General features: G+C 42.6%; 5 protein-coding genes and 1 long non-coding RNA gene across 8 annotated transcripts in view; 2 read left to right on the top strand and 4 right to left on the bottom strand.

Annotated features, from left to right (window-relative positions):
• The window catches only part of LOC121550986, an 8,670-nt gene extending 4,044 nt beyond the window's left edge, over positions 1-4,626 (top strand). Inside the window, exons 2-11 of the mRNA XM_041863474.1 lie at positions 2,387-2,414; positions 2,526-2,602; positions 2,743-2,824; positions 3,014-3,236; positions 3,401-3,468; positions 3,570-3,625; positions 3,822-3,910; positions 4,018-4,091; positions 4,244-4,349; positions 4,512-4,626. Coding sequence (XP_041719408.1) covers positions 2,387-2,414; positions 2,526-2,602; positions 2,743-2,824; positions 3,014-3,236; positions 3,401-3,468; positions 3,570-3,625; positions 3,822-3,910; positions 4,018-4,091; positions 4,244-4,349; positions 4,512-4,521 — 813 coding nt within the window. The 3' untranslated portion in view covers positions 4,522-4,626. The remainder of the gene's footprint in view (positions 1-2,386; positions 2,415-2,525; positions 2,603-2,742; positions 2,825-3,013; positions 3,237-3,400; positions 3,469-3,569; positions 3,626-3,821; positions 3,911-4,017; positions 4,092-4,243; positions 4,350-4,511) is intronic.
• On the bottom strand, positions 375-2,122 carry LOC121550988 (transmembrane protein 205). Of its 2 annotated transcripts, none has more exons than XM_041863477.2 (4): positions 1,950-2,122; positions 1,323-1,457; positions 994-1,157; positions 375-816 (listed from the first exon to the last, which is right to left on the bottom strand). In XM_041863477.2, exons 2-4 carry the CDS (start codon positions 1,420-1,422, stop codon positions 514-516), a joined length of 567 nt encoding a protein of 188 aa, XP_041719411.1. In that variant the 5' UTR covers positions 1,423-1,457; positions 1,950-2,122; the 3' UTR covers positions 375-513. The 2 variants fall into 2 exon arrangements, with proteins under 2 accessions (XP_041719411.1, XP_041719410.1); XM_041863476.2 differs by having other exon boundaries at positions 1,323-1,431; positions 1,950-2,099.
• A 1,776-nt stretch (positions 4,627-6,402) lies between the features above and the next one.
• On the top strand, positions 6,403-8,698 carry LOC121550990 (transcription elongation factor 1 homolog). The gene is made up of 4 exons (XM_041863480.1): positions 6,403-6,501; positions 7,671-7,800; positions 7,921-7,991; positions 8,143-8,698. The coding sequence occupies exons 2-4, from the start codon at positions 7,685-7,687 to the stop codon at positions 8,205-8,207; spliced, it is 252 nt and encodes an 83-aa protein (XP_041719414.1). The 5' UTR covers positions 6,403-6,501; positions 7,671-7,684; the 3' UTR covers positions 8,208-8,698.
• A 119-nt stretch (positions 8,699-8,817) lies between these two features.
• On the bottom strand, positions 8,818-18,712 carry LOC121550989 (calponin-1). Its single transcript, XM_041863479.1, has 8 exons — positions 18,465-18,712; positions 13,269-13,390; positions 13,001-13,067; positions 12,245-12,382; positions 11,763-11,879; positions 11,439-11,585; positions 11,032-11,251; positions 8,818-10,614 (listed from the first exon to the last, which is right to left on the bottom strand). Exons 1-8 carry the CDS (start codon positions 18,522-18,524, stop codon positions 10,550-10,552), a joined length of 936 nt encoding a protein of 311 aa, XP_041719413.1. The 5' UTR covers positions 18,525-18,712; the 3' UTR covers positions 8,818-10,549.
• Positions 18,713-26,857: 8,145 nt separating this feature from the next.
• Positions 26,858-43,581, bottom strand: LOC121550991 (TLC domain-containing protein 4-B). Of its 2 annotated transcripts, none has more exons than XM_041863481.2 (7): positions 42,073-43,581; positions 38,016-38,168; positions 34,338-34,427; positions 31,044-31,102; positions 30,827-30,921; positions 30,575-30,648; positions 26,858-30,470 (listed from the first exon to the last, which is right to left on the bottom strand). In XM_041863481.2, the coding sequence occupies exons 2-7, from the start codon at positions 38,159-38,161 to the stop codon at positions 30,134-30,136; spliced, it is 801 nt and encodes a 266-aa protein (XP_041719415.1). In that variant the 5' UTR covers positions 38,162-38,168; positions 42,073-43,581; the 3' UTR covers positions 26,858-30,133. The 2 variants fall into 2 exon arrangements, with proteins under 2 accessions (XP_041719415.1, XP_041719416.1); XM_041863482.2 differs by having other exon boundaries at positions 42,428-43,581.
• A 3,161-nt stretch (positions 43,582-46,742) lies between these two features.
• On the bottom strand, positions 46,743-70,467 carry LOC121551160. The gene is made up of 3 exons (XR_005997037.1): positions 70,231-70,467; positions 56,519-56,969; positions 46,743-48,073 (listed from the first exon to the last, which is right to left on the bottom strand). It is a non-coding gene; the product is annotated as an uncharacterized LOC121551160 (long non-coding RNA).
• Between the last annotated feature and the right edge of the window lie 552 nt (positions 70,468-71,019).

Below are 71,019 nucleotides of genomic sequence, written 5' to 3'. Positions count from 1 at the left end.
CCACAACTTTGTCCCTGACCTGTTTGGAGAGCTCCTTGGTCTTCATGGTGCCGCTTGCTTGGTGGTGCCCCTTGCTTAGTGGTGTTGCATACTCTGGGGCCTTTCAGAACAGGTGTATATATACTGAGATCATGTGACACTTAGATTGCACACAGGTGGACGTTATTTAACTAATTATGTGACTTCTGAAGGTAATTGGTTGCACCAGATCTTATTTGGGGGCTTCATAGCAAAGTGGGTGAATACATATGCACGCACCACTTTTCCGTTATTTATTTGTTTGAATTTTTTGAAACAAGTTGTTTTTTTCACTTCACCAATTTTGACTATTTTGTGTATGTCCATTACATGAAATCCAAATAAAAATCAATTTAAATTACAGGTTGTAATGCAACAAAATAGGAAAAACGCCAAGGGGGATAAATACTTTTGCAAGGCACTGTACATCCCCTTGTTGACAGACAATTTGGAAACCTGCAACCAAGTACAACACCACATATACACAAATAATCTCTAAATGGTGTGTAAATTGAGAGCTGTGTACACTATGTTGGTGGTTGTGCAGATAAACCCAATCAGGTTGCATAGGTTGGACAGACCATGATAGCGGCCAAAGGTGCTCTTGTAGGCCTTGTACTTGGGGTCCTGCTCCCTGAGTTTGGCGAAGGCTTCCCTCTGGCTCCCTCTCCCTATCTGGTTCCCCAGGCCATGCTCCTGCTCCACCTCCCGCAGCTTGAACATGACCTCTGTGGCTGACGGGCCGAACCACTGTGCATTTAGACCTGCCATGATGACTGCCACAAAGTACAGGGCCATCTATAGGGGAAGAACAATTTTTATTCAGAATTGTCAATGACATAGATGACGTCTATAATGTAGATACAATCATTATCTAAATCGGAAATAATTATTACATTTTGATCGCGCAATCTTAACGCTTCAGCGTTACAGATTGAATCCAGCCCTAAATTACAATATAGAATGTGATATGACCTGCAGGCTTTCGTGCCAATCCAGCAGCTCTCTGGGGTGGTAGACTGCATACACGGCAAGGCTGACAGAGTTGCTGCCCAGTAGGCAATAGAAATAGACAGGGAACAGCTTGCTTTGCACCAGCCCAAAGGTGTGCAGTGTTACCTGCTTCACCAGTGCAAAACCTGTGGGTGGGAAAAGGGATAATGTAAGTGAATAAAATGGGGAGACATACTGTGCCTCAAGTTCTTCATCTTGGCTTTTTTTTATATGCCACTTAGATTGTAGGGTTTTGCTAACACTCAAACTGATTTCCTCTGCTCATCCCCTATCGATCCCAGTGTCATCACCTGCTATAAAGGAGACCCACAACTGCATTCCCCATGCGAAGGACAGCACCAGCAGGTGCAGCACTTTCACCAAGTCTGTGGGCTCCCCTTCTGTGACCATGGTACTGATCTGGGGGACAAAAAGAGAAAACAAAACTAGATAAATGTTAGCAAGCAAACCAGATGACTCATTAAGTTTCATTACAGCATTGGGGACACAAAACAAATACACTTAATCCCCACTCAAAAGCCCTCTAATTCAACAGAGACATTTGAAGCCCCTTGAACCAGCATCATTTGAGGACTGGAAAGTGACTGGAAAGCTTGATTAGCATGCACGTGATAGTGGCTTCGAGAGATAAGAGTTCTGACCTGTTTTCTAAGACTAATACTTCAAAGTTGGATAGCTAGCTAACTAAAATTCTAAAAATGATATACTGTTAATTGAGGATTACATACTTAATTCAATGCAATATCACATTTTGGGAATTGGAAACCATGACAGTGGAATGGCATTTGTCAGAAACTACATATTTTGCTAGCACAACTGACGTTAGCTAGCTAGGTGAGTTACACAAGTTTGCTTCTAAATGCGCGCATGCATGTAGTGTTGCAGTGCATTCCAAAGAGAGGAAAATGGCTTCTTACCTGTTTTCCTTATTTTTCTCAACTGAAAAATAACTATCTGGATGTGGTATGTTGACAGAAGGGAAACACTCTTTTCTCAACTCCCGTTGATTGAACACTAGAACAACACTTCCTATGTCAAACGCCAATTTCCGTTAACCACGCCCCCTAAGCAATATCTACAAATCACATTATTACAGAATGAATATTACGTGAAAGTTATAACCCACAAACCAATCATCACTGAGATAGACCATATCGATTTTTACGGCCCTGCCTTGTCATTGTGACATACCCTTTATATCCACCCACTTACAATTTAGTTGGCTCAGGTCAGTTGACATGGACGACCAGAGGGCCTTAGTGAGTTGAAAACACATTTGGCACTCAATGTCATACAGTAGTACCAAAATAGTTTGTTAGAATGATTTTTAATACAATGTCGATTGTTGTTTCAGTTTGAACCACTGCCCCCTCCTGCTGAAGGTGTGTATGTGTTATTGTGTCAATGTGATTATCAGAAACAACATAACTTGAGAATGCCTGGTGTAATACTGTATGTTCATTGTTCACTGACTTTCTTGTGTTGTCATCTAGTAGCAGTAGGTGAATCTCAGGAGTCTCTCCGAGATGTTGTGGAAAGAATGAGGTCAGAGATTGAAACACAAGCCAAGGTGACTGACTGCTTCCTTCTGTAGAATGTAGTATGCATTTTTGCCATATTCACGATTGTCTACTGTTTTCTTTGATGGCTTGTATTGGTTACTGTTTTATTCAGGGGATATTGTTTCAATAAATATTTCCCGTTTTGTAGACTATTGATTCCCTGTGCAAAACTCTGTTCAAGCATGAGGCAGAGAGGACCCAGAATCTTAATACCATGGCAGTCCTTCAATGTAAGGGAGGACACAACACAATCACGCCTGAACCACACCTGACTCTTGATTCCCTGATTTATTTAATTTTTTTGAATGCATGGGTTACTCTTTACTTGAGTTGAACCCTCTGTCATAAGGGCTAAATAGCACTGTCATAACAATTACTTAACGATGACATAAACTGTACTCCTGTCCTTGTTCCTCCAGCCGAGGTGCACCATTTGGCTGCGCATGTAGCCACCCAGCACCTTGAGGAGCGTTTTGAGGGCCTGCGCTATGAGGTCTCCACTGAGCTCCACTACCTGCGCAGTCTCCTGTCCCACTCTCCCTGCTCCTGTCCTACTCTCCAAGCCTCCTGCTCCAGCACTCACCCCTCAGACATCCAGAGGCAGGCTGCCATAAACCACATCTCTCAGGAACTCTACCACAGGTAGATCTGGATAAGGCAGTCTGAAATTGTGACAGGTGTAGTGGGGATAGTTTGGTGAACTACACTTGTTTGATGATAAGTTGACTTTAGTTCAGTGGGATAAGGCAGTAATAACAAGTAATTCCCTCTCCATTTTTTTCTGTGTATGTTGTCTGTTTCTTCAGTCGAAGAGTCCTGTGGGAGCAGATTGCTGAGCTAAGGGAGGAAGTCCACAACATTCATGGCCTGCTTAGCAAGTTTGATTTTATGTTTTTCAGAACAAGACCTTCTTCCATGATGTTGTTCTAATGGAGGCTTTTTTAAAACCTTACTCAGTTTTCCTTTCCTTTTTAGAAAAACAAAGAGATGAAACTATGCGCAGATTGACAGAAAAATACTGCAAAGATATGGTATTTCAGAGCTCACATTTCTCTCCCCCAAATCACTTTGACCTGAATGATTTCACTCATCAAACAAATGATACAAACTTTACACTTGAAACAATCTTCTGAACTGTACTTGGGCTATAATGATGTGGACTGCTGAAGCTTATCTAATGTTATGTGACATGTTCTGGAATATGTGTATATCTGTCTCCATTTTCAGTGCTTGGAGAGGATGATTGACAGCTGTCAGATGAAGGACGACACTCTCAGACTGCAGAGGCCTCAGGACATGCTCAGGTCAAATGCAAGGTGAAAGCTCTGTGGTTAGACTAGACAAGCATGGGAAGCAATCTGACAGACTGCTATTACTAAAGGAATTATGATGATGCATCCCTATAACAAGTGTTCTCCCCTAGGTCCGATGTTTTTGAGTTACAGAATAAGCTTCAGACTATAACAATATCGAAAGGCAAGGCTCCCAAGAAAACGGGTAAGATATATGGTAATTGACTTTCCATTGATTTACAAAAGATGCAGCATTTGCATTGAAATACAAAGTGTATTTTTCTGTTTGTTGAGATCAGTTTTTATTGCTGTGTGCATGGTCTCTTGCATTGCATATTGGCCGAACTGAGAGAATAGGACAGAGGGTTATGCCAGCCAATTCAGATTCAGATGAAGGGCAAAGTGGAACATGTTCCAAAGGAATGACACCAAAGATCAAAGCAGAAATCAATGTGTCTGCCAGGTAAATCAAAGCACACTAATAACATGCTTTGCTGTTTTTCATCTATTACTGACAACAGTAATTCATGTTATATCATCAAATTAATAAGCACACGTGTTGTTATGTGTATGTTAGAAGGGTAACCACATTAGAACTGAATTCTTAATTTTGTCTCCGTTGCAGAAGGAAATAAAATTCATCGCTGGAATCCTCTATCTACCTTTTGCCCTACCTTGTCTCACACTGTCTTCTTAATGACAGTCAAATAAAAATAAAATTAGGCCTACACGGACAATTATGTTTGAGCTTTGTACATTCAACACATTTATTTATGAATTATTCAGGTAAAAGGCAGATCTTTTGTCAATAATTATATATTGTAGAATAACACAGGAGGTTGGTGGCACCTTCATTGGGGAAGATGGGCTCATAGTAATGGCTGGAACAGAATCAATGGAATGGTAATCAAACACATTATTTCCATGTGTTTGATACCATATCGTTCACACCATTCCATTTATATAGCCCTATTTGGTAAAAGACCAAGTCCAAGAACAGCTCAAATAAGCAAAGAGAAACGACAGTCCATCACTACTTTAAGACAAGAAGGTCAGTCAATACGGAAAATGTCAAGAACTTTGAAAGTTTCTTCATTCTTCAAGGAATGGAAGACCCAGAGTTACTTCTGCTGCAGAGGATACGTTCATTAGTTACCAGCCTCAGAAATTGCAGCCCAAATAAATGCTTCACAGAGTTGAAGTAACAGACACATCTCAACATCAACTGTTCAGAGGAGACTGTGTGAATCAGGCATTGATGGTCGAATTGCATCAAAGAAACCACTACTAAAGGACACGAATAAGAAGAAGAGACTTGCTTGGGCCAAGAAACACGAGCAATGGACATTAGACCGGTGGAAATGTGTCCTTTGGTCTTGAGTCCAAATTGGAGATTTTTGGTTCCAACTGCCGTGTCTTTGTGAGAAGCGGTGTGGGTGAACGGATGATCTCTGCATGTGTATTTCCCACCGTAAAGCATGGAGGAGGAGGTGTTATGGTGTAGGGGTGCTTTACCAGTGACACTGTCTGTGATTTATTTAGAATTCAAGGCACACTTAACCAGCATGGCTATCACAGCATTCTGCAGCAATACGCCATCCCATCTGGTTTGGGCTTAATGGGACTATCATTTGTTTTTCAACAGGACAATGACCCAACACACCTCCAGGCTGTGTAAGGACTATTTTACCAAGAAGGAGAGTGATGGAGTGCTGCATCAGATGATCTGGCCTCCACAATCCCCCGACCTCAACCCAATTGAGATGTTTTGGGATGAGTCGGACCGCAGAGTGAAGGAAAAGCAGCTAGTCTCCTGAGTGGCGCAGTGGTCTAAGGCACTGCATCGCAGTGCTAGCTGTGCCACTAGAGATCCTGGTTCGAATCCAGGCTCTGTCGCAGCCGGCCGCGACCGGGAGACTCATGGGCAGCGCACAATTGGCCTAGCGTTGTCCAGGGTAGGGGAGGGAATGGCCGGCAGGGATGTAGCTCAGTTGATAGAGCATGGCGTTTGCAACGCCAGGGTTGTGGGTTCAATTCCCACGGGGGACCAGTATGAAAAAAATATATATATGTATTCACTAACTGTAAGTCGCTCTGGATAAGAGCGTCTGCTAAATGACTAAAATGTAAATGTCTAACAAGTGCTCAGCATATGTGGTAAGTCCTTCAAGACTGTTGGAAAAGCATTCCAGGTGAAGCTGGTTGAGAGAGTGCCAAGAGTGTGCGAAGCTGTCATCAAAGCAAAGGGTGGCTATTTGAAGAATCTCAAATGTAAAATATATTTTGATTTGTTTAACACTTTTATGGTTACTACATGATTCCACATGTGTTATTTCATAGTTTTGATGTCTTCACTATTATTCTACAATGTAGAAAATAGTCAAAATAAAGAAAAACCCTTGAATGAGTAGCTGTGTCAAACGTTTGACTGGTACTGTGTTTGTAATTATTTGGGGATTGTATCAGCGGTTTATAAATTCTAAAAGGCGGGTTGATATATTTGACCAATGACAACCCGAAAAAACTCCTTACTCTTCCAATCAGATGAAAGAACTCAAAATAATTTCCGGATACAACTTCACATTGTTAGCGTCATTACTTGGGTCACTTATCTGGTAAGAAAATGCTTAATCCAGCGTGTTTTATTATATGGCTAACATGCAAACAACTAAATTATACATCTGGCACGATTTTAAATTACGTGTGTGATTCTCCTATTTGTTGATTGTGCATAGCTAGCATATTACAAAGCCAGTGTTAGGTAGCTAGCTAACACAAGCTAACTTTATTTTCCTCGCGCTCTATTAGCTAATACTATCTAACGTTAGCTGTCTCTTCAGAAATCATCCCAAAATAAACGGTTCATGCAATTAACAATATTGTTGGAAATGGACTTGTAGAATTTGCAGGACGTTTTGATAGAATGCAGTATTGTTGAGCTCATATATTATAGCTGCAAGCTAAAAAAAAAAGTCCATGCGAGGGGGGGAAACTAGCTACTACACACTTGTGCAGTGTGAACATGGCTCCAACAAAAGAAGAGTAACGTTAATCATCGTCAACATCTGACTTTTTTTAATTATCGAAAATAAAATGTAATTTGCATTTATGTGGAAAATACGTTCCAAAAACGTGTTTGTTTACACAAGCGTCATGTATTAGCTCGCACATGCGTACTAGCAGATGGTCTATAGTGGCAGAATATTGCTGCGTTTATAACATCTCGTAAATTTGCAAATACGAGCATACGACTGGGAAAAATAAATGTAAACGCCCCTCCAACTCGTCATTACTAATGGGAAACTGTCTATCATCCCTGTGCTCCAATTTGCTGGACTGCCCATATGATGAACTCTGACGTCACCTAAGAGAAATACCTCGATAACAGCAATTAAATTAAAAAACAAAACATGATTTATAAAAGTTTTTTAACACTAATATGTCTATGAGATTGAAATCTGTACATTTTCGTTCATGGTTGACGCAGCTTGTTTGCCATTAACCAGCAATCGTCATTCTCAACGAGTTCAAAGCACATGAACACACACATCTCATTGTTCCCAGTTTACAAGTAGTATTTTCCGAGTTTACGAGATGTTAAAAACGCAGCATATGACTCTTTGCCCAAACTCATTTGATTATCAGCACCATACACTTGATATAATAATGTATGGTAGCTAACATGATGAACCTAATTCTTTTGTATATAAAATTTGACCGTCAACGGAGAACTTGTATTGTAAACTCAGAAAAATGTAGCCAATGTTGCTATTGTATTTTACAGATTATACATCGAGAATGGGACGTCGAAAATCAAAGAGGAAGCCACCTCCCAAAAAGAAACTGACGGGTAACTTGGACACCCAATTCACCTGTCCTTTTTGTAACCACGAGAAGTCCTGTGATGTCAAAATGTAAGTTCACTTGGTTGTGTTGAACAGTATATTGTCTGGCTGTAAGATGTGATCACTGATTACATGTTGACACATATCCTAACACCCTATCCAAATGCACTTTTTATTTTATATTTTCAGGGAACGCACTCGAAACACAGGAATAATATCGTGCACCGTCTGCTTGGAAGAATTCCAGACTCCCATTACTTGTATCTTTTTGATTCTTTTTTATCACTATATTCACTTATCTACACACCACATAGCTCACAGAATGGGTTGTGCATTTGTTATAAACATTTTCAAATGCTCTCTTTACAACTCTCCCTCCCAAATGAACTTTTCCTTGACATTTGTCTCCAGATCTTTCAGAACCAGTGGATGTTTACAGTGATTGGATAGATGCTTGTGAAGCAGCCAATCAGTAGAAGTGGTCCCCCTGACTCTAATTCCTGTCTGACCTCACCCCTCAGTCCCTATGATGGGTCACATATCTCTGGCTGGGCCAGGGCTTTGTCAAGTAGTGATTGTGGAGAACAAAAGAAGATGGATAACACCTGTGAAATCTTCAGTGTCTACACACTAACGGATTTGATATGAAGAAAGATACACTTCCTGTCCTCCCTCTCTGTGACAGGGTGGGATGGGGGTAGGGCAATGAAATGTCCCAATGGTCCTGATCTTTGAGAATCCCACTAAGTTTCAACCCACCTCATCATTTGTTATATTTTATTGTTGGTAGATATTTCTTTAGACTTTCCCAAGCTGCCATGTCCCCCTTTAGTGGAGCAAGTAGAGTTCATTAATACAAATTTAAAAAAGGGGTGATCCTGTAGTTCTTTTTAGTTTTGTCATGATTTTTATTTCTTTTTTTTTTGTACGGGAATGACTTGATCAATAAACACAACAATGTAATTCACACCTAACTGCATCTGTCAAATACTGCTGAAATGGTTAATATATCTAGAACAAATATGAATGAAAAATAATCTGATATGGCCTGGTGGCAACAGTTTTTCACTCACAACCCAAATGAAATAATTGTAATTTTGATGTGTTTTATTGTATTGCAGCTAATTTCATTTTAAGTGAAAGCCAAATAAATACAAGATTTTCAGAAGACTGAACAATTGATAGTCAACAACATTGACACACATTTTAGACCAGAGGGTAATATTGCCAATTATATTTTGGCTAGGCACTGTTGGCTCTCATTCTAAACTAAAAATATTTTCTTAATGTACAATTGACTTTGCATATAGCTATTGGACATGTTACTATACAGAATAAGTTAGGTGTTTTAATAAAAGACGCCTCTTGTGGTACATAAGACTTTTACCTTAAGTCTGGAATGTAGTCTTTGTTTTTTTCCAAATGTTAAAGAGATTTCAAAACACTAGATGGCACACTAATGTAGGGAAAAAAATGCAACATGGATACTTCTGCCTTCAGATTATTATGGGCTCAGCATCAAACAACGTTCCCTTTAAAGTATTAAGCCTTCAAAAGTTTGACAAATCATCACTATAAATTCCTGAGATCGGAACCTCAGGAGGGACACTCATGTAGCTTTATCTCCAATACCTCCTATTTAAAAACATATCACAATACTGCCCAGTAACAGATATCAGGACCTATCATATTTAACTTAAAGGGATAGTTCACCCAAACTAAAAAATAACATTGGTTTCCTTCCTGTAAGCAGTCTATGGACAAGGTATAACAGCAATCCATGCTTTGGACATGAGCATGCAAGGCATAGAGATGGGAGTTCTGTGGAATGTTCCAGGTGCAACACAGGAAGTGTCTGATCTTGAACAAGCCCCTTTTAGCAAGCAAACAAGCCTGCTTTTCAAAGGTTTGTTCAAGTTTGCACAGTTTAATGTTTAAACCATTAGCGGCTGTGTTAGGCTACATTATCCCGAGCATAAATATGTTGCTGACTTATGTTATTCATTTGCGACTGCTGGTACAAGGTGATTACTTAATGAATCCACAGAATGACCGTCACATCTTGCAGTGCTCAAAATCACATTACATTCAAGATCTGCGGTGGGTACACCATATCATGTAGTAGTTAGTGATACAGGGTCTGCTGCATTGTGCTTTGACTAAGTGGATGTTAATTAGACCGTTATCTCGTGTATAACAGCGTGCAGATGTTATGGCTCTCTGACCTGGCTTGTCCTACCTTTCTTCTAGTCATTAGCAATTCTATCCATGTGCATATTCTAGCAAGGTGATGCAAATAGCGCAACAATATATTAAAGCTGTGTGCCTTGGAGACTTTATAGGGGGATTATAATTTGTCTCATGCAAACTGGCCTACATGACATCCACATTAACATAGCTGGCACAATGGCTAAAATTGAATCTGCACTGTTTACCACTAATGAAGTATGTGAGATGGGTTGAATACTGCTGATAATACTATAAATATTCGAATCTATTTGCTTTTCACGATGCCTTTGGGGACTCACATTAATTAAAGTATCAGGTTTGAGAACCCTACTGATCTTCCAATGATTTAAAGAATACTATAAAAATGGCTGGTTGGCAGGCCTGTGAGCTAGAGCAGGGATGTCAGCGCAGCGCAGAGGTGCAAACACAGGCAAAGTCATAAGGAATACATCTGCTCAAAGCTACTAATCCATGTCCCTGTGTCCTGGAAGACTCAGTCTGATTCTGTGGGCCCGTGTCATCCAGAGGGATTGAATCCCAGAGTGGTCTCTGGTTCCTCAGGGGTTAGAGGTTAACAGCAACACGTCGGTCATTTCTTCTTTCCATTCAAGGAACTTTTTCCTGTATTCTCAATGTTTAAGCTGGATGGGGGATCTACAACAGAAAATCTCAAATGTAATAAACTATAAAATATCTATAACTAAAATATGACATAACCTTAAGATTGATTAAGGAATAGGTCTCTTGATATTTTTAGTATTTCATAGTACTTATTTTCACCATATTTGAATAGAAAAATCTCCATTGCAAAGTTGGATACTGCTCAAGGGGGAGAGGGGTGTGGCCCACTACATTAAAGTGATTTAAAATAACAAGGTCAAAGCCATTGAACCAGGCATAAATCCCCTCAAAGGATGAAATGATTTGAATGGTTGATCACAAAAACCACTGCCAGGGATGAGGATAATGAAAACAGTAAATAACAGTTTGGGTGGTCTTGCTGGTGGAGAGGGGTTCTTGGGAGGAGGGGACTGGGGTTATCCTGTTCTCTTTAGTCATAGTACATAGTACCGTCATACTCAGCCCTCTCCCCGTTGTTGACGAATTCATCGGGGTTGGAGCAGTACTTGTTGTCGTAGACCTGCCGAGGGAGGCCGTATGTGGTCATGCCCTGTTGGGACGCCATCTTGTTGGTGCCCATCTGCAGTGAAACGGTGGAGGTGTCGCAGTCCTCCAAGCCCAGACTCTTGTCATAGATGTGTCTCCTGGTGCCAGGGGCCGTCATGCCAGACTGAGCGAGGGAGAGAGGAAGAAAAGCAGGGGAGGATTAGATATAGGCTACAAAGTGTCATATTTTATATAATATTAATTGCTTTCATGATAGGCAGAGAGAGGGAACACTCCCAAGGTGTGCAGGATGTTAGTCCATTCTATCTCTACCAGAGAATATTTATTTGTGAAATCAAATGGCGCCCCACCTGATTGGCACCCTTATTGGTGCCCATCTGGAGGCTGATGGTAGACTGGTCCAGAGGGTTCTCCATTCCCCCCCTTGGGTCGTACAGGTGACGCCGCGTGCCATAAGATGTCATGCCCTTCTGGCTAGCAAGTTTGTTGGTACCCATCTGGACAGACAGCCAAAGGTAGTGCATTGGTTATGCCTGAACTATAATACCATTAAACCAATCCTATCGGCCAAACTCAAAACAAATGAATGTATGTTTTAACATGTTACTACTACATATATTCCACCTGTAATAACAGTGATATCTTAGTGTATATGATACAAAGACTGCTCTGACCTGCAGGCCGATGACATTGCGCCCTTCCTTCAGCATGTCTGGGGCGAAACGCCGCTGGTGTGCTGTTGCATACTTCACTCCCATATCATACTTGGAGTGGAAACCTTTGGACTGGGCCTGGGGAAAGAGGGGAAGGTTAGAAAAACTGATTATGATTTTAAAAAATATATATATATATATACACATGTGATTAAAAAAAAAATATACATATATAAAACAAATGAACATTAAAAATATACTCTAGAAAAAAAAAAATGAAAAAATTAGAAGAAAAAAAAAGTGGTTGTCCCACTGGCTATCATAAGGTGAATATGCACCAATTTGTAAGTCGCTCTGGATAAAAGCGTCTGCTAAATGACATAAATGTAGAAATTATGGATCCTCACGTGAAGTAGAAGTAGGTTTCTTACAAGCCACTGACAATACTTTCTGAATACCGTACTGTACAATGCACTGAGATTACTCTATGGGTTTCCACTCACAATTCCAGCCAGGGTGATGAGCGTGCTCTGGACCTGGGTGTAGTTGGTATTCTCAAACAGGTCGTTGGCCTCAAACAGATCGTATGGCTTCATTCCATAATCTGTGATGGCTCGGACAAAATTGCCAATGTTTTCCAGCTGGGCAATGAAAATGAAGAAAATAGAATTAGCCAAGAGTAAATGATCCACTGAGGTAAAAGCAAGAGTACACACAAAGAGGACACCAGTTACTGTGTTATTTGTTATTTCTTTAAACAGTCATTGTACTTGAGACTCAGGACTTCAGAATTATCAGCTGTCTGGGGTTTTCTTCAAAGCATTACCAACCTACTAGTTGGATAATCTTTTTCTCTTTTATTCCTGACAAAGGGACCACCACATGTGAGTGCATTTATTCTTAGTAACATTGTATGTCATGGATGATTCTTTGGAAGTGCCTCAAACCCTTAAAAGTGCTGTTTTCTTTTTGAGTCTCATACAAAGAGAGTTGAAGACGCACGCTGAGATGAGCCTCATTTAACAACGCAGCTGCAGTTTGGAATGTAAATAAATAAACACTATGCCAAGCAAAAGACTACCGATCTGGCTATATATTTTAGCGAGATCAGTGGCTGAAAGGTATGGAGTGGAAAAAACTACGGACTCTTGGCATGCTTATGCTGCTCAATATAATAACTATAGCCTACTGCACATCAGGATGGGCATGATGTTATATAATAATACAAAAACAATTCCTCTGTCTCAGAACAAGCTTACCTGATGCCAGTTTTGAGGGGAAGTGTTAATCTTTCTCACAGATCCTGGCTGAAGTGTGTTGATAAGTCTACACACAAGGAAAGAGAAAGCACAGAACAACAGTCAAAATACTGTTCTAACAGTCATCATTAACAGTGGGGAAATTAATGAGGCTGAACGATATTAGAAGCCACAGAAAGTAATATGGTCATATGACACACAATATGCTCTGCCATTCTGCATGACATTCTGTACGGCCACAGTACTGAGGAGAGTATCGCTCACTCACTCGCACAAGATGACCCCATCCTTCAGGTTCTCCATGAAAGGATCAGCGATCTTCTTGCCTGTTACGTCCTGGATCCACAGCCTCAGCTCCTCCTCCTTCTGGGGGTCATACTTCTGGGCCAACTGAGGAGGCAGAGGTCAAAGGTTATACAGTGCATTCGGAAAGTATTCAGACCACTTCACTATTTCCACATGTTGTTACGTTTCAGCCTTATTCTAAAATTGATTAAATCTTTCAATCTACACACAATACCCCATAATGATAAAGCGAAAACAACGCAGTGAAGGGGTCTGAATACTTTCCGAATGCTCTGTAAATGTGTTGGATTTGACTGCATCCTAACATCTGCAGACACTCAGGTTACAGTCTTGTAACTGTCAGTTCTGCGTGATGAATGATCTTGTGACATGTGCTCAGCTACCTGAAAAATACTAATTCTCTTCCAACAAACTGTAGTCACAGAACTATGATAATCATTAGAGCTGTTATCCCTCCTTCTCCCGTTTCTTTTCTCATCTTGTAACAGAGGGATGACATTCCTTTCCACTTTCCTTTGAAAGCCTACCTGTTGTAATAAAACCTAACGATGAAGAGTAGAGTAAAAATCAACAGGAAGAAAATGAAAAATGGCCATGGGACATTCCTTTTTCCTGCATGGAGACATTGATTCTCCACTTCCTTGTATTTCCTTTTTGGCACAAACGCATCCCCCTAATACCAGAGATTCTATGGTGGGTCTGTAGCCCCCCTCTCGCTCTGCGCTCTCTCCTTTTCTGAATGTTCTACGCACTCACAGTCTGGGAGAGTGCTTGTGAGACCAGGAGCCAACACAAACAGGTATTTCAAAGCAGCAGGGTTTGCGTAGCTTTCAGTTCATCACACCAAACTTGGGAGAAACAGCTCTCCCTATTACTCCTCTCTGTGCTCCCTCTCTCACCTCTGGGTTTTCCAGAATCTGTCTTTTACAGTGAGGCGATCTACTCAGGCAAACCACACCTGATAATGAGATGCCAAGACCTGCAGACAGCACTTGCATCCAGCCAAGGTATTTTGGTCGGAGTTTGATTCAACTTTTTCATTGTGGAGGTCAGGAATGTATTCAGAACTGGTTCCTTTATTTAAAGACGTATAAGTCTTTGATGCCAAAATTGGCACTAGATGCCAAAATTGGCACTAGATGCCAAAATTGGTACCAATCCATTGATTATATCATTGTTTTTCATGTATGAACTCAGTGGAGAGAATATAAATTAAATCAGTGTAGGCCATGGCATAAGGAATAAAATGGTGTAAGTTGATCCTAAATAAAATATGAATAAGTGTATGGTAGATACAAATGGGTGAAAGTAAGCCGGAACGGTCCGGTATGGAGTACCAGCAAAATAATTAGTGGGTGTACACCATACTGGTAAAACATGAGCCTATCACAATAATTAAAACATAGATTTCAAGAAAGCTGTAGGCTATCACACTATTTATCATACCGCATGTCATTCGCATGAAAAAATGAGCGAAGACTTTAAAACTTGTGGACTACACTCCAAAATGCAGTGTGGTTCAACAATAACACAGACATTTTGTCAAGGCAGACATGAGTGGCCAAGACACGCGCGGAGAGCAGTGTACGCATCAATTCAGGTTACAAGACCTGTGTAGGCCTAATGAATGACGATGTCATTCATAACACTTTTTAGTGTTTTGTAAGTGGTCTCTTTGCATTTATCAAAAGGCACTACTGTATAGATGCCAGAATTATTTTAGAGTGGAGTAGCCTAATAGTTGGAATAGTAACTGAAGTCAGGACACTGACTGTAGGCCTCACGTACAGTAGCCTATTATAATATGAACTCTTGCAGAATTGTGTTCCTCACAGTAAAATTATAGACCAAATGTTAATTTTGTCTCGGGAACAGGGGTGGAGAAATATGATTTATTTATTTCAGCATCTTGATAGAATGCGATTGAGCGCTTTTAGGGACCTGTTGTGTAGCCTTAACGTGCAATTTCTTTCAGCTATATTATTAAAATTTTCAACCACATAAAATATGCATCAAGACAAACTGAAATACTATCAGAAACATGTTGGATCGTTTTCACAGCTTTTCATTTCCTTTAAACCGGTCAAACTGATGTCATTTGGAAATCTCCCTGGTCCCTAGACGTCCTCGCTCCATGAGAGAAGCAGAAATGAAAGATAAACTTTACCTATGTCAACTATACTGAACAAAAATATAAACGCAACATGCAACAATTTCAACAATTTTACTGAGTTACAGTTTATAGAAGGAAATCAGTCAATTGAAATAAATTCATTAGGCCTAGATAGTTTGTGTGTATGTATTGATATGTGTGCCTTTAAAAAAAAGTATGTAGTTCTGTCCTTGAGCTGTTCTTGTCTATTAATGTTCTGTATTATGTCATGTTTCATGTTTTGTGTGGACCCCAGGAAAAGTAGCTGCTGCTTTTGCAATAGCTAATGGGGATCCTAATAAAATATCAAAATACCCTAATCTATGGATTTCACATAACTAGGCAGGGACGCAACCATGGGTGGGCCTGGGAAGACATAGGCCCACTGGGGAGCCAGGCCCACCCAATCAGAATGAGTTTTTCCCCACAAAAGGGCTTTATTATAAACAGAAATACACCACAGTTTCCCCCTCCCTCCCTCCATGCCGGATGTGGAGGTCTTGGGCTGTCGTGGTTACACGTGGTCTGCGGTTGGACGTACTGCCAAATTCTCTAAAATGACATTGTAGGTGGCTTATGGTCGAGAAATTAACATTAAATTATCTGGCAACAGCACTGTTGGACATTCCTGCAGTCAGCATGCCAATTGCACGCTCCCTCAAAACTAGAGACATCTGTGACATTGTGTTGTGTGACAAAACTGCACATTTTAGAGTGGCCTTTTATTGTCCCCAGCACAAGGTGCACCTGTGTAATGATCATGCTGTTTAATCAGCTTCTTGATATGCCACACCTGTCATGTGGATGGATTATCTTGGCAAAGGAGAAATGCTCACTAACAGGGATGAAATATGCTTTTTGTGCACATGGAACATTTCTGGGATCTTTTATTTCAGGTCATTGAAAATGGGACCAACACTTTACATGTTGCGTTTATATTTTTGTTCAGTATAGATTGTTGATAATGCATTGATCATTCTATTGATTTATGACATTATTAGCAAGGCTTTATTTAGTATTCGAGATGAGCATCAAGTAATCACAGAAGAGATGCTGCAAGGATCTAATTATAGACAAGTTGACAAACAAATGTTTTAAAATTATAAGCAGAAAAATATCTAAATGAGGCTTAAAAACTATTCCCGCCCCCTGTTGTTCAGACGTCCCTGCCTTTTGAAGTAATTAATTGACAATCAGATGAAAACACATGACAGGTCCTGTTTATGCCACATTAAAATGTAGGCTAATACATTTTAAAAGTTAAAGGACAAATCTTTACTATTAGGCCCGTAGAGATCCTATTAAATTAATAGGGATTCTATATTCAATTCTATAATTAGACCCATATAGATTTTTTTAAAGTGTGTACACACATAGGAGGTCCCTGTACCGTGAATAAATTAAATGTACTTTCACCCCTGGATACAAACAATCATGTTGAAGGTTGACATTCCAGTGAATCCACAAGGCCTTGTTCTGTCTGCCTCAACAGTGTTTTGTCATTCCCCACTGGAGTGTAAATTGTTTACAGAGAGACACTTGCTCAGGTTGTAAGACAGAGCTCAGGGACACCTTAAAAGGAGGTTTAGGTTGCTGACGTACCTGTCTGTCAGTCTCTGGAGCATATCCACTGTCATCTGATGTCATGCCACTGGCATTTACCATCCACAATCTGACATCAGCATTATGACCTTCCATGGCCTCACAACTACCATATATATATATATATATATATATATATATATATATATATATATATATATATATATATATATATATATATATATATATATATATATATATATATATATATATATATTACTACAGCACTAATGACCATGATGGCCAAGTATAAGGAAATGTTTGTTTGGAGAGTGCCCCTATGAAAGTGTGGACAGGAAAGCACTTTGTATGCAGGAACCAGGGCTCTTCCAACACAATAAGGTTGATGATAGGGATAACACATTCAGTTGTCATTGACAGACATTGAGTTGAGAGTTCTGGAATATCCTGTGATAGTTCTTTGATCCCATTGGCAGAGTCATGCTGTGTCCAAACTGAACATGGGTTGTCAGCAGTTATGACACATGCACACATATTGTGCATCGCTGTAATCGCACTGTCACTGAAAATACAATCTCTCCCAAACATCAGTGGGTGTTGACAGCCATGGTTGGTGTTGATGACTAATTTAGTCCTTGCCTAGACTTTAAAGGGGCAATCTGCAGTTCAAACAATAACAAAGCGGTCCAACCCGCCACTGATTTGGTAAATATCTTAGGGATGGGTCTGTAGAAATGTAACCACTGACGGGCTCTGATGATGGGATAAGAAAATTGAACTAAGCTCATGAAGGATTTATAAGTCATATTCTTCAAGAATCAATGGGTATCATGAATTTAAAAGTCAAAAAATGAATGTAGTGATCAGACTGCCCCTTTAAAAAATATATACATACTGGTAGCCTTCTAGAGACACCTTGAAACCAGGCCTTGTGGGCTCATCTGGGAGTAATTATGTCATTGTGCTCTGTGACAGACAGGTGAGGTGATCTCACCTGTAATCTAAACGACCCAGTTCAAAGTTATCAATCAGAGAAAATTAGTTTGGATGCCCTCACATATTAAACGATGAAGTAAACTGTCAGTATGGTAGGCTACCATTTATCAGTATAGGCCTAGGCCCTAGGCCTAATGAATAATCCATGACCACCTTTGACAGTCCAATTAGACAGTCCAAAAAGCCTACTCGACAAAATCTCCTAACAGAAAGCCAAAATATAATATTGGCCCTCGATATATCATTGGTTCCCCTACAACTAATAAAGCAGAGAGGATGCACGTGCTGACAACAAGATATGCGAGCGTGAAGTGCGCCAATTCCTGAACGCGACCATTCTCTTGGCCCACTGATGTCAATTACGCAAAGACCCCATTATTTTCATTTCAATTAAATGGAAAGCATTTAAAAGGAAAGCTAAGGCTACATGACATGCGAGATACATACCTTACTTTTGACCTCGGCAGAAAGTCCGAAGGATGGTCCACTTTTGAAATTCTTTGACATAGTTATCTTTGATTATTCACAGAGATTTTAAAATTGTGAAATACACCCCACTATCCTGGCACGAGAAAACTCACAGCAAAGTCCTCTTTATCCCTGGACTCCAATGGATCTGACAGACCCGCGGATGTTGCAGGAGTATTCAGATTCTGTACCGTTCTGCTCGCTCTGGTGAGGCTGTGGACCACTTTCCAACTCTTTTCTCAATCTTTTTTAAACTCTTCCCATCTGTGGATTTCTGGAGTGCGGCGCGATTGGCTAGGGCCACCATCCAATCCCGACGTTGCCTCTTCCTCTGGGTGATGTCACCAGAATGGCATTAGACTCGCTCAGTGTCACTTTTTCCACCTTAAGGGGAATTGGATGGAGGATCCTTTTCAATTTCCTAATTTTACTGCATCCAATTTCACTTTCATTACCAAATGAAATAAATATCAAGCACATCACAAATTCATAGACCTATAGCTATATTTGTCAGGCCTGAAAATATTGACCAATCCATCATAAACCTGAAGAACCTTGGTTTATATTGTTGGGCAAAGAGGTTCAAGACCAGTGTAACCCTAATTATGGTCATGGTCAAGGACGGTTAAGAAAGCAGATATTAAAAAGGTAGGCTAAATGGATACTTTCTCACTTGAGCATCTTTGATTGATCACTTTCTTATGTAAAATGATTTCAGGATGAATAGCAATATGATTAATCCTGATAATAATACATGAAATGTATTCCAAATGTATTTACTTAGTGATTCACATTTGATAAGTATTCTTCCTTTACCATTTTCAACCCTGATGCTCTACAATTCCTGTCTAGGTTTTTCCATATCAAACTTGGAACTAAATACTTGAATCTACTTGTTGAAATGATCTGTTTGGCGTGTTAACACACTGGTGGTTTGTTGTAACCGAGTATTGGTGCTAAACCGTGTTATTGGAGGCTGGCATGCTAGTTGGCTATGGCGTCATAGGATTCGGTGCCCTGGACGGTTTTCACGGAAGAATACTGTACCAACTTAGCTAGCTGAATAAACTAAGTTAGAGTCTATTCCTAGAAAACATTGAACCGCTGTAGTTTACAACAATTATAATTTCTAAAGTGGAAGTTGGGAGAGTTATATTTGAGTGTTTAAGTGAAACGTAAGTGAGGGAGGCCCCGCTCTCTCGCTTTCCCAGATGTTTAGTTCATTTCATTCCGATCTCCTTTGCATTATTGTAGCCTTTTTCTGTAGCCTGTCAACTATGTGTCTGTCTATCCCTGTTCTCTCCTCTCTGCACAGGCCATACAAACGCTTCACACCGCGTGGCTGCTGCCTCTCTAACCTGGTGGTCCCTGCGCGCACGACCCACGTGGAGTTCCAGGTCTCCGGCAGCCTCTGGAACTGCCGTTCTGCGGCCAACAAGGCTGAGTTCATCTCATGCTACCCTCCAGTCCCTCGACTTCTTGGCGCTGACGGAAACATGGATTACCACAGAAAACACTGCTACTCCTACTGCTCTTTCCTCGTCTGACCATGTGTTCTCGCATACCCCGAGAGCATCTGGTCAGCGCGGCGGTGGCACAGGAATCCTCATCTCTCCCATGTGGACATTCTCTCTTTTTCCCCTGACCCATCTGTCTATCTCCTCATTTGAATTCCATGCTGTCACAGTCACTAGCCCATTCAAGCTTAACATCCTTGTCATTTATCGCCCTCCAGGTTCCCTTGGAGAGTTCATCAATGAGCTTGACGCCTTGATAAGTTCCTTTCCTGAGGATGGCTCACCCCTCACAGTTCTGGGTGACTTTAACCTCCCTACGTCTGCCTTTGACTCATTTCTCTCTGCCTCCTTCTTTCCACTCTTTTCCTCTTTTGACCTCACCCTCTCACCGTCCCCCTACTCACAAGGCAGGCAATACGCTTGACCTAATCTTTACTAGATGCTGTTCTTCTACTAATCTCACTGCAACTCCCCTCCAAGTCTCCGACCACTACTTGGTATCCTTTTCTCTCTCGCTCTCCTCCAACTCTACTCACTCTGCCCCTACTCAGATGGTAATGTGCCGTCGCAACCTTCGCTCTCTCTCTCCCGCTACTCTCTCCTCTTCCATCCTATCATCTCTTCCCTCTGCTAAATCCTTCTCCCTCCGATCTCCTGATTCTGCCTCCTCAAACCTCCTCTCCTCCTTTTCTGCATCTTTTGACTCTCTATGTCCCCTATCCTCCCGGCCGGCTCGGTCCTCCCCTCCTGCTCCGTGGCTTGAAGACTCATTGCTTGCTCACAGAAGAGGGCTCCGGGCAGCCGAGCGGAAATGGAGGAAAACTAGACTCCCTGCGGACCTGTCATCTTTTCACTCCCTCCACTCCGATCCTCATTTATTAAGTCAAATGACACCGCTGGTCCTGCTCACACTACCCTATGCTTTGACTTCTTTCTCCCCTCTCTCTCCAGATGAAATCTTGCGACTTGTGACGGCCGGCCGCCCAACAACCTGCCCGCTTGACCCTATCCCCTCCTCTCTTCTCCAGACCATTTCCGGAGACCTTCTCCCTTACCTCACCTCGCTCATCAACTCATCCTTGACCGCTGGCCATGTCCCTTCCATCTTCAAGAGAGCGAGAGTTGCACCCCTCCTCAAAAAACCTACACTCGATCCCTCCGATGTCAACAACTACAGACCAGTAACCCTTCTTTCTTTTCTCTCCAAAACTCTTGAGCGTGCCGTCTCTAGCCAACTCTCCTGCTATCGCTCTCAGAATTACCTTATTGATCCAAACCAGTCAGGTTTCAAGACTGATCATTCAACTGAGACTGCTCTTCTCTGTGTCACGGAGGCTCTCCGCACTGCTAAAGCTAACTCTCTCTCCTCTGCTCTTATCCTTTTAGACCTATCCGCTGCCTTTGATACTGGGAACCATCAGATCCTCCTCTCCACCCTCTCCGAGTTGGGCATCTCCGGCGCTGCTCACTCTTGGATTGCGTCCTACCTGACAGGTCGCTCCTACCAGGTGGCGTGGTGAAAATCTGTCTCCGCACCACATGCTCTCACCACTGGTGTCCCCCAGGGCTCAGTTCTAGGCCTTCTCCTATTCTCTCTATACACCAAGTCACTTGGCTCTGTCATATCCTCACATGGTCTCTCCTATCATTGCTATGCAGACGACACACAATTCATTTTCTCCTTTCCTCCTTCTGATAACCAGGTGGCGAATCGCATCTCTGCATGTCTGGCAGACATATCAGTGTGGATGACGGATCACCACCTCAAGCTGAACCTCGGCAAGACGGAGCTGCTCTTCCTCCCGGGGAAGGACTGCTCGCTCCATGATCTCGCCATCACGGTTGACAACTCCATTGTGTCCTCCTCCCAGAGTGCAAAGAACCTTAGCGTTACCCTGGACAACACCCTGTCGTTCTCTGCTAACATCAAAGCGGTGACCCGATCCTGCAGGTTCATGCTCTACAACATTCGCAGAGTACGACCCTACCTTACACAGAAAGCGGCACAGGTCCTAATCCAGGCACTTGTCATCTCCCGTCTGGATTACTGCAACTCGCTGTTGGCTGGGCTCCCTGCTTGTGCCATTAAACCCCTACAACTTAACCAGAACGCTGCAGCCTGTCTGGTGTTCAACCTTCCCAAGTTCTCTCATGTCACCCCGCTCCTCCGCACACTCCACTGGCTTCCAGTTGAGGCTCGCATCTACTACAAGACCATGGTGCTTGCCTACAGAGCTGTGAGGGGAACGGCACCTACCTTCAGGCTCTGATCAGACCCTACACCCAAACGAGGGCACTACGTTCATCCACCTCTGGCCTGCTAGCTCCCCTACCTCTACGGAAGCACAGTTCCCGCTCAGCCCAGTCAAAGCTATTCGCTGCTCTGGCACCCCAATGGTGGAACAAGCTCCCCCACGACGCCAGGACAGCGGAGTCACTGACCACCTTCCGGAGACACTTGAAACCCTACCTCTTTAAGGAATACCTGGAATAATATAAAGTAATCCTTCTTCCACCACCCCCCCCATAAAAAAAAAAAAAAAAAAGTGGTTGTCCCACTGGCTATCATAAGTTGAATGCAACAATTTGTAAGTCGATCTGGATAAGAGCGTCTGCTAAATGATGTAAATGTACTAATTTTGTTGTTGTTGATATTGTAGTGTATTGACAATATGATGGTGTTAAATGTTGTTTAAATGGAACTGAAAGAAGGTTGATTGTTGCTATCAAGAGGGAAGGTTTTAGCGTGACGTCATATATGACAGACAGGAAGTGGGTTGTAAGATACGGGGATTGAACAGTAGAGGGCGCCATTCAACTCTTGGAAGGCTATATAAAGGGGGGAGCAACGACGGAGAGTTAGAATGCAGTAAGATTTATTTGGGTCTGGTTCTCCGGACATCGCGTCTGTACTTAGGCTGTAACCTCGTGGTCTTAATAAAAGTCTCTAAACCAACGATACAGCGTAAGGGATTCTTTGATCGACAGCAATACCCACCAGCATTCGACACGACACCACAATATCTCTTTGAAAAGAAGCCAAGAAAAAGTGATAAACACCCTTGTTGGCAAGTGTTTTTCTGCCATCTTGTCATTACACATACACCACCCCCATACACCGCCCTATACCCACACATATAGTGTGTTCCATAGAGTTTGATTTGAGGTCGTTGGTGTGACCTATATGGCTTGGGGGCCTGACGTCACTTGGAACAATGAGCTGGTTTTCCTCTTATACCCCAGTGTTTCACTCCACTGATCTGCTCGTCCACAGGCAGATGACAAGGGAATGGAATGCAAAAGCCAGCGGGCTGTGGAGCGTCAAAGGGGAACAGGCAGCACTGCTCCCCAGAGTCGTATGATGATTCACCCTACTGCTGTCTGTCCCACTTTCACTCTCACACACATATGGTGGCAATGCGTTAACAGACAGGGCATGAGGGGAAGGTTCTGGAAAGAGCACTTTGAGGGGAATGGAGGATGGGGAAAGGGGTTATGGTGGTGCTGTGGGAGTGCTGGAATAGTGGAGTTCAAAGCTCACAATGATGATTACAAGTAGTTTTTAATATAGGGGTTTGTAGACAATGATGGACAATTAATGACATATTCCAGTTACAGTGTAATTACACGTTGGAGCATATCGTTGGGACACAAGTGTGTTTTTTTGCAGGGCTTCTCAAATGAAGAAGAGAGGAAGTCAGGTGGACCTTCTCTGCCTGCGACCAAAACAAATTAACTATGTCCACCAGTGGAGAACAACCTGTTTTATAATGGTTTCTAGAAGATCACAGACCTGCCAACATTATAAAAGTAAGATTTGGGTTGAGAAGAGTAATATCAATGCCTCAGCTCAGACATTTGTAATTGCACTGCATTGTTGCGTAAAATATGTCAAGAATGTTTAGACGATAGATGAGTTTCAGCCTGATAGGCTAGCTGTAGTGGTAGTAGAAGTTTGAGTTTGGCAGACATCTTTACACACAGTAGCCTATAGTGTATAAACCAAGAGTTTACCAAGCATAGACTCTTACTGAGCTACTGATCTAACTATTGAGCACCATTAATAATGTTAACAACTATGTTATAACCCAATAGTTTACATTTAATAACAGGACATAGTCATGAAAAGAGTTTGAGGAACACTGTGAATCTGAGTGTGCACACTTTCACAATAACCAGAAAAAGATGCACTAAGCAAAGCTTAGATAGAGATTGTTTGTGAAGATAGGACTCATAAACCATAAAGGGCCAATCAGCAGTTGAAACAATAACCACTGTTTTGGTAAAAATCTGAGGGATGGAACTGGAGAAATGTAATCACTCTCAAATTCATAGACAGAGCTATGGATGCAAGGAATGACCATCCATGATATCAACATTATAGTTTTAACCATGTTTTGAGGCTATAAAGTGTTTGTTTACATTTACTTTCTTTACAAACATTGGAGTAAAACAGGCTTATATTTTGGGTTCTGATGGGGTACGACAGTAAAACTAAGCTCATGAGGCATTTAAGTTAAATTCTTCAAGAATCAATGGATACATATCATTAATTTATGTCTAAAAATGGATGTAGCAGCTGTTGATTGCCCCTTTAAAGCTCACCTTAAAGTCTTGCTTTAGGTATGAGGCTGCGACTGTGATGACAAACTAAAATTATAGTGGAGCCTTATGTAATGTGGCCATAAACAGACTGCCAGTGAAATACAGAAGCGCACAAGCAGAGAGAGAGTAGCTGAGTGCGGGACCAAGCAAGGATCTTATAAACATCTCAAGGAGAGAAGAGGCACACAGGAGGAATTTGGACACTTTATTTGGGCATGATGGGAGAAGGAAGGGCCATAACTGGCTGGAGTAGCAGCCAAGATGTAATGTGATGTGAAAGTGGAATCCCTCAAACTGATAATCAACTACTGTTACATATTTGCTGTGCTGTGGGTCTTTTTTGGGTCATTTACAACAGAACATATGAGGTGAGGTAGAGGTATCATCCAGTGACAGGAAGCATAGGGAACATACCACACCTCCAGATTGGAAACCTCTGTTACGATGGTCTGTTTATTTGAATGCTAACATACTGGAAATACTGTCTTGAAGAGATGACAAGGTTCGGATAACATTACAACTTTAAACTCAAACTGAATTTGAAACACAAGAGTAATTAAAGAGCCATTAGAGAGGGTATACCTTGGTAGGAAAGACAGCTAGGCTAAAAACAGAGCTCAGGCAAAGGGAGCTGAGAAGAGAAGACAGGCTTTGGGAGAGCTAAGAGATCCAAGAGAGGCAGACAAATTGTGCAAGTCATAATATTTGACAAAGCAAAGAAATAACGTGCACGTGTGTAGCTACAACTGTTGAGAAAGATGGAGAAGCAGCGAGAGACAGAACTGCTGTTGTGGATCGTAGAGGGGCATTTCCAAAGTTCCAGCTCCCCCCTCTCCACACACTCATTCAGTCTGCCTGGCTATTTATGGTAGAAGGCCTCCTCAACCTAGGCTGAGAAGAATTCAGAAGGCTGGGTACTTAGCATCATAATTTGGGCTGTCTATGTACAGTAGGACTGAAAGTTTAAATCACTTCTAGGCTTGACTAATACATTTTTTGGTTAATTAATCCCAAGTGTCTGGGTGCGTTTATAAAGTGTTTGTGTATAATAGCTGATCGCAAAGTGCTATTTGATAAACTGGTTAAAAGTCATGTGAAATCCCCACTGAATTGTCAAGGGTTTTAAGTACCTTGTAAAACAAATCTGTTATTTTTATAGCCTCTCAGAAGTCTGGAATGTTGATTTCAGAGTTGTTGTTTTTTAGTCTGGGAAAGCTTTCTGCATAAATACCTCCTCAAACATCCCAATAATGAATGTATTACTTTAATGTAACAATATGTTGCTCAATAGGGCTGGCTAAAGACATGGGGAGCATGCAGGCTGAATGGAACTGCTGAAAGCTGGAAAGATGCTATGTAAAAATGGAAAAGGAGATTTCACAAATATTTAGACCTAAATTAACGAATCCGTGTTTTCAAATACACTATCTACATACAGATGTGACACAAGTAGCACCAACTGATTTGCAGATTCAGTCAAACTACAAAAACATTACAAGCACTGACGTCTGTGTATTTATGTTGTGTGCTAGTGTAGGTGACTTGGTGTGTGTTTTATGAGTGTGTAGCAGAAAAGATTTTCATTGAGTCTCATGTGACCATGTTTGGTAAAGCTCTCCAGGCACAGTCTGTGACCCAGCCCCTTGACCGGCGCACCCTGTAGAGCTGGATTCAATCAGAGCCCAACAGTGGCTCAGCTGCTTCTTTCTCCACCTCTCTCTAACTACTGTAGAATGGGCAGAAATCAGGGGTAGCTGGCACCCTCTCACACAGGTAACTTATCTATCCTGTTGCCTAGTCACTTTATCCCTACCTATTTGTACATATCTACTTACATTTCCTCATACCCTGCACATCGACTCTGTACTGGTACCCCGTGTATACAGCCAAGCTATCATTGTGTATTTATTTCTCGTCTTACTTTTTTAATGTATTCTGCATTGTTGGGAAGGGGCTGTAAGTAAGCATTTCACTGTCAGTCTACACCTGTTGTTTATGAAGCATGTGACAATTAAAATTTGATGGACTAGCTGGACTGGACTGAGCCAGACATACCTTTGAAGGCTTAGAACCACCCAACCTCAGAACACTGCTGTACGCATTCTGACTACTATACTATGATGCATCCAACATGCAGTATTTTTCATAAAATTGTCTCAGTTTGTGTACACCAGTGTAAACAAAATACATGAAAGTCAATGGTGTTTGAATTCTTACTCTGAAGCCAGAAAGCAATGATTGAGACAAAAATAAATGTCTGTCTTCAAATTTATTGAAGAGCAAAACTTTCAAGTAAGTCTCAACTTTCAGTGCTACAATGACATCATTAGTAGTGGTCATTGTAGACAATCTAAGTCACATGGTGTTGAGACAGGGGCCCTAAGGCCTGTGTATTGTTCTTTTCACATTAAAATATTCAGAAAATAATAATGTAACAAATTGCATTGCATTAAAATAAGAAATTTAAAAAAGAAAAAAAGAACAAAAAAGAAAAACACTGGCAACATTTGATCTATGCTTTTTTTCCTCATTAGTTTGTGTTCACTCGTATCATTACGATCATCATCACTATCATCACTTTATATTAATTATTTTCTTGCCTTAAATGTATTCCATCTCCGCACCTCCTTGTGACTTAAATGATGCGACTGCTGCGGTCTACAAATATGCTCCACAGGTGAAGCAAGACTATCCGAGAGAGTCCACAAAGAGCTGGGGCAAGACTTCATTGGGTTATTTTCTGGCCAATCCATGGCATTTAGTACCAAATGGCTAAAAGTCTTGTGATGCTGCTAAGTTCAACCTTACAAAGATGAAAATACCTGCAATGCAGCTGAAATAAATGCAACGGTCCTACCAGTTCTTCCAGGAGCTACAATATGTCCTAATTTTTCACCAGGGCCTGAGACCATTTGTACCTTCTCTAAATACACAATGTTAGCCTTTCAAAAAGAGATAAAAGGCCACATGGTTATTTCTTGCCGATACAAGTGCACTCGGGCTTGATGTTACTGAAACCGCCATGTCACTTCCTCATTTCCAAAAACCAAAACTTTGACGATTTTAAATCACTCAGAGGTCTACATTGCAATTCAACACACCACAGACGCACTGCAGTCAGTGACAAACACTACACATCCAACTAACAGTTTGTGCTAACATTGGACAGAAGTACAACCTCTTTCACAGGCATCCGAAGCTGACTTAAATGCACACCACAGCCTACTGGAGAACCAGAAATCTCATTATCAGGTTACACATGTACTTGACTAATGAATGATACAAACATGTTGCACTATTCACAGCTTGAAGTATTGGAGGACTGGGTGAGAAGAGTGAGCAGAATCCCACTATCTTCTCAACCGACTTGAAGTAGCTAAATAACTAAATGTCAAGAATTACATTTCCAATCTCATCTTCATCCTGGTCATAACCAGCAGCGTGCCTCTTTAAGCCACTTCCCACTCCTCCTAATACCACTAAACCACCACAACATTCATATCGAGGCCTGCTCCCGTATTCAGAAGAAACACAAGCAGGCCCTACAGAGGGGTCAACTTTGGATAATACTTGTCTGGATTCATTATTGTGCAGGGTACAAAAATATATACATAACAGTATCCATAGAGAGAAGAGATTACAATAGCAAGAAAAAAAGGAAAACAAACACTAGTTTTACATTAAAATGTCATGCTAATCTCTACCTGACTGCATTAGATTTCCTGTTTGCGTAAAGGCACGACAATACAACCCTCCTCGGTGGTACATGGAGGGGGCTCAAAAAGTTATTGCTCCATCATGGGGAGTGTGCTTTAATTCCACAGTGAAAAGTCGAACATTTCAGACCCCCGTCCCAAACGATCTCAACGCTTTATGGACAGGAGGGGGACAGAAAACAAAACACTTAACATGCACTCAATACAGTTGGGTGAAAAACATAAAATGCACTGATTAAAATTAATTGCAGAGGAACCCATAGATTAATGCAATTCATATTTATCCTGTTTAGTGATCCAAACTAGTTATGGGAGACTATAAATCATCATAATCCAAAGTTTTCTTAACATGCTCTGTGAATTGAAATCAATCAAATCAACTTGATTTGAAAGGAAGATTTCCAACTGAGTTATACAGTATGAGAGCACATAGCTACACCTACAGTATAACATTGCCAGTTTATGGCTGTTGTCAGATTGGTAATTCATAATTGATCATACATGAATATCTATATAAACTATTTTGAACATCATATTTCTAGCATTCCTATGGCTGACATTCTGTAGGCGGAAAAGCACCTAAGCCAGGAGAATGCTTCCCCCCAAAAGGGACCCGCTCTTGTTCCAAATTCAGTTCTCACAAAAACACAGAAAATAGAAGAGAGAAATGGAAGTTAAAAGCCCCAGCGGTGCCTCAGATAGAGAACAAGTGTGGAGTTTAACAGTAGTGTTACACTGCAGTGGCTGGGAAACTCTCCAGAGAGAGAGAGAAAACATCCTTTCCAGTCCACTGAACTAGAGATACTGGATGAGATCTTTTCAAAGGCTAAAACATCTTTACAGAAGGTGATTATTCTCATATGGAGGGACTGACAAGTCATTATAAGGCAGGGGAGGTAGAACAGAAGTATCAAACTGGATGGATTTAACCACTCCGCTGTGACAGAGGGTTATGATAGTGTAGTGAAGTTAAGACGCGTTGATATCAATTCCTGGTTTTGAGGTTGAGTAACAGGAGGAACAAATGGGATAACTGAGACCCCAGAGTCCGAAACAGAGCAGAGCCAGACCCTGGATGAGATGAGGCAAAAGCATCCAATGAAAAACAATGATTCTGGAGAGTTAGCGGTAGGATCCAATCCCCACATCCCTGTCTCCTTTTCCCCTGGATGTGCATCCAGGCTGTCGATGGGAAATCCAGTGGTGATTCAATCTGAACTGTTGCTGTGAGCGGGGGACCAGTCTGGTGGCGATGTAGGTGGTGTTCATAAAAAGGAGGCCACAGCAAATGCAGTAAGAGGCATTGTGGTATCTCTGTCTGTCAAACTAGCACACTAAGAGGTCCTTATTCTGTGGGCCAAGCAGGAGGCTCTCCTCTGGGTGGACGGGTCATGGAACTGAAAAGGGTAAAGGATGGTGGCCGGGGGAGAGGGGGAGTTTCTGACAGAGCCAGGGTACGTTTTCTTCTTTTATTGCTTTCTACCTGTCCATCACAGGCACTTCAGATGACTGGACTTAGGTTGAAGTTGAACAAGAATGAGTGTACTTAACAGCTACTCTGACATCTCCAACCAAACCCAGCCAGGGTACCACCACACCATCGATGAAACACTGAGGTACAGAAGCTAGTGTGGAACCAGTCTCATTCTGTGAGGCTGAAACTGATCAGGACCTGACCCATTCTGCTACGTGATTTCAGGGGATGGAGAGAATAGCAAGGCTGGGGCTAGTAGGGGCTATAAGAGCCCTTGAAGTCCTGTCTCGCTTTCACAGAGTCTCTGTCTATGTCCCCCCCTCCTGCCAGTATCTCTTAGTCTGTGTGGGTATTCACATGGTTCTGCTTGAGCGGGGAGACCTCTTTGGCCTTCCTGCCGCTGGCGCCCATCATAACCTTGTAGCAGCCGCGGGCGATCTTGTACATCCAGATGGTGTTGAGGATGTCCAGGGCGATGCAGGATGTGATCCAGGCCACCTGAGCACCGATGCCCAGGCGCTCAAAGGCCTCCGTGCCGAAGGTGGAAAATACCCGGGCCCAGTAGGGCGGCATGACGAAGATGCGCACCATGAAGAAGACCACTGCCATGGCCATGCCGTTGGCCACCACCAAGCGGTCCGAGCGAGGGTACTTCAGCACCTCGTAGAACCACCTATACATGGAGGAGAACAGGAATAATGTCAACACTGACAGAGATAGGGGCTGATAAACAGGAGGAGTATTCATAAAACTATAGTAAAAGTGGAGCTAGCTTACCTTTGGTTCACAAAAGGTGTGGATAACTCTGAAATGAGACGGAAGTTGGCGAAATAGGGAAGCACGCCACGAGACTGCAGAGCATAAAGATGTATTACCACAAATAGACATGGGCAGAAATAAACTAAAACAAACTAAATGTGCAACACCTTTAAAAAGAACACTGAGTATTTCAATACCAAAACCCAAAGGAACCAAAGAAGCATCTAATAATAGCCATTGTGCTCATGGTATTTATTCCACCAGACTCACCAAGACATAACCATATGCATAGAGCGCCGCCAAGTGGTGACAGACAAAAAAGCTGTCCCCCATTGTGCTCCAGTTGGTGGCCAGAAGCACAAGGTCTACACAGAACAACAAGTGGGTGGTTAGCACACATCTTGTTATTTCCATCTACTGTCCACAGAGAAATGTGTATGGCTTATTATTATTATACAAGAGGATAAACATGAGGAGAGAGACTCACCATAGAGCAAATAACCACATGTTATGGCCACATTAAGTTTCACTAGTCCAGGCTCCCCCCTGTACAGCAAAAACAAAACAAAGTGTTATTTCAGAATAACAGTTGCCACATTACAGATGAATGCTAAAACTAAAACAAAAGCTACTTACGATTTCACATAAATCTAGTGAAGTCTACAGAACATTCTACATACAAAACATTCTACATAATGTATTATTGCAGAGTCTACTGCAGGGGTCTCCAACCTTTACTAGCATGAGAGCTACTTTTTAAAATGAAACGTCACAAGCTACAATTTATTTTCTAGCTTTCAAATAGGCACATTCTTCTCTTCTCTCCCCGGGTCCTTACTGCACAAGAGAAAGTAGTGCATTATGTTTACTGTCAATATACCTGGTAAAATGCATTTTTTGTGAAATTCCCCTTTAATTGCGCATCTGGTCATTTAACATTTAATTGAAAAGGTTGAGGAAAGTATTTCTGTCAACCCACAAGACGGTTATCACATCTACTGGCTACACACGGAGTGATAGACAAACGCGCTTACCACACACAGACACGGCAATATTGCTGGAAATTAATTGGCAGATATTGTGCTAGGCTTGGCTTTTTAAGCCAATAGTGGCTAACCAGGGGTGGGATAATGTCAACGTTGCGTTGATTAGATAGTAGCTGGGAGCCTGCGGTGTTTGATACTTGTGAGGTTTGTTTATGACAGTTTGCGGTGGAACACGTGAAAATTGCATGTACCTTCAGAATTCTTTAAGGAGTTACTCATAGGTGGGCTGCGAGCTACTGGCAGCTTGCGATCGACTTGTTGGAGACCCCTGGTCTACTGAGTAATGGCCATATCATGAGTCATAGTCTTGCTACTACTAAAGATAACTGTGTCCAGGGAAGGTCCAGTTTAAACAGCACTGTGTTGACAAATGCGTTGCGCTCACATAGAGGGTGTGTTTCCGTTTGCCTGCTGTATCCTTGTGTGATTGTGTGCTCTTGGACAAATACGTGTCAGGATGTGTGTCCATGTGTGAGTAGTAGCCTGCATATAGTACATACTGTAAGAATGAGTACCACTGTTCTCTTGACTGTAGGAGTGGACTGTATGGCTCAGTTGCTTGGACAAGGTTTTGGCAATGCCATGGTTATAGGTTCATTGTATCACATGGGCCACATTTACTGCCTAGGCCTGTGTGTTGACTGTACTGCAAGTGGCTCTTGACAAGAGCATCTGCTAAGTGACTGTGGTCATAATAATGTGTGTCTGCCTCAGTAAAGTGACATTGTAACTGATATTGGCCTCTCTCCATCACAGGGATCCTGTTGCTGCGGGCTGGGTCATGGCTCCTCTGTAACAGCACACCACGACGTGCCCTCTGGATTACACAGGAGAGGAGGGCTCCACATGACACCGCCCTCACTCACCTCTCCCAACCTTCACCCCAACGTACCAGTCTGTGTATGTCTGAGTGCAACATCCTCTCTGACCCCCACTTCTAGACTCATGTAACCACGATCAATGTTATGTGCAGCCAATCGTTTCTCCACTTCATCATGTCTACTGTACATCCTGGAGCCTACCATCAGCCTAATCTATTCACCCATGTCCATATAGAGAATCAAAGCCATTCATAGATAAACTTGTGAATCAGTTAAAACTAAGAGATAAACTTCAGATAGTAGGGGTCAGGATGAAATGGGTCCAAAGGTTATCCGATGACATCACTGATCCAGGTACGGCAGGGCGGCAGATAGCCTAGCGGTTAGAGGCAAGCCAGCAACCGGAAGGTTGCCAGTTTGAATCCCGGGTCCGTGGGAAAAATCTGTTGGGAAGTGAGCTGGCAACCAGAGGGTTGCTGGTATCAAATCCTAGATTCCATTGCCTGCCGTTGTGTCCTTGAGCAAGGCACTTAACCCCCTACAACAACAGTGTGGTACCTCTCCAAAACCTGTATATTTACGTGTATGTATGTGTCTTTCAGAGGGATTGGGTTAAAAAGCAGAAGTCCAATTTCGGTTGGACCTTGTGTGCATTTGACCAATAAAGTGATCTTAATCTTACAGTAAGCCACACCTGGGGTTACATCAGTGAACTCTGATCAACCAACTGAGCACCATTGTTTAAAACCAATTGAGTCTGTATTCTGCTCCCACTGGTTACATCGCACTTTTCAAGCTCAGATAAACGCTTCGGATTGATTGGATTACGATGACAAAACCCTGGCAGAACTACCAGATTGACGTTGCGAGAAGCTGAATCTGTCACAATGCAGGTTTTAGGGCGGTTAATTCTGTGAAGCCCAGCACAATGCCAGTCTGTGGCATGTCTAAATGACGCTGTAATGCAATCAGATTGTCTGAAGATTTAATGCTTACGCCATTCAGTGTTGCAATAAGAGGAACTAGCTACTGCGCTAGCAAAATAACGTGGCTAACAGTCTAAAGAGGAAAAGTAAGAAACTAAAAGAGATTGACAGGAAAGCAAATACGTAAATGACACAAAAGGATAGTACCAATACTACACAGACACAAAGACAAAGGAAAAAACCAAGACAACATGGCTGGGGGGTACAACAATCACACCCCTATGAAAGTAAAGGAACAACAAAGAACAGAGAAGGAAAAAGAGAGTAGTCTAAATGTGTGAGACATTAGGACAGAGCAGATGAAGGGTGGTGGCGGGGCTCCTCCCCATTGGCCCTTTGCTTTCCCTTTTCTCCGCTCCATCAGCAACAGACAGACAATGAGAGCGAGGGAAGTGCTGTATTGATCATACAGCCAGAGATGTGGGGTGCTGCTGGGGGGGGGGGGGTCAGGGTAGGGGGGGGACACACCAGAAGGAAGAGGGGGGGCTGTAGACTGGGCTGCTGTTGTTTGCTATGAAAAGGAGCCTTGTTGGCAGGACTCTGGCTTGTCTGATCAGAGGAAGAGAAACAGAAGGAGAGAGAAGAGAGAGTAGAAGACAGAGAAAGAGAAGGGATAGGGAGGGAGTGAGGGATAGGAGGAAATTACCATTCCTCTCTTTCAGGATTCAATGATGTAAATCACACAGTCAGCAGTAGGAGAGAGAACATAGAAAAGACAATGAAAGGACAAATCCACTGAATATACACCTCTCTGGAGACTCCACTGAGATTTCTCCTCTACTTCTCTCTGACAGTGGGGAATGGCAGCGCCATCATTCCCCTAATGTATAGATCGTCCCTCCCTCCCTTCTGTTTCCTTCCCTCCCTCTTGGGGTAGGCTAGTAGCCATGGCTGATGGAGTGACAGACAGTATTTCAGTTCATCTTACCAGACAGGGTCTGCGTTGACGGCATCATCAAACCACAGGATGTAGAGACAGAAGAGGCCCACAATCAGAGCATGGACAGTGGACACCAATCTGGGCAAGCACACAGAAACAGGGACAGTTAGCGCAATGGCAGAGAATGATGCAAGACTACCACCACGGCAGCAGTAATACCAATAAACAGTTCAAGTAACATAACAATAACATCCTTTATAGCACTGCGAACACAATGAAGAAACCTAAGCTCATTTGGGCCATGTGGAACCTTGGCAATGGAACTAATATGAAGGAGAATTGTGTGTGTGTGTAACCATTATCAGGTCTCGTTGACCTCCGGGAATCTTTATCTGGGCTAGTGAAGAGAACTCCAGTGCTCCCACGGCTCTTATCTGCCCTCACACACAGTCCCCTCACTGTCACCAGACCCTGGGCACACCAGCTGTCCCACAGGCCTGGCAACACTGGCTCCACAGACCAGCCACTGTACGAGTACCATCATGTTATTTTAGTGTCACCATTATAAAGTCACTGTGACAGCGTATAACAGCCATGACCAAGACAGAGTGGAATTTTTTGGGGGTCAACGACAGTCGCTTATGAAACAGAAGGGGCAAGTGCGTTTGCTCTCCCGCTCACCCACTTGAATATCTAGCTAGTGACGTTGTGTTCCTTAGCCTATGCCTCAGGCCTCAGGCTTACATCCCTGCTGTGCAGCTTTCTGTAAATATTCTCTGTGCCCCTTTACAACTAAGGCGTAAATAAATAACACACTGACACACTCGGAGCCGTTATGCAATCCAACTGCAGCCACTATCAGTGCTTGACCTTTGGCTTGTTGTGCCATGGTACACACATCCTGTCGCAGTGTTCAGTGTGCATGACCCACTGTATGAACTGAGGCTCAGGGGGGTAAAGGGCAATGTTCCCTCTTAGCTGCCCGCGGTCACGCAGTAGCCCTGGGACTGCCACTCAGAAGAAATATCAGCCCACAGAGAGAAGCAAAGATTGAACTTCACTCAACTTTCTAGCAGTGGTCACAAAAAGGTTGATTGCGATCGACTGGTATATCTCCAAGGCATTCCTAGTCGATCGCCAAACATTTCTGTAAAAAACCCAATGATAAAGCGTTGTGTTCCTATTTTTCTTTTTTATTCGTCTCGGGCTGTTGGCAGTAGGTGCACCTGATTCAGCTGCCCTGCGCGCCGGGTAGGAGAACTGTTGCCATTTTGAACCAATTCATATGTCTGAAGGTACAAACTCTGCCTTCCCGGCGGGCCCGGAGCAAATCAAGTGCACTATAGGTCTACCGCTGGCCAATCGGATGGCTCAGATTACCGTGAGGGCAGTAACATAGCAGGCATAAAGGAAAGCTACAGCAAAATTGATACTGTGAGATTTCAAAACCATGACTAGAGAGACTGTCAACGAATACAGCAAAGAGCTGCTGTTTTTATGAGTGAGTTCATGTTGAAGTTCTTACTCAGCACTGTCAACACTTTGTATTCAACACTTATAAGCCATAAAATGTGTGTTCTTCCTATTTCCACTCAGCCCTACAACAAGCACTGCAGCAGTAATGAATGGGTAGGAAAGTGTATCAATAGGCTTGTGTTGTTGTTATTAGCCGCTTGGGTCTTTTTAATATCGAAGAATATTTCACTTTCTCTGTTCATAAGAGTAACAACATGAATTTAAGCATGACACAGAAATAATGCGGTGCGACTATAACAATGCAGCCATCAGCTGGAAGACGGTGTCCCTTTTTGGTCAGTGTCAGTGGAGGAAAGGGAGAGCGGATGGATGTTGAGAGGCGGACCCTCAGTCTGCTGAGACTGGCCATCAGATGCAGGCACCATCAGCCCAGTAAAATAAAAAGCTAATTATTTAAATGTATGCTCACTCAGCTGTGCCTCACAAGTAATACAACAACGGATCTATTACCAGTGTGATCATATAGCCTACCTTGAATATAGAACTATAAATGTTAAAAATGTCACAAACATTGGCAGGGCAATTCAAGCAAAGCCAATATGCGGTGATAATGTATTGGGCCTATGGCTTACTGCACAAACCTGATTGCTACATTACTGTTTTTAATTGGTTAATGTTGCATAGGCGTACGTTCTTTAAGTCATGTTTATTTAAAATCTGAGCGATAGATCTCAGCTTGTATTTTGACTCAGAAAGTGATCTTGACTCAGAAAAGGTTGGTGACCACTATTCTATAGATTTCCCTGTTAACACGATCAACATTTCCCTTTACTGTGGCAATTGTGATCGAATCAACGCAATATTACCCACTTTCAATGCAACATACCGAAACAAAACCAACTATGCAAGAGATTTTGTTGTAGGCAGAACGCATTGGAGTAGAATTCTATTGCATTGACACGCACTACTCAGCCTGTACTCTACACAGACCAGTGCGACATAAACAAATCAGAACTGCAGTAGCTCTATATGCAAATAGACCATATATGGATCTGTGCCATTTACTTTGAACTGGACTGTGTTTACAGCATGCGTGGTCGTGAGTAGAAGCGCTTGTTTTGAGATCAAAGCGAGAGCTACATGTAGCCACGTGCACATTTTGTTCATATCCTTTGCTAGTTAGTGAGTTATTAGCCCAGTTATAGATAATATGTAGTCAGCAATAGGGGAGTGACTGCTTCCTACAAGAGCACAACCATGTACATTTCTAGACATATTTGAAAAGCGAGTCAGGTAAAAGGTGCAGTGTTGTATTTTGAGACCGGCTTGAATAAGCTAAGTAGCCATAAGGCAGAGGGGAGCATAATTTGTCTGATTCTCTGTAATAATGGTATGGAAATAATAATGCATTTTATTTTGTAAAGTGGTTTCTTGCATCAAATACCACAACATTTTCAGTCATCTCCTGGTCTGAAGGACAAGTGGATAAACAGGTTAATGTCAAGCCCTGCATGTTTTTTTCAAAAGTCTCATGGAATGTAGGCCTACATTGAACACCACACATTAGCTGCTACTGTAGGCTGAATGATAGAACAGCTATTTCCATGTTAAAATGTTATGGGATGCATTTTCTCCCTTGTTTTTGATGGAGGCCTACATTATGATCAAATAGCCACAGTAGCCTACATGGACACTGTTAAAACTGTAACTTAAAGCGGGTACAGCCTCAGTTTTTTAGGGAACATTGGTAAAGGGTTAATGGTGGGTACAGCCCACCAGGTCAAGACAAACTGATACCAGAGAAGAGATACCATCCAGTACATGGAGTACCTCATTACAAAACGGCAATTGGCAACTTTTGAACTTAACCCCAAACTAATTACACGTTTCTGGTCTTTGAATTCAAAGCCCAGCCCCTGACGTGTACTATGGATTGTTGATAAGATGACCCATGACAACCTAAATGACGATAATGTAGATAGATAATTAAGACCTGTCTGATTAGAGCTGCAGTATCAGCACAATAAAACCATTTGAACGCAAAACCAGTCCACTAGCAATGTAGAGATTCAATATCTACACAATCATTAACTTGTTAGCCTACATTTTGATCATTTCAGACCTCAGATTTCACATGAATATCAGTGTGCCTGGGTTAATGTCTGATAAAGGTGGGTTATAGCAGAGTGGGTACAGTACTAGTCTATAATGTGAAACCTGCTAGAGAGGCCTGTTGGAAGGGTATTGTACCTGGAGTTCCACTCAGTGAGCTTGGTGGGTGGCAGGCGGCTGTAGCCAGGGGTGAAGGTTGAGGAGAACAGTGGGCTAGCCACGGAGAAGAGCAACTGAAACCCCACGAAGCTGCCAGCCACCACGGTCAACTCTCTCGTCTCCATCACTCACCTACAGTATACCACACCAGGAGAGAGACAGGAAAAGAGAGGGTGAGAGGCATGTACTCTTACTGTACAGAAGACACAATACCCCTAGACTGGCAGGGGGAATGTAGAGGGGGGCCGGAAGGATGGAGGGAATAGGCGAAGAAGTGGAGGATGGAAGGGATGGAGGAAAAACACAGTGGCAGAGGAGGGACAGGAGGGCAAGGGAGAGAGCAATTGAAAAGGAGATGATGGTAAAAGAGCAGAAACAAGAGAAAATAAATCCTTCATTATTGGAAAAATATTTTGCAAGGGGATTAAATGTGCAATTGTGTTATAAATGTCAAAAATGTTATAAATTGATTTGCATTTTAATGAGGGAAATAAGTATTTGACCCCCTCTCAATCAGAAAGATTTCTGGCTCCCAGGTGTCTTTTATACAGGTAACGAGCTGAGATTAGGAGCACACTCTTAAAGGGAGTGCTCCTAATCTCAGTTTGTTACCTGTATAAAAAGACACCTGTCCACAGAAGCAATCAATCAATCAGATTCCAAACTCCACCATGGCCAAAACCAAAGAGCTCTCCAAGGATGTCAGGGACAAGATTGTAGACCTACACAAGGCTGGAATGGGCTACAAGACCATCGCCAAGCAGCTTGGTGAGAAGGTGACAACAGTTGGTGCGATTATTCGCAAATGGAAGAAACACAAAAGGACTGTCAATCTCCCTCGGCCTGGGGCTCCATGCAAGATCTCACCTCGTGGAGTTGCAATGATCATGAGAACGGTGAGGAATCAGCCCAGAACTACACGGAGGATCTTGTCAATGATCTCAAGGCAGCTGGGACCATAGTCACCAAGAAAACAATTGGTAACAGACTACGCCGTGAAGGACTGAAATCCTGCAGCGCCCGCAAGGTCCCCCTGCTCAAGAAAGCACATATACAGGCCCGTCTGAAGTTTGCCAATGAATATCTGAATGATTCAAAGGAGAACTGGGTAAAAGTGTTGTGGTCAGATGAGACCAAAATCGAGCTCCTTGGCATCACCTCAACTCGCCGTGTTTGGAGGAGGAGGAATGCTGCCTATGACCCCAAGAACACCATCAAACATGGAGGTGGAAACATTATGCTTTGGGGGTGTTTTTCTGCTAAGGGGACAGGACAACTTCACCGCATCAAAGGGACGATGGACGGGGCCATGTACCGTCAAATCTTGGGTGAGAACCTCCTTCCCTCAACCAGGGCACTGAAAATGGGTCGTGGATGGGTATTCCTGCATGACAATGACCCAAAACACACGGCCAAGGCAACAAAGGAGTGGCTCAAGAAGAAGCACATTAAGGTCCTGGAGTGGCCTAGCCAGTCTCCAGACCTTAATCCCATAGAAAATCTGTGGAGGGAGCTGAAGGTCCGAGTTGCCAAACGTCAGCCTTGAAACCTTAATGACTTGGAGAAGATCTGCAAAGAGGAGTGGAACAAAATCCCTCCTGAGATGTGTGCAAACCTGGTGGCCAACTACAAGAAACGTCTGACCTCTGTGATTGCCAACAAGGGTTTTGACACCAAGTACTAAGTCATGTTTTGCAGAGGGGTCATATACTTATTTCCCTCATTAAAATGCAAATCAATTTATAACATTTTTTACATGCATTTTTCTGGATTTTGTTGTTCTTATTCTGTCTCTCACTGTTCAAATAAACCTACCATTAAAATTATAGACTGATCATGTCTTTGTCAGTGGGCAAACGTACAAAATCAGCAGGGGATCAAATACTTTTTTCCCCTCACTGTAGAAAGACTGACAAAGTCTAGAAACTAGCAGCGTATGTGTGTAGGGGTCATTGCCCTGCAGTGTCCAGCGGTGGAGAGTATAGTTGAGTAGCCTGAGGACAGGCATGGATCAACTGCAGCACTATTACATAGTATCAACTGAGCGCTTGGGGTCCATGCTCCCTGTTTACACTGTACTAAGAAACAGCCACCCAGTCCCTTGACCTCCTTTTCCCAGAAGAGGGATTATGATTCATGAAGAATTGGACTTTCAGTCAACTCAAAAAGGTCCTCAGAGCTACTGGCTCTTTGACTGAGGTCCATGACTGGTCATGTGTTCTCACCTCGACCCTCAGAGTTCAAGGAACTACAATACCAACATTGCAAAACCTGCATCTGCGACCATTAAATCCACAAGAATCTGAAATCCAGAGAAAATGGCTACTTGGATGAAGCAACAACAATATTCTCTAAGGTTCTAATCGCTTTTCCAAGTACAAACAATGTGCTGCCGCTTACAATTGGGTAAGGCAACTGATTAGATGACTGGTCACCAACAGGGAGATTCTACTGATATTGGAGAAAGTCTATTGTTTCTCTAATATCACTAGACCTAAGCCCAATATGTTTTAACCTATGCCATAACTGGCACATTAAACTTGTACAGTAGGTTCTAATACTCAAAAAATACCATGTTATGATACCATGTCATAACTACATACTGTTCTCTACCCCTATAGGCCTACATGAAAAGAAAGTAGGACTGGACCCACAGAGCGACAGCCGGACAATAGGGAACACCCCATGTTCACTCAGGGTCTACAGTGTCAACATCAACACATGTTTACAGTACAAAGGAGCATTGGTACAGTACAGCCTAATGCAGCTTCAGTCTGATACAAACACATTTACTGTTTAACATAGGCTACTACGTTCCACAGTTCCATGTGCTCTGAGCAAAATCATTTTTCAATCTCCAGATCTATGGATGTGAGGAAAGGCCATTGTGTCAAGCTGATCAACACTATCACAGGAGACCTTAGCCTAGCTATTGCAGTGGCCCATACAATAACCCCAGCTCTCCCTGGAATGGCCTAACTCTGTAAGCAATCAGGAATTTGTAATATTATCAAGATAGCATTTGGACCAATAAAATAGCTGTGTTTGAGAGAAGCCTCATTGTTCCAGAACACATTCCTGGAGCATGCCGATCATATGCTGCATGTGCTTCAATTATTCATTAGCATTCTTCACCTGGCAAGCTGGTTCTGACTGCCTAGGAGGGCTGAGGCGCACATACCAGACAACCACCATCCACTTTTGACCTTGTTCTCCTGCACTATATGCTGCTGTCAGCAAACTATGACCCTTTCGTATATCGAGCAACATCAATTGCGGTTCAATTTCCCCTGTTCCAGTGGAAATATAAAACGTCCCCTCTCTCCTGCAATGCATATGCCATTGAGGTGACCGTTTTTAGAATACATAATGTTCAAAACATAAAATTCATTGAATATTTTTTACAGACTAAATGTAGCTCATTTGACGGTACAATTACGACTGGCATTATAGGCCAGCTGACAAGTGATGAGATTTCCTTTCACTCCAATAACGCAAATCTTGGGATGCAGACAAAAATCTGACTCTTCCTCGCCATTCACCGGTACGAACGCTTGTGCTAATGAGTACAATTACTTGCCCTGGCCTAGAGTTAAAAATAATGAGGATATTAAACATAACTGGTAAATGGTGGTGCCCTTTCTTGCGGAGGCAGATAGCTACATATCATGCATAACTTGTCAGCACAGCCTATAGTTCTCTGCGACGCATGACACAGCAAACGTGTGCTCGACAAGAAACGTGTAAAATCCTTCGATTTTCGGCAACATTGTCGCCAGTAGCACACTTTCCAGTTTAGCCACAAGCACAAGTAACGTTAGCCTAACCAAGCTAGCTACACGAATTGTCAGAGCAAAGTTATTGACTAGAAAACAATACTACTGTATACAGCCACAACCAGGGTCGTATTCATTGGTCCGTCTTGCGGTCACTAGATGTTTAATACATGCAAATTGCAGTGCATTAGCTCAATGTATCGATGTGTTGTGAGGTGAACAAAATAAGTGAAAGGCTAGCTAGATAAATAAATAACTACCTGATATTAGTCGCATAGGTCTGAGTAAGTTGGTCTAGCTTCTGTTCAGCTGCCGTCTTCTTTCACTTTCTTAGCTAGCTAATTTAGCAAGTCAGCTAGCTAGCGGTAGCCCACTAGCTAGCGCTCTCCTAAATCAGCTAGCTAGCGGTAGCCCACTAGCTAGCTCTCTTCTCTCCTAGTGTACGTCCTCGTGAAAAAAGCTCTACGACGAAAGCAGCACCATTCATGCATAACCATTACAGTCGCTAGAGAATTGCGGATTCCATGCTAATTTCCCTGTCAACATGCGTTCCAAGTTTTACCTAAAATATAAAGTTGTAGACGTTTTATTTTGTAATTGACAGCTAGGACTAACCTGTGACGCGAACACGCAGATACCACCCATCCTCTAGCTCACACTAGTGATGGGTCATGCGCACAAGCATCGGCTCTGAGAGCCGGCTCTTTGTAGTGAATCAGAAGAGCCGGCTCGCATCGAGTGAGAGCCGGCTCCCAGTTTTTTGCCCATTCGCTGCTTAGGTTTCACTTTCACAGAGGTCTGTTATGATTGGCCAGCATGGCGACCAGCATGCGGCATTCACGTGAGAATTAAGGATGTGTAAACAGAGAGGGGGCGGGGCAGACACACCACTTGACTCCACTGCAAGTGAAGAGAGAGACAGAGCGGACTGAGGAGCGTGTGTGCGTCTTGCATTGTCGTGTCGTTTAACTATGAGTGACACTAGAAAGCGAAGCAGCATCTGGCTGCAGTTTAAAGATATTGGGAACAAGAAAGCAGAGTGCCTTCACTGCAAAACGAAGGTCACTATAAGAGCAGGTTCCACCACAAACCTGCATAGACATACAAGAACTGTCCATCCTACAGTGCAGTTAGAGGAGAGAGGGCAAGCCAGCTCACCATCTACTGATCCTGGTGTGTCTCATACCAGAACAACAGCTGCTGTAACGTCTACTGCCATCCCCATGCGTGCAAGTATAACCTCTCCTACTGCAACTGATGTGATGGAGGGGAGACTATGTATTGTTGCCACATCAGTTCCTTCTGAGAGAATCTTCTCCAAAACAGGGCAGATACTCACGGAGAGGCGAAATCGTATCAGGCCTATCAGCCCATCCAAGCTGAGGCATCTGATCTTCCTGAATGCCAACCTGCCCTGAGGACTAATGCTGTTTGCTGGAGTTTGGTTCTGGTTTTGATTCTGTTCTGTGGATTTGTTTGAAGTTTATTGTTAATTTGTGCAATAAAAAAGTTTAATTGAAATAAACAAATGTAAGAGTGGTTTTGTCACAGAATAAATGCACAGAATTAGGCATTATAAGGTCTCTCATAAAAACACTGAAAGCAAAAGGGTTTTCAACACATAAACCATGATTTTTTTTCAAAGTTAAGGTAAAATATAGGCTACAAAAGATCCTAAATAAAGAGCCGTTCGGGAGTCGAAAGAGCCGGCTCTTCTTTGGGAGCCGAGTCAAAAGAGCCGGCTCTCAGAAAAGAGCCGAACTTCCCATCATTAGCTCACACCCCTCGGTTTGGCCACACCCACAATGAACAAAGGCCACGTTCATTACAGCGTTATATTCCTCAGTGAGAAATACAGTGAACAGCTGATATACAGCACAACTAAAACACGAAGAACTGCAGGCAGCTTGACAAGCTATTGAATAACACACCACAGCACTAATAGTTAGGTCATATTTTTACACTTGCCATAGGCCAATTAAAGCTAGGCATTTTTTACATGAGTACTTTCTATGTGTATTTTATTTATTATAATTGGAAACTGAAAGGGTTTTACAGACAGAGACATTATCAATCCAATGTCTTTTGAAAGGAGTGGTTATTTCTGTCATTGTATGGATCTGTGCTGTTAGCTACTGAGTCATCCTCCTGAGTCAAGGTTGTCTGTCTGGTTTCCCCATCACAGGAGGCTGCTGAGGGGAGGACGGCTCATAATAATGGCCAGGAACGGAGCAAAAGGAATGGCATCAAACGCCTGGAAACCATGTGCTTGATACCATTCCAACTATTCCGCTCCAGCCATTACCACAAGCCCGTCCTCCCCAATTAAGGTGCCACCAACCTCCTGTGTTCCCCACACACTTCCCATGTTGACACTTAGGTATTTGGCATTGATTATAGGCTAGACCAGGGGTGTCAAACGTACGGCCCGCGGGCCGAATCAGGCCCGCAAACGGGTTTAATCCGGCCCGCGAGATGATAAAAAAAAAATATATATATATATATATATATATATATATATATTTTTTTTAAGTATAAAAATGCGCTGCAATTTTTCAATAAAATAAACTGCTGTTCCAATTGCGTCCACTGGATGGCGCAATAGCAATTGTGTTAAGCAAGCAAACTGTTTATACCGGGGCAGAGCAAGTAGGTCAAGCACGTGCAGCCAATGAGCTACTTTGTTTTGCCCGCGATATTTATTACGGCTTCTACTTATAACATTATGTGCTTTGGCACCCTCATTGCCCCAATATGTCTCTGTCAAAAAAGAGAAAAGTGGACGCAGAGTGTTCCAAGAAAAATTGTCATCCTATTTAATCACGGAATTGAATGGGAAAGCTGTATGTTTGGTGTGTTCAGAGCATGTTGCAGTGCTGAAAGAATATAACCTTTGTCACCACTATGTGAGTCTTCATGCCGACAAATATGACAACTTTCAAGGACAGCGGAGATGAGAGAGGGTGAATGAACTGTTGGCGGGTCTGAAGAAACAGCAGTCTGTGTTTACTCACAGCCGAGACATCAGTGACGCTGCAGTGAAAGCTAGCTACCTCATTGCTAATGAAATCGCAGTGGCTTCAAAACCATTTAGTGAAGGTGAATTTGTAAAAACATGCATGATGAAGGCAGCGGAGATTGTGTGCCCTGAAAAGCGGCAGGCTTTTGCAAATATCAGCCTGACAAGAAACACAGTTGCAGACAGGATTTCCGATCTTTCAGTGGATTTGGACAGCCAGTTGAAGCAAAAGTAAAGTCATTTATTGCGTTTTCGGTTGCAATTGATGAAAGCACAGACATTACAGATGTTGCACAACTGGCAATTTTTTCATCCGCGGAGTTGATGACACATTGACCGTCACCGAGGAGTTCGTGGAGTTGGTGCCGATGACAGATACAACGACAGCAGCTGATATTTTTACCGCACTCGTCGGCGCGCTGGACAGGGTCGGAGTGGACTGGTCCCGCGCTGTCAGCCTGGCTACAGATGGTGCGCCCTCAATGATCGGGAAAAAAGCAGGCGTTGTGACAAAGTTCAGAGAGAAAGTGCAATCTGCAAATGGAGGACGTGATTTTTGACTTTTCACTGTATTTTGCACCAGGAGGCTTTGTGTTGCAAGTCATTAAAGATGGATAACGTCATGAAGGTGGTCATCCAAACTGTTAATTTCATCCGATCCAGAAGCCTGAATCACCGTCAGTTTGACAGCCTTCTCAGAGAGAAAGACCACATCTATGGCCTGCCATACCACACTGAGGTAAGATGGTTAAGCCGAGGTGCTGTGCTGAGGCGTTTCTTTAATTTACGAGAAGAAATTGAACAGTTCATGGAAGAAAAGGGCAAACCAGTGTTAGAATTTCATTCCGCAGAATGGATGCCGGACCTTGCATTTATGGTGGATTTTACAGAGCACCTGAATAACTTGAACAAACAGCTGCAAGGGCGCAACAAAGTTGTCACGCAGTATTATGACAGCATACGTTCTTTCAAGTTGAAGCTGTCATTGTGGGAGACGCAACTTGCCGGTGGTGATGCAGCTCACTTCCCCTGTCTGAAAAATGTGTGCGCGACCCAACATGTGGCAGACATGAAGCGGTTCAAAGATAAAATAACTGGACTGTTACGGGAGTTTGAGCAACGCTTTCAGATTTATGTTTATATGTTTTTATGTTGATGTGCTATTGTTTTTAATTGATTTTATTTTATTTGTATAATTAACCTATTCTTGACTCTGTGGTTCTTGCACTTGTTTGGGGAACAGGATTTCATTATTTTTATCTACATTTCTGCCTGAGAAATGACACCCTGATATAGTTCTGTGATCTGTGAAACAGTTCTGTTAATCACTGAGGCATTGTGTGTTTGTGTGTTCTTTTTCTTTAGAATTTTCAAATAAACTTGACGTGTTTTATGATTAATAGTGATGTTGTGCTTGTACTATTTTGGACACACTGTCCTCAGGCTCCAGCTTTATGTTGTATGTTGATCGTATTAATTCAAAGAAAACAATCTGAAGTTGTTGTTTTTAAGTTATATATACCATGATTTTTCCGGTCCGGCCCACTTGGGAATAGATTTTCCTCCATGTGGCCCCTGAGCTAAAATGAGTTTGACACCCCTGGGCTAGACCCTTTTTGTAAATAGAAGGCCCTGGGCTAGAGATCCAGTGACAGAGAGAGTGGAGTGCTGAAAGAGTGAAGGGAGACAGATGACACCGGTGAAAGTAATCCTATGGCTAACAATCAAGGGCTTCAAAGATTAACCAAACATGAACTGCTAATGAGAGCAGATTAAACACCACTCAGTCGTGCAAACAATCACGTCCTTGGGAGACATAATGCAATCACATGCAATGGAAATATAAAATGTAAACTACTTCAGAATTGTAAAAACAGTAATAGGATTTTTACAAATGCTATTTTTGTTATCTAACACTTTATTGATCGTGAAATATTGCACACAGTAGCACGTGTTTTATTGACATTCAGTTTAACATTTAAGGGAAATACTGTTTCCCTTCCTGAGGTTTCATGGTCATGAGTGCAGGCAACATTCAAAACTCACCCTACAAAAACTATGTGTGAGGGGAGTGTTTTGCCATGCCCACTGTTATCGGTATGCCTAGAGAACGATACATTAAGTCCTTATGGCATGTAGTCACTTATTCCATAAAGGCTGCGTTTAGCTAAATTAGGAAAACAGTATGCTATACAGTCCATTATGGTACAGTACAGTACAGTGGTAAAGTACACTGCTTATTCCATAACATCTGCTTTCTGCTAAACTATTTTAATTCCTCAGATTGCCACATTGACCTTTGGTCATACCACAGATGTCTCCACTGGGCATGTGTTTTTATAATTACATTTAAAATGCTGAATGCCTGCTCTGTGCACACAGCCCTGTAGAATAACTGGCAGATAATTGACACCAAAGTGCTGCCTGGTTGTCTTACCATGTTTCTATTAGCACTAAGCAGTGGAATTAACAGGTCGATTCTTATCAGTTGTGACTAGATAGGCTACAGGTAAGGACGGAAGTGACTTTTCGTAGCAGGTTAGGAGAGCCTTTTAGCTAACCCTAACCCTTTTCATACAGTAACCTTAATCTAATTACCCTAACCTGCTAAGTTAATTTTCTTAACCTGCAGCGTAAATTCTACTAACCTGCTACGAAAAAGTCACTTTCGTCCGTAGCTGTATACCATCTAGTCAAAACCATTCTTATCCTTTTCTCCTGGTGCATGATGGGAGGCTGCTGTGACTACCATAGTCAAGGCTGTCAAACAGATTACATTTCAGACAAAATCACACTCAAATTGCCGGTAACACATCCTTTACACACATTGTCCCTCCTATTTTCGCAACATGCATTTCTTTAGCGTAATTAAATCCATTAGATCATGATAATAATAAGTGTGAGGGTAGCTATTTTAAGGAAGCTATTCTAGCCTCATGCTACCAAATGTATCCAGTGAATGTGTTACCTTACTGCTGTGCCAATTGTGGGTGTCCATCTCAGTAATGTTAAACAATGAATCTAAAGCACTACTAGCTGGAGGGCAGAGTAGATTTCAAGACACTATCTGAATCTTTGGGTGTGTGCCAACAGGAACAGTGAACAACTGTCAAGTTCAGGGGAAGAATAGGGAATAGAGAGTGGATTGTGTGATGTCACTGGCAAAGAGGATGGAGGTCCTGGATAGTTGTCATCCGGCCCAGGAGAAGGTTGTGGATCGGCAGGCTGAGGAGAACGTGTTTCTGAGGAAAAAGAAGAAAGGAGATGAGAGTCAAAACTATGACAGAAACACAGACATCCATAGCCTTGGCAGTGGCCTGAGGAATTAGGTGTTTGGGACTTGATTGGATTTCAGGAAGATCATCTAGAGGAAGTGGTCAGCAACTGAGAAAGAAAAGGCCCCTCCCAGCTAAAGTACTGTATATCATTAAATTATAATGTAACGAGCATTACATGTCCTGTAGAGACTAAGGGAAATAGTTATTTTGCCCAGTAGGGTCAGAATTTATGATCCATGAGATCCCTCTGCAATAGACACAATCTTGAGAGAAGACGGTACTCAATTGTGTCAGAGAAAGGTAAGTGGGTATTCACTGTGGCTGAATGAAAGGAGATGGGATGAAAGGAGTAAAATAAGTCAGTCTAGTGGCTGATGGAAAATAACCACATAATGTCAGGGGTCACTGAATGGGCATAATTAGGTAACATGAGGGAACAGGTTTGTTAGTGCATAATGATGGGTGGTAAGGCAACTGTGTCAATTGTGTCTGGATGTGTGACAAGAAATGCAGGTTCTGCAGGTGTGAAGGGAGCGGGAGAGTTCAAACTCACACGCATGCACACATTATTACATGCCAATTGCCATCAAACTCAGATAACAATACATGTAAGTAATAATAGCTCTGAAATAACTGTCTCACTATATCACAAGCAGGAAAAAACTGACTTACAAAACAGCCAAGCCAAAATAAGAGAATGATGGGTAAACACCGCTTTTTCTTATGGTCATTTGATAAGAAGCTGATTTGCGTTAGTTCAGAAAATGAAATGGAAGGGTCACTTGTGAGCAACGCAACACCAAACTCCATGTTCAATTGCGTTAGCCCACTCTCTGAATATAGAAGGTTCTGTTAGTAGCTTATGTATGTTTCATTAGCTCAACGGGGTACTAATCAGTAGCCTTAGTTTATTGCAAGTACCAATTAACTTGTAAAAGAAAAATTGAAACAATTATAGAATTGTAATGAGGACAAATTAATCTGGAACATGCTGACTTCATCCATAATGAAATTAGATTAGCAGTTTTAGCAAAGTGGCCTACTTGTTTGGACCTGGGGCTTGATGCTGACAACCCCAAGGTTGTGAGTAAAATGTCCACAAAAGCTGTATATAAGGAACATGTATGTTAATTGTATGCTAAATTACCGTTTTATTATTGTAAAAAGAAAGGCCAAAGGCCAGAACGAGACAAAGCTATCAAAATATGTGAAGGCCTTGTTGTACCGGTGAGGAACACAAGATGGCATCATTGTTTTCTTATAGTAACAGGCAGCAGCTCTGAAGGAAGTCGAGGCGTTTATTGTCGTCAATGACTCCTGTGGTTGTGAAATTCGGCAAACGATGTAAGTGAATATAGCAAAGAAACAAATTATATATCATATTTACCAAACTTCTTTGCTCTTTTTACCCTCATCCCAAAGGAATACATTCTGTGTGTATATTCAGTTTATGCAACATTATGTAATATTCGGTTATTAATGTAAAACAGTTGGAATGAGATGTGTAGCAGTACAGATTTTGTCAGGTCTCTGTGTGTGGGGGCGTGTGTGGAGGCGTCTGAAAGGGAAGGCGGTAGAAGGTGCCATAAATTGTACTGTGCCATGCACAATCTATTTCATGCAACACCTACACACACAACTAACTAACAGAAACATGCACACACACACAACCAAGCACACATTCATATAAAGCATAAAGCACAAATATTGCACACAGGCCACATAGACACAGACACACACACACACAATGACCACAAACAACATCTCAGCCCATACATTTGCCCTGACGAATGTCAAGCAAAACTTAGTCAGAACTGTCACAAGGCCTGCCATACCCAGTTTAAGGGCAGCCATCAGACGAGGCGTGATGTGTTCTCTAAGCAGCTGGGCTCTGGTCTGTTATGACTCTCACTGCCACATCTGTGGAGCAGCACATCTGGCCTGAGATGACTGCTCTCCATCCTGAAGACACCCACACACCTGTCAAGCTGGCTTACCTGGAGCCCAACTCCCCGGGGTGAGGCTGAGCAAAGGCTACTTTACGTCCCAGGGGCTCTAGCTACATCTACTAGTCTCAACACTGGTGCAAAACACCTGCAGATACTCCAGTCCAGACACTGTGGTGAATGTAGGTCAAGTATAGAGTTCAAAAGCACTGCCAGTGTTTGGTTTACATTCTAAATGTGAACCGTGAACATACATTGTGTACTGTTTATGCACTTTAGTTAGTTTTATCTGTATCTGGTGAATGTGCAGGTTTGACCTGGCTGACACACTGCTGTGCTATAGTCTGCCCATCTTGGTTGAATAACCAGTGAACAAAGAGGAAACTCTATCCAGGAATAAAGAACATATTCATGAGGGTTCCTGACCAACAAGCGAATACTTTATACATGTATAGTAATGTTCACTTCTTTATCAAATGACTCACCCATCTGTCCCATGGTCTGTCTCCCCGTGCTCTCTCTCTCTCTCTCTCTCTCTCTCTCTCTCTCTCTCTCTCCCTCTCCCTCTCCCTCTCTCTCCCTCTCTCTCAATTCAATTCAATTGAAGGGGCTTTATTGGCATGGGAAACACATGTTTACATTGCCAAAGCAAGTGAAATAGATAATAGACAAAAGTGAAATAAACAATAAAACAGTAAACATTACACTCACAAAAGTTAAAAAATAATAAAGACATTTCAAATGTCATATTATGTCTATATACAGTGTTGTAACGATGTGCAAATAGTTAAAGTAAAAAATTGAAAATAAATAAACATACATTTAGGTTGTATTTACAATGGTGTTTGTTCTTCACTAGTTGCCCTTTCCTTGTGGCAACAGGTCACAAATCTTGCTGCTGTGATTGCATACTGTGGTATTTCACCCAATAGATATGGGAGATAATATCAAAATTGGATTTGTTTTCGAATTCGTTGTGGGTCTGTGTAATCTGAGGGAAATATGTGTCTCTAATATGGTCATACGTTTGGCAGGAGGTTAGGAAGTGCAGCTCAGTTTCCACCTCATATTGTGGGCAGTGTGCACATAGCCTGTCTTCTCTTGAGAGCCAGGTCTGCCTACGGCGGCCTTTCTCAATAGCAAGGCTATGCTCACTGAGTCTGTACATAGTCAAAGCTTTCCTTAATTGTGGGTCAGTCATAGTTTTCAGGTATTCTGCCACTGGGTCTAATTGTGTTGCTGTCCTGGGGCTCTGTGGGGTCTGTTTGTGTTTGTGAACAGAGCCCCAGGACCAGCTTGCTTAGGGGGCAGCTTGCTTAGGGGACTCATCTCCAGGTTCATCTCTCTGTAGGTGATGGCTTTGTTATGGAAGGTTTGGGAATCACTTCCTTTTACGTGGTTGTAGAATGTAATGTCTCTTTTCTGGATTTGGATAATTAGCGGGTTTCGGCCTAATTCTGCTCTGCAGGCATTATATGGTGTTTTACGTTGTACACAGAGGATATGTTTGCAGAATTCTACATGCAGTCTCAATTTGGTGTTTGTCCCATTTTGTGAATTCTTGGTTGGTGAGCGGACCCCAGACCTCACAACCATAAAGGGCAATGGGTTCTATAACTGATTCAATCATTTTTTGCCAGATCCTAATTGGTATGTCGAATTTTATGTTCCTTTTGATGGCATAGAAGGCTCTTCTCTCTCTCTCTCTCTCTCTCTCTCTCTCTCTCTCTCTCTCTCTCTCTCTCTCTCTCTCTCTCTCTCTCTATCTCTATCTCTCTCTCTCTCTCTCTCACTGTGTTTCTGTGTGTCTGTCTGTGGGTCCAACTGTCAGTAACTCCAGTCTCTCTCTCACTGCACTCAGCCACTAAAAATTATTGACGCTAATTAACAGAGATTACACAGCAATTAGCAGACGATTAATCACTCACTTATTAGTTTAGCCATGCAGACAGAGGAAAGAGGGGAAAGATAAAGAGAAAGAGAGATATAGAGTGGAGAACAAGGAGAGACCAAGAGAGATGGAGAGGGAAGAGAGAGGCCCTCCTCTTGGCAGAGCAGCTCACATAATGATTTCACACTGCCTTCTGTTTCACATAGCTTCAGGAGCAAAACAATGCCTTGCTGATGAATACAGGTCTGCTGAGTATACGTGTGTGTGTTTTTTGCATGTGTGAGTGATTGTGTTGAGTAGATACTGTACGTGTTTGTGTGTCTGTAGGTGGGGGTGTGATAGAGTGACTCTGAGTGAGAGAGTGTGAGTTTGGGCTTGTGTGAGTGTGTGTGTGCAGGCGAGCAGCGGGAGTGTGTTTGTGTTAGTATCTGTGGTAGTGTAGTGTGTTGGTGCCAGAGGGGAGAGGTTGAGAAGGAGGAGTGTGAAAGAAGAGGTTGAATATCTAAATTATTATTTGGCCTACTCTTTTCCATCCTCTCTCTCTCTCTCTCTCTCTCTCAGCTCCCCTCTGCCCCCCACCTCTCCTCGTCAGCAGGAGGGGTCAAATGTTATTCCCTCCTCGTTGGCATGGTTGCCAATCACCTCACATTCGGTAGCAACCGTTGCCACAGCAACCCAGAGATCCCGTTGCCAGGCACTGAGCGCAATGCATGTGATTGTAACTTATTTATTTAATTATATCTTTATCTATTTGTTCATTCTAAATGCATCCAATCACTCTCACACACGTATGAACATGCACACACACACATAAAAGGATGCAAACTATTTTCTCTCTTCCACTCTCTTTCTGTCATACACACACTCACAGCCCACACACATACACACTCACAGCCCACACACATACACACTCACAGCCCACACACATACACAATCATATACACACACATACACAATCACAGCCCACACACACACAGTTAGTTTACATTTACATTTCCCACAGGTGCAAACGTGCGAGTCGTCGGATGACAAATAGTGATTAACATTGCAATAACGGTCATAATCTCCATGGCTCTCTCCTGGCCTTCTGTTCCCCTCCTCTAATCTACCACATCTCATAACAGCTCCTCCATGATAAAGACAGGGTCCTAATGAGAGGGCTCTTATTGCACAGTGATGTCCTCCCTGCCGCCGGCTGCTCCCGCACACAGCCCTTTGTTTGTCTAGATAAATATTACAGGATAATTGTAATGGAGTGACCCATCCAGGGCAAATTACCGCTTTCACCACCCAGCAAATCCAAGACACACTTATTTATTCCAAGTCTTTTGTCTCGGTTCTGTTTGCTCACTGGGATGGTTATTAGGAGAAGTGTACAGAGAGACAGGCTGCAGTGAGACTTGTCCTGTGTTGTCGCTGAATGTGAAGGATATACAGTAGCATACCGGCTTCATCACAGATGTAGACACGGTAGGTTTCATTTGTGATGTGCCAGTGTCAAGAGCATGCAAGATGCACAGGCAATAAACGTGATCAGTTGATATAGCCAAAATGGAAAAATAGAAAAATAGTAAATATGACATTACTGTAACATTGTTGAGTGCAAGACCATGGGAGTGGAGGGAATAACAGTGTGTGCAATCTCTTTAGCTTTTCTTGATAACCTGAATACCTACTGTATGTAACTAAGTAAACAAACCCAAATCTTGGGCCTCTTACCCGCCAGGTCTATAGTCTACTTTCCATTACATGGGGTCAATTTGGAATTTGGTTTATTAGGGACAAATTAAGTTATTAAAATGATTAATCAGGGGGGCTTAGAGATCAAGTTCTATCATTAATTAAAGCATAGAGGAAGAGACTGAAATAAAGAGTCTGGAGGCTTGTGCTAACCTTAGGCCAGCTGTCTATCTCTCTCTCACACACACACACACACACACACACACACACACACACACACACACACACACACACACACACACACACACACACACACACACACACACACACACACACACACACACACACACACACACACACACACACACACACACACACACACACACCACCCTGAGAGAGAGGAGCTCATGTCAGTGCTGTCTCTAGGGGCTCCTGTGGAGAATCCTCTTGGCTGAGTGTTTCCAGTGTTTAGTACAGATTCAGTGACTCTGTCAAATACCCTTTACATGGATGAGACTCAGCATCCTCCCACTGTGAAATCGAGGGATTTACATAATCTTATTACACCCGATTAAAAAAACACTAAAATGAAAACCACCATGGTGAGAAGTTATTGATTTGACCACCCTACACAACCCTAATAGTTCTCTTCTGCTTGTCCATGTACAGGTGCAGTTAAAACAAGTGGAGGTATAAAAAAGAAAATGGGACAGAAAATGAATGTACATGTACAGTGCCTTGCAAAAGTATTCAGACCCCTTCGATTTCTTCGCATTTTATTGTGTTACAAAGTGGGATTAAAATTGTCATTTTTTGTCAACAATCTACAGAGTCCTCTGTAGCTCAATTGGTAGACCATGGCGCTTGTAACGCCAGGTTAGTGGGTTCGATCCCCGGGACCACCCATACATAAAAATGTATGCACACATGACTATAAGTTGCTTTGGATAAAAGCGTCTGCTAAATGGCATATTATATTATTATTATTGTAATGTCAAAGTGGAAGATTTTGGATTTTTGTTTTATTAATACACATTTTATAAATACAATATAGTCGTTGCATAAGTATTCAGCTCCCTGAGTCCATACATGTTAGAAACACCCTTGGCAACAATTACAGCTGTGAGTCTTCTTGGGTAAGTCTCTAAGAGCTTTGTACACCTGGATTGTGCAATATTTGCTTATTATTCTATTTAAAATTATTCAATCTCTGTCGAGATGTTGGGGATCATGGTTTCACAGCAATTTTCAAGTCTTGCCATAGTATTTCAAGCAGATTTAAGTCAAAACTGTAACTTGGCCATTTAGGAACATTCACTGTCTTCTTGGTAAGCAACTGTAGTATAGATTTGGCTTTGTGTTGTAGGTTATTGCCCTGCTGAAAGGTGAATTCCTCTTCCAGTGTCTGGTGTAAAGCAGACTGAAGCAGGTGTTGCTCTAGGATTTTGCCTGTGCTTAGCCCTATCCCATTTATTTTTATCCTGAAAAACTCCCCAGTACCATGCTTGAAAATAAGGAGGCAGTTACTTAGTAATGTGTTGTGTTGGATTTGCCCCAAACATAGGGCTTTGCATGAAGGGCAAAAAGTGTATTTCTTTGCCATGTTTTATTTTGCAGTATTACCGTTGTGTCTTGTTTCATACAAGATGCATGTTTTGGAATATTTTGTATATTTATGTTTTTCTATTTATTCTGTCATTTAGGTCATTATTGTGGAGTCACTATAATGTTGTTGATCCGTCCTCAGTTCTCTCCCAGTACAGCCATTGAACTCTGTAGCTGTTTTAAAATCACCAATGGCCTCAAGGTAACATCCCCAATGGCCTCATGGTAACATCCCTGAGCAACATCCTGCAGCTCAGTTCAGAAGGACAACTGTATCTTTGAGGTGTCTGGGTGGTTTAATACATAATGCACAGCATAATTATGAACGAGACCATGCTTTAAGAGATATTCAATGTCTAATTAGTTTTTTATAAAAATTAGAAAAGCTCCCTGGTCTTTGTAGTTGAATATGTGCTTGAAATTCAATACTTGACTGAGGGACCTTACAGATGTTGTATGTATGGGGGACAGAGGAAAGGTTAGTCATTTAAAAATCATGTCAACCCCTATTATTTCACACAGAGTGAGTCCATTTAACTTTTATGTGATTTGTTAAGCCACATTTTACTCCTGAACTAACTTAGGCTTGTCTAAACAAAGATACTGAAAACTTATGCAACTACTATACTTAAGTTATATTTTTTTGTATAAAAAAATACATGTTCTTCCACTTTGACATTACAAAATATTTTGTATATTGTTGACAAAAAATGATAATTAAATCAATTTTAATCCCACTTTGTAACACAATAGAATGTGAAAAGTTCTAAGTACTACTTTTGCAAGGCAATGATACTGTTTTGTCAAATGTCTAAGTTTGGATGTGCGTTACGAAAATATATTTTCGTAACGCACAAATACACCAGTTCACACACACATCTTTGGTTGGAATGCTTGTTAAGTCTCCCACACCATTCAGTATAGACTGTCCTTCCCTGTTGCCCTGCCTCAACCTGCCCGTCTGACTGTCCCTGTACCTCCTCCAGCCAGCCTGGCAAACAGCATCCAGGCTGAGATTTATCTTTGTGCTCTAATGCATTCAGTCCATGCTCCTACCTGCCCGTCTGGATATTGGATTTGCTCTTTGGCTGTGACCTTATTCGCCACGAGCCACAGGAGCTGCTGCTGGACCTCTGTTGTGTGGTGTGGTGTCGCCCAGGCCCACTTCCTCACAGACTCTTATTGGATTCCCCATTCACCACGCACTGCCTCTGATAAGGGCAACTGTCAAGCGGAGGAATAATCAGAGCAAAAAAGGGATGTGATGTATGGCTGGGAGGCGCTTACCTTCTGAAGAGGACGTCTGGTTGGCGCCCAAGGTACCGGTCACAACACAGCTCAGAGAGAGAGTGTTGGGCAGCGTTGAGGCACACCCCTTCTTCTTCTAGCCTGCTTGGATCAACACTGAGGGTCCATATAATGTAGAACATTTAAAACAAATGATAGTACAAAAATGAAGATTGATCTACTGTATGTCTATATGACCCCAGAATGAAAGGTTGGTTGAGGAAAATGGCTTCCACTCAGCTACGCGTATTCTCAAGCAATAACATCGACATCTGTATTATCAACCCAAGAATACCCGTGGTCGAGACGGGAGCAAACGTTCCGGCCACTTTCTCCCCTCCATCTTCTCTCCTCTCTTTCCTCTCCCCATCCCCCTATCCATGCTCCATTACAGTGGAAGAGAGGTGGAGGGGTGGGCGAGGCTTCATTTACCACTGAAATTGTCCAGGTCCTAGAGAGAAAAAGGAAAACAAGACAATTTGCAAAGGAAGAATCTTCTTTCAGTTTGGAGTAGTAATATGGAATTAACAGTCAATGAATGAATAAGTCTCCTGTATCTATGTCTTCTATATGTCTATATCTCCTGTATCTATGTATTCTATATGTCTATATCTCCTGTATCTATGTCTTCTATATCTCCTGTTTCTATGTCTTCTATATGTCTATATCTCCTGTATCTATGTCTTCTATATGTCTATATCTCCTGTATCTATGTCTTCTATATGTCTATATCTCCTGTATCTATGTCTTCTATATCTCCTGTATCTATGTCTTCTATATGTCTATATCTCCTGTATCTATGTATTCTATATGTCTATGTCTCCTGTATCTATGTCTTCTACAGTATATCACAAAAGTGAGTACACCCCTCACATTTTTGTAAATATTTGAGTATATCTTTTCATGTGACAACACTGAAGAAATGACACTTTGCTACAATGTAAAGTAGTGAGTGTACAGCTTGTATAACAGTGTACATTTGCTGTCCCCTCAAAATAACTCAACACACAGCCATTAATGTCTAAACCGCTGGCAACAAAAGTGAGTACACCCCTAAGTGAAAATGTCAAAATTGGGCCCAATTAGCCATTTTCCCTCCCCGGTGTCATGTGACTCGTTAGTGTTACAAGGTCTCAGGTGTGAATGGGGAGCAGGTGTGTTAAATTTGGTGTCATCGCTCTCACACTCCCTCATACTGGTCACTGGAGGTTCAACATGGCACCTCATGGCAAAGAACTCTCTGAGGATCTGAAAAAAATAATTGTTGCTCTACATAAAGATGGCCTGGGCTATAAGAAGATTGCCAAGACCCTGAAACTGAGCTGAAGCACGGTGGCCAAGACCATACAGCGGTTTAACAGGACAGGTTCCACTCAGAACAGGCCTCGCCATGGTCGACCAAAGAAGTTGAGTGCATGTGCTCAGCGTCATATCCAGAGGTTGTCTTTGGGAAATAGACATGAGTGCTGCCAGCATTGCTGCAGAGGTTGAAGGGGTGGGGGGTCAGCCTGTCAGTGCTCAGACCATACGCCGCACACTGCATCAAATTGGTCTGCATGGCTGTCGCTTCTTCTAAAGATGATGCACAAGAAAGCCCGCAAACAGTTTGCTGAAGACAAGCAGACTAAGGACATGGATTACTGGAACCATGTCATGTGGTCTGATGAGACCAAGGTGAACTTATTTGGTTCAGATGGTGTCAAGCGTGTGTGGTGGCAACCAGGTGAGGAGTACAAAGACAAGTGTGTCTTGCCTACAGTCAAGCATGGTGGTGGGAGTGTCATGGTCTGGGGCTGCATGAGTGCTGCCGGCACTGGGGAGCTACAGTTCATTGAGGGAACCATGAATGCCAACATGTACTGTGACATACTGAAGCAGAGCATGATCCCCTCCCTTCGGAGACTGGGCCGCAGGGCAGTATTCCAACATGATAACGACCCCAAACACACCTCCAAGATGACCACTGCCTTGCTAAAGAAGCTGAGGGTAAAGGTGATGGACTGGCCAAGCATGTCTCCAGACCTAAACCCTATTGAGCATATGTGGGGCATCCTCAAATGGAAGGTGGAGGAGTGCAAGGTCTCTAACATCCACTAGCTCCGTGATGTCATCATGGAGGAGTGGAAGAGGACTCCAGTGGCAACCTGTGAAGCTCTGGTGAACTCCATGCCCAAGAGGGTTAAGGCAGTGCTGGAAATGATGGTGGCCACACAAAATATTGACACTTTGGGCCCAATTTGGACATTTTCACTTAGGGGTGTACTCACTTTTGTTGCCAGCGGTTTAGACATTAATGGCTGTGTGGTGTTATTTTGAGGGGACAGCAAATTTACACTGTTATACAAGCTGTACACTCACTACTTTACATTGTAGCAAAGTGTCATTTCTTCAGTGTTGTCACATGAAAAGATATACTCAAATATTTACAAAAATGTGAGGGGTGTACTCACTTTTGTGAGATACTGTATATGTCTATATCTCCTGTATCTATGCCTGTAATAGTATTAAAATACAGTAAGTATCCCATATCTAGTCCATATCTCATATCTAGTCCATATCCAACACAAGTACCAGACAGAGTGTGGGGTGAGTGAAAGGCCAGCTGAACGTGATGTAACTGCAAGCTCACGTGTGCTGTCACCTTGTCACACCACACCAGTGCACAATAAAGTTGCCAGTTTTTGAATTCCCGGCCCCTGACTGAGAGTAAGCTGTGAGGCTTGCCATCCCTGTCCCTGCCTTTATCAGTGAGAGCCACAGTCACACACACATCTGAAGGAGTGTGCTGCCCCCGCAGCGCCGGGAGCACAGGCCCCCACGCTGAACACATGAGAGAAACGGAGAGAGAGCGCACGCGAGAGAGAGAGAGAGAGAGAGAGAGAGAGAGAGAGAACGCGTAAAGGAGGGAGCAGGGAGTGAGTGAGAGATATGTTTATTGGGACAGGCAGACTGTAAACTTAAAGGGCCTGCTATCGCCTGGCTTTGGACTGGCGTTCTGAGCTGTGATTGGCTGTCGGTGGAGATAAGGAGACTTCACATCTTCCTGCCCTTGCTTCCTCAAGGGGTTGGAATCAAACCCAGAAAACACTGCTCGGCACTTCTCTACTAAAAGGCGAGCACATGAAAGGAATGATTCCAGCTCTATTATTCTAAACACCTCTGCATGTGACATACCACACGTTTGGAGGAGTGAAAAAAGGAAGACAGAAAGCCCTGAAAGGGTTTAAATGGGAAGATGTTGGTAGGAGTCTGATAGCGTCCTTGTGGTTCCAAGGTTTGAAATCCAAAGCTGTCTTTTTAGCTCCGCTCCCTCTTTAAAACTGCCTTAGGCTCTCACACAGGAGAGTGAATTAAAGGGAAGGATGGAGAGGGGCATTCTCCCATATCCCAAACCCCAATGGGATGTAGCTAGTACTGTAGCCCTGAACCAAAGATGTAATCTATAAATGTACATGATGATGTGTACATCATGGAACATACTGTATGAGGTATACATATGGGCCTTTACGACATATACTTTAGGCTACTGTTTATATGATTTCTATTTATGCCTATATGTCTATACTGTATAGAGGTATATACAATATAGTGTCTATGCTGTGAACAGGACAGAGCTGTCTAGCTGGTCAGAGCTATCTAACAGGACTACATCCTGGGTATTGACACCTAAAGTAGATGAGGAGAAACAGACCTACAGCTATACGCCTATCTACCACTGACAGTCTGTGGGATTCCAGGAGAATCAGTGCCACTCCAAATCAGCTCCCCACTACGCATCACATCAATTATTCACTATATTTATCCATGCAATTTGATGTCCGCTCCCCTCTAAAGCTCCTAACAAATTGCGGAAGCTGCTAATATGGCTTCTGGGTCTCTGTCTCAAATCACCACACAACATACAGTATGCTCAGAGGCTATGGGGGAAAGGCTGTAACAAGCTAGCTTGGCAGTATGATAGTATTCAATACCCACTGGGCACAGACGTCAATTCAACATCTATTCCACGTTGGTTCAACATAATTTCATTAAAATGACGTGAAAACAACGTTGATTCAACCAGTGTGTACCCAGTGGGTAGTCTCTTATATGATTACCAAAAGTGATTTTTCTTCGTAAAAAAGTAGAATAACTGTTGACCAATGTGACTAATGAATAGTATGCTGCTGTATGTATGCAAATATGAAACCTGTGGAGCCTTTACCAACACAAAAAAATTTGACAACCTAGCGGCCCTTCCCCCATCAGTTTAAACGCACAATAACACAACTTCGTTTTCCTCTCCACCAAACCGGCATTTAGCATGACCCAAGCCGAGGAGCCAGGGAAGCCAATTATCAAACAGATGTCAATGTATGTTTTACAATACTAAGGGGAGCCAATTACCACACAGATGTTTTGTTTTCACATGACATGATGGTGCCGACAGATACGGTCACCCTGTTTCTAGCTCCTAGCCAACTTTGCAGTATTTGTTTTATTTTTTGTGTTATTTCTTACATTATTCGCTCAGAAAGTTTCTTATATTATTACCTACAGCTGGAAATAACTTTTGGATATTAGATTGGTGGTCACTCAACAGAAATTAGAGTGAAATTCGGCTTCCCTCACCTGGATCCTTTGTTTGAACTTCCCGAGGCAGCTCTATTCATCCCGGGGGCTGCACCAAAACGTTGACGCCAAAGAAGAGTGGGGCCCTAGTCAGGAGTGGGGCCCTAGTCGGACTCAGACGGCGTGCATCCCATCCACTGCTTCCGAGTATATTACTTGCTAACGTTCAGTCCCTGGACAATAAAGTAGACGAGCTCAGGACGAGGATCTCCTTCCAGAGAGACATCAGGAACTGTAACATACTCTGTTTTATGGAATCATGGCTCTCCTCGTCCATTCAGTCAGGCTGGGTTCTACGTCCATCGCGCAGACATGAAGAACGAACTCTCCGGGAAAAAGAAAGGCAGCGGGGTTTGTTTCATGATTAACAACTCATGGTGTGATTATGGTAACGTACAGGAACTCAAGTCCATTTGTTCTCCTGATCTGGAAAACCTCACCATCAAATGCCGACCGCATTACCTCCCGAGATAATTCATCGTCATCGTCACTGCCGGTCATCGTCAAACCCCCCCCCGGTACAAACTGGAAACCGTATATCATGAGGCCGCATTTAGATTAGCTGGGGACTTTAATAAAGGACGTCTGTGAAAAAAACGCTACCAAAATTCTATCAACACATTTCCTGTGCTACACACGCAACACAAACCCTGGATCATTGCTACTATTACATTTACATTTTAGTCATTTAGCAGACGCTCTTATCCAGAGCGACTTACAGGAGCAATTAGGGTTAAGTGCCTTGCTTAAGGGCACATCGACAGATTTTTCACCTAGTCGGCTCGGGGATTAGAACCAGCGACCTTTCGGTTACTGGCACAACGCTCTTACCCACTAAGCTACCTGCCACTAAGCTACCTTACAGCCATCCCTTCTGGGATGGCTGTAAGGCCCTCCCCCGCCCTCGCTTCAGCATATCAGATCACGTCTCCATTCTGCTCCTCCCCACCTATAGGCAGAAACTTAAACAGGAAGCTCCCGTGGTAAGGACTGTTCAACGTTGGTCTGACCAATCGGAATCTATGCTTCAAGATTGTTCTTATTACGTGGACTAGGAAATGTTCCGGGTCGCCTCTGAGAATAGCATCGACGTGTACACTGACTCGTTGTCGGGGTTCTTCAGGAAGTGCATAGAGGATGTTGTTCCCACTGACGATTAGAACTTATCCAAACCAAAAACCGTGGATAGATGGCAGCATTCGTGCAAAAGTGAAAGCGCAAACCACCGGCAAGGTGACAGGAACATGGACGTGTACAAACAGACCAGCTACGACCTCCGTAAGGCAATCAAAGAGGCAAAATGACAGTACAGGGACAAAGTGGAGTCGCAATTCAACGGCTCAGACACGAGACTTATGTGGCAGGGACTCCAAACAATCACGAATTCTAAAAGGGAAACCCAGCCACAACACGGACACCTTCTTTGGCTGCTTCGAGGCAAACAAAATAGAGTCACCGACACGGGCCCCTGGCGCTTGTGAAGACTGTGTGCTCTCATTCTCAGTGGACAATGTAAGTAATTTAAGCATGTTAACTCTTGCAAGGCTGCCAGCCCAGACGGCATCCCAAGCCACATCCTCAGAGCATGTGCAGACCAGCTGGCTGGAGTGTTTACAGACATTCAATCTCTCCATATCATACTCTGTTGTCCCCACTTGCTTCAAGATGTTCACCATTGTTCCTGTACCCTTGAAAGGGAAGGTAACTGAACTAAATGACTATCACCCTGTAGCACTAAGTTCTGTCATCATGAAGTACTTTGAGAGGCTAATTAAGGACCATGTCACCTCCACCTTACTTGACACCCTAGACCCACTACAATTTGCATATCGCCCCAACAGATCCACAGCGACACAATCACCATAGTGCCCTCCAAGCTCATCACTAAGCTCAGGGCCCTGGGTCTGAAACCCTCCCTGTGCAACTGGGTACTGGACTTCCTGACGGACCTACCCCAAGTAGTGAAGGTAGGCAACAACACCTCCACCACGCTGATCCTCAACACTGGGGCTCCACAGGGTTGCATGCTTAGCCCCCTCCTGTACTCCCTGTTCACCCATGACTGCATGGCCAACAACGATGAGACAACTTACAGGGAGGAGGTGAGAGCCCTGGCGGAGTGGTGCCAGGAAAATAACCTCTCCCTCAACTTCAACAAAACGAAGGAGCTGATCATGGACTACAGGAGACAGCACAGAGAGCATGCCCCCATCCACATCGTAGGGGCCGCAGTGGAGAGGGTCAAAAGCTTCAAGTTCATCGGCGTACACATCACTGACAACCTAAAATGGTCCCTTCACACAGACAGCGTGGTGAAGAAGGCACAACAGCGCCTCTTCAACCTCAGGAGGCTGAAGAGATTCGGCCCCTAAGACCCTCACAAACCTCTACAGACGCACCATTGAGAGCACCCTGTCGGGCAATTGCACCGTCCATAACCACAGGGCTCTCCAGAGGGTGGTGCGGTCAGCCCAACGCATCACCGGGGGCACACTGCCTTCCCTCCAGGACATCTACAGCACCCGGTGTCACAGGAAGGCCAAGAAGATCATCAAGGACCTCAGCCACCCGAGCCACGGCCTATTTACCCCGCTACTATCTAGAAGGCTGAGACAGTACAGGTGCATCAAAGCTGGGACCGAGAGACAGAAAAACAGCTTCTATCTCCAGGCCATCAGACTGTTAAATAGTCACCACTAGCCTTAGTCACTGTTCTAGAGACTGCTGCCTTATGTACATAGTCATTGAACACTGGTCACTTTAATAATGTTTACATACTGTTTTACCCAATTTATATGTATATACTGTATTCTAGTCACTGTATTCTATGCCCTCCCAGGCCCACCCATGGCTGCACCCCTGCCCAGTCATGTGAAATCCATAGATTAGGGCCTAATGAATTTATTTCAATTGACTGATTTCCTTATATGAACTGTAACTCAGTAAAATCTTTGAAATATATTTTTGTTCAGTATATATACAGTTGAAGTCGGAAGTTTACATACACCTTGGCCAAATACATTTAAACTCAGTTTTTCACATTTCCTGACATTTAATCCTAGTAAAAATTCCCTGTCTTTAAGAATGTGAAACGTCAGAATAATAGTAGAGAGAATGATTTATTTCAGCTTTTATTTCTTTCATCACATTCCCAGTGGGTCAGAAGTTTACATACACTCAATTAGTATTTGGTAGCATTGCCTTTAAATTGTTTAACTTGGGTCAAACGTTTCGGGTAGCCTTCCACAAGCTTCCCACAATAGGTTGGGTGAATTTTGGCCCATTCCTCCTGACAGAGCTGGTGTAACTGAGTCAGGTTTGTAGGCCTCCTTGCTCGCACACGCTTTTTTCAGTTCTGCCCACACATTTTCTATAGGATTGAGGTCAGGGCTTTGTGATGGCCACTCCAATACCTTGACTTTGTTGTCCTTAAGCCATTTTGCCACAACTTTGGAAGTATGCTTGGGGTCATTGTCCATTTGGAAGACCCATTTGCGACCAAGTTTTAACTTCCTGACTGATGTCTTGAGATATTGCTTCAATATATCCACATAATTTCCCTTCTTCATGATGCCATCTATTTTGTGAAATGCACCAGTCCCTCCTGCAGCAAAGCACCCCCACAGCATGATGCTGCCACCCCCGTGCTTCACGGTAGGGAGGGTGTTCTTCGGCTTGCAAGCTGTCCTTTTTCCTCCAAACATAACGATGGTCATTATGGCCAAACAGTTCTATTTTTGTTTCATCAGACCAGAGGACATTTCTCCAAAAAGTACAATCTTTGTCGCCATGTGCAGTTGCAAACCATAGTCTAGGCTTTTTTATGGCAGTTTTGTAGCAGTGGCTTCTTCCTTGCTGAGCGGCCTTTCAGGTTATGTCGATATAGGACTAGTTTTACTGTGGATATAGATACTTTTGTACCTGTTTCCTCCAGCATCTTCACAAGGTCCTTTGCTGTTGATCTGGGATTGATTTGCACTTTTCGCACCAAAGTACGTTCATCTCTAGGAGACAGAACGTGTCTCCTTCCTGAGCGGTATGACGGCTGCGTGGTCCCATGGTGTTTATACTTGCATACTATTGTTTGTACAGATGAACGTGGTACCTTCAGGCGTTTGGAAATTGCTCCCAAGGATGAACTTGTGGAGGTCTACAATTTTTTTTCTAAGGTCTTGGCTGATTTCTTTTGATTTTCCCATGATGTCAAGCAAAGAGGCACTGAGTTTGAAGGTAGGCCTTGAAATACATCCACAGGTACACCTCCAATTGACTCAAATGATGTCAATTAGCCTATCAGAAGCTTCTAAAGCCATGACAACTTTTTCTGGAATTTTCCAAGCTGTTTAAAGGCACAGTCAACTTAGTGTATGTAAACTTCTGACCCACTGGAATTGTGATACAGTGAATTATAAGTGAAATAATCTGTCTGTAAACAATTGTTGGAAATATTACTTGTGTCATGCACAAAGTAGATGTCCAAACTGACTTACCAAAACTATAGTTTGCTAACAAGAAATGTGTGGAGTGGTTGAAAACTAGTTTTAATGACTCTAACCTAAGTGTATGTAAACTTCCGACTTAAACTGTATATATATTCCTGTCTCTGACATTACTCGTTCTGATATTTCTTAATTTCTTAATGATTTTTGTTTTTATTTATTTATTGCTAGGTATTACTGCACTGTTGGAGCTAGAAACACAAGCATTTCGCTGCACCTGCAATAACATCTGCAAATCTGTGTACGCAACCAATAACATTTTATTTTGATTTGATCCTCCACTCTCTCTCGCCTTTTCCCAGCATCGTCTCTGTTCAGGGCCCTCTGAGGATATCCCTAGCCCCCCCCTCACACTGCTTGCCAAATGGAGAGGCTGAGGTTGTCAATTAGCATAGTGGGAGAGGGGGAGGGGGAATTGGAGATGATGGGGGGATGTTTGGGAAGGTGGAAGGGATGGAGGAGGGTTGGAGCACAGATCAGAACCAAGGACAGCTCCCAGTGGAGAGATCTGTGCTGGTGTGCTGGTTTACTAAATGGATGTCCCGCTTGTTTGGCTTTTAGAGAAACACACACACACACACAATTTCCCTCTCCTTTTCTATTTTCCCTTGGTTTCTTTTATTCCTCTCTGTTCTCGTCTCCTTCCTTAGAGGAGGTACACTCCCAGACACAGCTTCAAGCCCAGTCCAAAAACAGATGAGCTGGAACTCTATGTCTCTCTCTGCTCCTTGATCAATATTAATTTAATGGACAAGGATTGAGTTCAGGGAGTTCATGCTGGCCAGTGTGCCTATGGGCAAACCGACTGCACACTGAGACTGACACACATGCTCACACTCACACACACTCAACACGCATATGCATACACACACATGCGCAAACACACACACACATACACACACACACACACACACACACACAATGTTCCCTGGAAATGCTACTAATTCAATCCAATTCAGTCTATAGGCAGTATGTGTCCCAAGCTCATATGACAGACATTTGAGTAATAATTCACACATTATTGAATTATGTATCTCACTAGTGGGTAAACCTATAGGATAAACCTTGGATGTTTTATTGATGGGCTAAAATTGATCGATTGACTGAAACAAAATACCTTGCCTGCCTCAAAGAAGTTAATTTAAATATACAACATAAAGACTGAAATGCAAGATATTTACAAATAGTGATCAAGTGATATAGAAAATTCACAACCCAAAAATGTATGCAGGACAAATGTAAATAGTTACCGTGTTTATAAACAACTCTAAATAAGATTGTGGAAGAATACGAGTGACACATTAATCCCTTTCTTTTTAAAGAAATTATGTTAACCATGTAGCGACCAAATTCCATTTCATAAGACACTTCTTTGTTTAAAAGCTTGAATCCTTAATTGAAACCATAGAAAGGGACACCCCGCCTCAGTTTTGGTAAAAAGTTGAAGGATGGGCCTGGGGAAATGTTACCACTCTCAAATTCATAGTCAGAGCTATGGATGCAAGGGCTGACCATCCATGATATCAAAACGATCGTTTTAACCATGTTTTGTGTTTTTGTTGCTATACAGTGTTTGTTTGCATTCACTTTCCAAACATTGGAGTAAAACAAGCTTATATTTTGGTTTCTGATGGGGTAGGCCCTACGACAGCTGAAGCTCATAAGGCATTTATGAGTTACATTCTTCAAGAATCAATGGGTCACAGGAGGTTGGTGGCACCTTAATTGGGGAGGATGTACAGTGGGGCAAAAAAGTATTTAGTCAGCCACCAATTGTGCAAGTTCTCCCACTTAAAAGGATGAGAGAGGCCTGTAATTTTCATCATAGGTACATGTCAACTATGACAGACAAAATGAGAAAAAAAAATCCAGAAAATCACATTGTAGGATTTTTTATGAATTTATTTGCAAATTATGGTGGAAAATAAGTATTTGGTCAATAACAAAAGTTTCTCAATACTTTGTTATATACCCCTTGTTGGCAATGACACAGGTCAAACATTTTCTGTAAGTCTTCACAAGGTTTTCACACACTGTTGCTGGTATTTTGGCCCATTCCTCCATGCAGATCTCCTCTAGAGCAGTGATGTTTTGGGGCTGTCGCTGGGCAACACGGACTTTCAACTCCCTCCAAAGATTTTCTATGGGGTTGAGATCTGGAGACTGGCTAGGCCACTCCAGGACCTTGAAATGCTTCTTACGAAGCCACTCCTTCGTTGCCCGGGGGGTGTGTTTGGGATCATTGTCATGCTAAAAGACCCAGCCACGTTTAATCTTCAATGCCCTTGCTGATGGAAGGAGGTTTTCACTCAAAATCTCACGATACATGGCCCCATTCATTCTTTCCTTTACACGGATCAGTCGTCCTGGTCCCTTTGCAGAAAAACAGCCCCAAAGCATGAAGTTTCCACCCCCATGCTTCACAGTAGGTATGGTGTTCTTTGGATGCAACTCAGCATTCTTTGTCCTCCAAACACGATGAGTTGAGTTTTTACCAAAAAGTTATATTTTGGTTTCATCTGACCATATGACATTCTCCCAATCCTCTTCTGGATCATCCAAATGCACTCTAGCAAATTTCAGACGGGCCTGGACATGTACTGGCTTAAGCAGGGGGGACACGTCTGGCAATGCAGGATTTGAGTCCCTGGCGGAGTAGTGTGTTACTGATGTTAGGCTTTGTTACTTTGGTCCCAGCTCTCTGCAGGTCATTCACTAGGTCCCCCCCGTGTGGTTCTGGGATTTTTGCTCACCATTCTTGTGATCATTTTGACCCCACGGGGGTGAGATCTTGCGTGGAGCCCCAGATCGAGGGAGATTATCAGTGGTCTTGTATGTCTTCCATTTCCTAATAATTGCTCCCACAGTTGATTTCTTCAAACCAAGCTGCTTACCTATTGCAGATGCAGTCTTCCCAGCCTGGTGCAGGTCTACAATTTTGTTTCTGGTGTCCTTTGACAGCTCTTTGGTCTTGACCATAGTGGAGTTTGGAGTGTGACTGTTTGAGGTTGTGGACAGGTGTCTTTTATACTGATAACAAGTTCAAACAGGTGCCATTAATACAGGTAACGAGTGGAGGACAGAGGAGCCTCTTAAAGAAGAAGTTACAGGACTGTGAGAGCCAGAAATCTTGCTTGTTTATAGGTGACCAAATACTTATTTTCCACCATAATTTGCAAATAAATTCATTAAAAATCCTACAATGTGATTTTCTGGATTTTTTTTTCTCAATTTGTCTGTCATAGTTGACGTGTACCTATGATGAAAATGACAGGCCTCTCTCATCTTTTTAAGTGGGAGAACTTGCACAATTGGTGGCTGACTAAATACTTTTTTTCCCCACTGTACTTGTGATAATGGCAGGAGCAGAATGAGTGGTTTCCATGTGTCTGATGCCATTCCATTCGCTCCGTTCCGGCCATTATTACGAGCCATCCTCCCCTCAGCAGCCTCCTGTGCAATGGGTATATATAATTAATTTAAAAGTAAAAAAATTGATGTAGCAACTAAGGATTCTAGCTTTAAGACTCAATATACTGTTAAGTTTTAGGTGAATGAATATCATTCAACTGCACGTTGCATTGTGCATTGGGTTGCCACCTACTACACTTATTCAATATGGATAGTCCTGTTTCATTTGGGGAATTATTTTAAACCAAATGACAAACCTTTAAAAAACAAAGGGGCCCAATAGAGAAAAATCACAAACAAGCAACACTTTAAACTGTAGGCCTATTGATCAAAATAGCTTAATTTCTCATTTTAGTTGACTACCTTTTCCAAAGGTTTAGGTTATTGAGTGTTTATTTTTTATTTTTGTAATTTAATTTGGGGGGGTGGATCAGCTTAATATTGCAGATAGATTGTATCTTCTATCAATGTAATTGTCTGCATCACTTCCAATCCCCCATGTTTTTTTATATATATACTCCCCTTTATTACTTTTCAACCCCGCCATCCTTTCCCTACTTGAAGTAAATTAGTGAACAACAATGAGTGTTTTAACTATATCAACTTCTATTTACAAACAATAACTTTAGGCTACTGTAAAAACAAACAGACATGGTAAAAGTAAATAATTGGCAATACAGTAGGCCTCTCACTCTCAACATGCATTCATAGTAGTCACTCGTGACAGCTCGAGCTGTCCATTGAGGAATACGAATTAGGAACGAGGTAGTCTACCAAGTCACGTAGGTCTATCTCTGACTGCATAGACTAGCCTTTATAAAAAAAAGTTGGTCCTTTGAGATCAAACAGTTACATTTCAGATAAGTAAAAAGGAATAGCATAGCTTGGCTTTGTGATGCGCTTCAAACACTGAGCGCTTTTTCCACTTGATGATGGAGGGCTATCCTTTACCGTGGCCCAACAAGTATTTACCATCACGTGTAGCATAGATATCAACCAGCGAAGAGTTATGTTGCTTACTGTATCAATGAAGTTCAATTGATCACGAATGTTTGGTTAAAAATATGATAATTTCAACCAATTTATGCATCCTCATGGGTTTCGTAAATGTAAGCCACTGGGCTATTTTGTCGGCAAGAGGAGAAAATATAAAGCATTACCAAATATTACATTCAGATGTCATATACTCACCCATTGTTTTTAGTCCTGCCAGTTTCCCCTACTCAAGTAGACGACACGATGTTGACAATGTATTGGAAATATCTGATAATCATACCCGGGAGAAACGCCCCCTCCAACTCTCTCTCTCCCGCTCTCTTGATCTTACTCCATCCCAATGCCTCTCCCTTTTAGAAAAAAAGGAGAAGAAGAAAGATCGGAGAGGCAGAAGCCACACGCTTACACCCTTTTTCCTTCGTTATCTCTCTCTCTCTCTCTCTCTCTCTCTCTCTCTCTCTCTCTCTCTCTCTCTCTCTCTCTCTCTCTCTCTCTCTCTGCCTCTGCCTCTGCCTCTCTCTCTCTCTCTGTTTCTATCTCGCTTATACCCTCCCATTGTTGAGATTCAAACGTGGTCAAAGGGGCGCGGCGGAGGCGACTCAAGATTGGGAGAGAACTAAATTCATGCTCACACATCATCATGATGGTGATGCATAGCCTACCGATCAAGATAATGAGAGTTATAAGTGCCAAAAAGAGCTGGTGATGACTTCTGTGATTGTGTCATAATAGCCCAATAATAATAATAATAATCCAGTGAAGTCTAATGCCTACCATTTTATTGTAATCAATCAACTGCCTTCATTGTATTAAACAATGGTGCTAAAAATGCAGGACAATTATTCAAATGTAACCTTCAGAAAAGTGGTCAAATTATAAAACTGCACACCAGGGACACTAATTACACCAGTGCCAGGTTGCTAAGAGACCTCCCTCTTTGAGCCGTTTGCCCTAAACATGACCGTGGTGTGCGTTAATTAACTT

The sequence above is a fragment of the Coregonus clupeaformis genome, unplaced genomic scaffold (assembly GCF_020615455.1).
Source record: "Coregonus clupeaformis isolate EN_2021a unplaced genomic scaffold, ASM2061545v1 scaf0010, whole genome shotgun sequence".
NCBI lineage: Eukaryota > Metazoa > Chordata > Actinopteri > Salmoniformes > Salmonidae > Coregonus > Coregonus clupeaformis.
This window is presented reverse-complemented; position numbering and strand designations above follow the sequence as displayed.

Excerpts from the sequence above, each read along its gene's own strand:
- LOC121550988 (XM_041863477.2), bottom strand. The coding sequence starts at position 1,422 with ATGGTCACAGAAGGGGAGCCCACAGACTTGGTGAAAGTGCTGCACCTG. Across the intron at positions 1,158-1,322 it reads GTGGGTCTCCTTTATAGCAG|GTTTTGCACTGGTGAAGCAG; the intron begins GTGATGACACTG and ends TCCCACCCACAG. Across the intron at positions 817-993 it reads ATTGGCACGAAAGCCTGCAG|ATGGCCCTGTACTTTGTGGC; the intron begins GTCATATCACAT and ends CTTCCCCTATAG.
- LOC121550989 (XM_041863479.1), bottom strand. The coding sequence starts at position 18,524 with ATGTCAAAGAATTTCAAAAGTGGACCATCCTTCGGACTTTCTGCCGAG. Across the intron at positions 13,391-18,464 it reads CTGCCGAGGTCAAAAGTAAG|TTGGCCCAGAAGTATGACCC; the intron begins GTATGTATCTCG and ends CTGCCTCCTCAG. Across the intron at positions 11,880-12,244 it reads TCATCACCCTGGCTGGAATT|GCCCAGTCCAAAGGTTTCCA; the intron begins GTGAGTGGAAAC and ends CTCTTTCCCCAG.
- LOC121550990 (XM_041863480.1), top strand. The coding sequence starts at position 7,685 with ATGGGACGTCGAAAATCAAAGAGGAAGCCACCTCCCAAAAAGAAACTG. Across the intron at positions 7,801-7,920 it reads AAGTCCTGTGATGTCAAAAT|GGAACGCACTCGAAACACAG; the intron begins GTAAGTTCACTT and ends TTATATTTTCAG. Across the intron at positions 7,992-8,142 it reads ATTCCAGACTCCCATTACTT|ATCTTTCAGAACCAGTGGAT; the intron begins GTATCTTTTTGA and ends ATTTGTCTCCAG.
- LOC121550991 (XM_041863481.2), bottom strand. The coding sequence starts at position 38,161 with ATGGAGACGAGAGAGTTGACCGTGGTGGCTGGCAGCTTCGTGGGGTTT. Across the intron at positions 31,103-34,337 it reads GTCAACGCAGACCCTGTCTG|GGGGGAGCCTGGACTAGTGA; the intron begins GTAAGATGAACT and ends TTTGCTGTACAG. Across the intron at positions 30,649-30,826 it reads ATGCATATGGTTATGTCTTG|TCTCGTGGCGTGCTTCCCTA; the intron begins GTGAGTCTGGTG and ends TATGCTCTGCAG.